The sequence below is a fragment of the Oncorhynchus mykiss genome, unplaced genomic scaffold (assembly GCF_013265735.2).
Source record: "Oncorhynchus mykiss isolate Arlee unplaced genomic scaffold, USDA_OmykA_1.1 un_scaffold_759, whole genome shotgun sequence".
NCBI lineage: Eukaryota > Metazoa > Chordata > Actinopteri > Salmoniformes > Salmonidae > Oncorhynchus > Oncorhynchus mykiss.
In genome coordinates, this window is record NW_023494206.1 from 1 (window position 1) to 52,256 (window position 52,256).

Here is a 52,256-nt window from a genome sequence, read left to right on the forward strand (position 1 = left end):
ATTCATATTTTCTTCTTTTGGGGATCCATATTTTCTTCTTTTTGGGGATCCATATTTTCTTCTTTTGGGGATTCTTCTATATTTTCTTCTTTTGGGGATTCATATTTTCTTCTTTTGGGGATTCATATTTTTCTTCTTTTGGGGATCCATATTTTCTTCTTTTGGGATTCATATTTTCTTCTTTGGGGATTCATATTTTCTTCTTTTGGGGATTCATATTTTTCTTCTTTTGGGGATTCATATTTTCTTCCTTGCGGATATGTTTCCATCGGGATGCTCCTTCCATCTCATTTTTGACGTCATCAGACATCCCCTTTTCCCTCAGCTCTTTCCTTATCTGGAACACAAAGAAACGGAATACAGTATAACTATGCTGTGCTACGCTCATAATATAACTATAATGGTGAAAGAGCTTCTTTCACCAAGAGTGGGAGACTCACTTGCTGCAAGATGGCCTCCCGCATGTCAGGATCAGTCAGGTCCATGTTCTGGTCCTTTGTGGTCAGCCTCACTCTCACCATCTGCTGTGTCTTCTTCACTGGGGGGAGGAGCATAGAAATACACATACGTGTCATGTTTATTGTTACAGTGAGAGGTAACCTTAACAGCAAACGTGGCATTTGTCACAATGCATTTTACAAATGTTGCCCATGCTATAGTAGGCCATGATGTAAAGATACTTAAGAGATCACTTAAGTAAAATAAATGAAGACTCACCTCCATAACAAACAAAGGGAATCCTATACATACAAGGATGTTCTGTCCATACTCCTTCCCATACTGCAGTACAGTTCTGATTCCCTACGCGATTAATGGGCTGGTTGGGACCCCAGTATCTGAACGAGGAGTCACTCTGGTCTGACCACTTCCAGGAGTCTCTGAACAGGCCGATCCACATCAGACCACTGCCAAGCACTAGGTTCTGTAACACATTGTTCTCTCTCTGGTTCTTCACACTAGGCAGATCTTTGTGGTGCTTCCTGCAGTAGAGCTGAGCCTCTCTCCAGGTCATCAACTCGTTATTATTAACCATAATGTTTGTTTTATCTGAAATATTTGAGATTGGCAGATTTCTTGTTAGGATACAGTTCATTTGAAAATAGTGCAGATTTAATTGAATTCCTTTCATTATATATATATATATATATTTTTAAGTAGTTGGATACTTCATTCAAACAATGTTTTGGACTATGTAAGTGAAAATATACTTGAAGAGTTTTGTTCCAAAACACTATATACAACCATTTAAAAAACATTTCAGAAATGTTTCACAATCATCAGAAATTATTGCTTATGGGACCTTCATTTGTGTGTAAAATATTACTGTTATTTTTTTCATACATTTTTGGTGTGTGTTAAAATGGATTTTAAAATGGATTTTGTTGCAAAACTCTATACATCCATTGTTTAGCTGGAATGGAATATTCGTATCCTGTACATTTGACTGTGACATGTGGTTGTCTCACCTAGCGACCTTAAGATGAATGGACTAATAGTAAGTCGCTCTGGATAAGTGCATCTGCTAAAGGACCATAATGGCAAATGTAAATATTTTACATACAGATCTCATATTGCTGTATTCATAGGCCTCTTGCAGTTTTTTTGTGTTTATCATGGCTCCGGAGAAGACCCAGTTGCAGACAGTTTCGAAGTAACAAAAGTTTATTACAAAAAAGGGTGGCAGGCAAACGACAGGTCAAGGGCAGGCAGAGGTCAGTAATCCAGAACGGAGTGTAAAAGTTACAGAACGGCAGGCAGGCTCAGGAAACAGGAGACAAGGACTGTGAGACAGGTTTAATCCTAGACACATGAAAAGTGGGATGTATACGGAGGGTACAGGGCAACAGAAGACGAACAGCAGAGGGGCTAATAATTTTGAAGATGGAGAAAGGGCCTATATAACGGGGTGAAGGTTTGCGGGACTCCACCCGGGGGGGAAGATTTCGAGTGGACTGCCATACCGTATGTCCGAGATGATACCGGGGAGCAGGGGTCGGTCGCGGTCGGCTTGTCGTCGATACCTGGGGGTGGTCTTGAGAAGAGCCGATCGGGCTCTCTTCTAGGTAGGGTGACAGTGACTGACAAACATCTGGGCCGAAGGTATGCCAACTTCTTCCTCTTGCTCCAAGAAGAGCGTGGGCTGATAACCCAGGGAACACTCAAAGGGCAAGAGACCAGTGACAGAGCAGAGGAGGGTGTTGCAGGCTTATTCAACCCACATGAGTTGCTGGCTTCGGGAGGTGGGGTTGGCGGTGACAAGGCAGTGAAGAGTCATCTCCAGGTCTTAATTGGCTCGCTCTGACTGACCGTTGGACTGAGGGTGGAAACTGGAGGACAGGATGGCCGACAATCCAATGAGTGTGCAGAACGCCTACCAGAACCGGGACGAGAACTGAGGACCCCGGTTGGAAACCATGTCCACCGGAAGTCCATGGATCCGGGAAGACGTGCTGCACCATGAGCTGGGCCGTCTCTTTTGCAGAGGTTAGCTTGGGAGAGGAATGAAATGGGCTGCTTTGGAAAACCGGCCCACTACTGTCAGGATGACGTAGTTGCCATCAGACGGGGGGAGACCCGTGATGAAGTCCAGGGATATGTGTAACCAGGGACAGTGAGGGACAGGCAGTGGTTGAAGGAGACCAGCCAGAGCTTGCCGAGGAGTCTTGTTCTGCACACAGATCGACGAAGGCGGAGATGTCAGGGACCATGGTAGGACACCAAAAGTGCTGTCGCACAAAGGCCAGGGTCAGACGGGAGCCCGGGTGGCAGGCAAGCCTGGAGGAGTGGGCCCACTCCAGGACCAAGGGGCGGACAGCATCAGGAACATACATCCAGTTATCTGGGCCCCCCCTGGGTTCGGCTGGGAATGCTGTGCCTCACGGACAAGCTTCTCTATTCCCCAGCTGAATTCCATCGCTAGGCATGAGGTGGGAAGGATGGTCTCGGGTTCCAAGGATGCGGAGATATTCCAGGTTATTGTGGTCCGTCCACACAATGAATAGATGTTCCACCCCCTCCAATCAGTGCCTCCCCTCCTCCAACACCATCTTCACCGTGAGAAGCTCACGATTCCCCACATCTTAATTCCTTTCCGTGGCGTTGAGGCGATGGGAGAAGAAGGTGCAGGGATGTAACTTGAGGTCCAGGGCAGAACGCTGGGACAGGACAACCCCCACTCTGACATCGGCCTCCACCACAAACTGACGGGACGGGTCAGGAGGAACCAATATGGGAGCTGTGTTGAAGCGGTGCTTGAGGTCCCGGAACGTCCGGTCAGCAGCTGGGGACCACTTGAACAGAACCTCGGGAGAGGTTAACCTGTACTAATGTAACATTTGTTTACAAAAAATGTAGTAATTTGTGTAAAACTTAGCACTAATACTTATTTATCTCAGAGTGAGGCAGATATATAGTGTTTAGAAACCATCAAGTGATAGATTTCAAACAAATACATATCTGTAAAAGGTATATAACTGCCTTAATGTTGCTGAACCCTAGGAAGAGTAGCTGATGCCTTAATAAAAACAAATACAATTACAAAATCCATACTGTGATTTGGTGGTGAAAAAGTACACAAATCTCTTTAATAAGTTCTTTAAAATATAAAAGCTAATTTACCAACATTTCTGAAAATAATATATAGGGTTTTGGAATTAACCTCTTTACTTGAAATACGTTTCAAAAAATGATTTTTTTAAAATACAGACACAAACTCAGTATTATGAAGAAACTTGGAAGTAGAAAAGCATGAAAACAGTAACTCTCACCATCATAGCAGTAGACAGACAATTTAAATGTGAATGGCATGTCCTGCCATTGACCATTCTCATTCATTGCAGCGCATTCTTCTTCAACTCTCCCCATACCATTATCAGGCTCTCCTTCACTCCACTTCCTGAACCCAGTTCCTTCTTCCCCATAGTAATCTCTGTTTGCCAGAGACCACTGCCACACCATGATATCTCCCTTCTCCAACCCTATCCAGACTGATCCATTATAACCAATGTCTACAGTGTTGATCAGCCTCTTCATATCCCCCATGTTTTCTATGGTGGCCAGGTCAGTGTACTTCTCTCTGCAGTATCTCTGTGCTTCGGTCCAAGTCTTAGGGTTGCTAACATAGTGGTACTCGTGAGTGAGGCAGGAGGAGAGGGTGCAGAGCACTGTGGAGAAATGCACTTCTAGGTGTATGATTCAGCAATACCGCAGAGATACGCTGCCACACTTTCACACTTTCACACTTTCACACACACACACACACACACACACACACACACAACACACACACACACACACACACACACGACACACACACACACCACACACACACACACCACAACACACACACACACACACACACACACACACACACACACCACACACACACACACTGACCTGAGAGTACCAGGATGAGAGCCCTCCCTTCCATATCTGCAATACACATTAATTTAAACATTAAATAAATAGTATTGAAATAATAATTTCGCCATTTTGTGATATATTAAACTTCCCCTTTTTCAAAATAACTAATAACTATGAACAACCATGTTTTTTTTATTCCCTACATTCAGGTGATAAAAGGATTAAAAGAGGATAGATTTCTGGATAGATAAATAAAGGTCAAATAAACAAATACAACTTTTTTCTTCACTTACCTGTTGTGAGAAGTTTTTGACCCAGAGAGTGCTGTCCTCTCTCTCTCTCTCTCCTTCTTTCTTTCCCTTTCACTCTCTCTTTACAATGGGGTTGTTTCACTGACATGGGAAAATGCAAACATTAGATGTCACATGGTTTCCTTCTCCCTTATTCACCCACCTGTATGTGAGCATTAGGCTTCGGGGTGAAGTTTACCCTAGGTACAGATCTAGGATCAGTTTCCCCTCCCTTAATCCTAACTTAACAATTTGTGAAGGAAATGCAGAACTGACCCAAGATCAGTGTCAAGGGGCAACTTCAACCTTTACCGTGTCTGTGTGTATGTTGTGTCAGTGTGTTTTGTGTGTGTGCATGGCATGTGCTTGCGTGTGTATGCATATGAAGGGGCCACCTGGACAAGGGGAACTTGCACTGCTGAAACAAATCACCTTGTTCAAGCAAATAGGTTAGTTTTCCCTAATTGAGTTAACATGCAATTTCTAAGACATATTTTCCAGTCAATGGTATACAAGTTCAACCTGACCTTCAGCATACAGCAGCTCTTCTTGAGTGGGCCTTTAGAGTTATAGTGTCTATAACAACCAACTTGACAGAGCTTGAAGAATTGTTTAAATAATAATCTGCAAATATTGTACAGTCCCGGTGTGCAAATGTCTTAGAGATTTATACAGAAAGATTCACAGCTGTAATTGCTGCCAAAGTTGATTCTAGCATGCATTGAATCAGGGGGTTGAATACTTACCTAATCGAGATTATTTTTTATTTTTTACAAATGTTACAATTTGTCTTGTATTTTGACATAGTATTTTATGTAGTATTTTGTGTAGATCGTTGACAAAACATTACAATGAAATACATTTTATCCCACTTTGTAACACAACAAAATGTGGAAAAAGTCAAGGGGTGTGAATACTATCCGAAGGCTTTGTATACACATATTGTAATTGTGGCCTGAGAATGTAGCATTTGTTGAGCATTCCTGGCACGGTTCACTGACTGATAAGACATGTAATAATACTATCATCTGTAATTTGAGGCCTTTGAATATGACATTAAACAAGTGTTTGTTGTTGCTGTGATCACAAATTGCCCCTTTAAACCAGTATGTGGTAATATCCATGTTTCATTTAGAAAATAATCAAGTCCCAAATGCCATCCTTTTCCCACAGTATATAGTGCACTGGTTTTGACCAGAGCCCTGTTTGATTCTAAAATGGCTCCATATTCCCAACAGCAGAGCCCTGGTCAAATAGAGTGCACAATAAAGGGAATAGGGTTCCATTTGGGTGCAGACAATATCCTCTCAGGTCTCTGAATGCAGCTGAGCTCTCAGCTCCAGTAGGTCTATGCAAAACACATGGAAACTCTGGCTCTGGGTGGATGGAAACCAGTATGTTACACAGATGGAAGGTAAGGCGTGACCTTAAAGTAAATAAGCACATCAACAAGTGGTGAGGTTTTAATGGGTGCAGGGTTAGTTGTTAGGACAATTTTTTTCACAAAGTTGAATGAATTCCTGCTACAGAATAGTAGGCTGAAACACATCCAATACATTATGTGGAGGTATCCACCAACATCATTTGTTTGTGGACCGCCATAATAGCGAAGAAGAAGAAGAAACAAACACAATTTTGCCAAACATTTATTCACATTGAGTATTTTAATATTCTAATGCACAAGTAATATTAAAGGTATTGCTGCAAACCTATATCGGGGACAGTTTTTGTTTGAGGCCTGATAAAAGTTTGCAGCAATACTTTTCATACTGCTTATGTATTATAATATTAAAATCTAAAACAATACATTTGAGCATTCATAGACAACTTGTCAAGATTTAGGGCATTGTCAATCAAAATATTTAATGAATTGTATCTTTTATCACATGGTGTATTTGACATGTTCTCACACTCAACAGAAACTTCTGGTAGCCTTCTTCAGAAACCTATCCGTCATGATTGACTGGGGAAATGACCAATAGGGCTGACATTTTACCAGAACTAACAATAGCTGCATTCGTTTTGCATCGCCTGGTGCCCCGTGTGGGCGGAGTTAGCACTCTATTCCATTGGTCCTTAAGTGAAGTCTCCACCCACCCAGGCCACCGGTGATGCAAAATGAGCACGCCCACTGGGACTGATTCATGGATAGAAGCAAATCAGAAACCTGCTCTTCATATGATGGTTAGGAATTGTATGAATAATGACTAAACGATATCTACATTTTAAATAGAACTATAACTAATTAAAACTATACTCTGTTTTATTTTATCTGATTAATAATATTAATTCATAAGGGAGGGAAATAAATAAATAAATAAAATAAATAAAATAAATACCATTCCAGCCAGGTTGGAGAGGACTGGAATTGTGGGTTTTAAGTAATCAGAAGGATAACCTATGGTTGAACCGACTCAACTTAGCTCTGGGATGTTTAGATAAGGCAGTGAGTGTTTTCCTAGGTTTTCCATTATCTGGAGCTGACTGCTGAATAGTGATAGGTGAAGACTTCAGAAGTTTAATCTTGATTTAAATGTGTGTCTGGAGTGAGCGAACGAGGGGGTGGGAATAATATTTTGAACTTGTTGGGTCCTGGTTGATAGGAGGAAGGACATTTTATAACCTATGATGTCATATTTTGTATATAAACTGTTGTTCATGGTTTCATGGCAGCGCACTCCGAGAATAAATACTATTATCTAATTTTGATAAGACGGGTCTCTGTCTATTTTATGCAAATAAGAATCTTACAAATTCTCATAAAATAGACTAAGTGAATTCAATTAATGAAAACATTGGAATTATGAAATTACATTAACAATGATTGACAGGGAAGATGACCAATGGGGCTAAATTGAAACCATTCCATTGGTCCTGAAGTGAAATCCCCACCTACCCAGGCCACAGGGTGGTGTAAAACAAGCACGCCCACTTGGCCTGAGGTACGGTTTTAGGCAAATCAGAAACCTACGCTTCATGATTGACACAGGAGATGACCAATAGGGCTGATATTTTACTATCATCATTAACACGGGGACTGAGGAAGCACCCAGTAAAATAACAGATACAGTATGAGCCTTGGCCATTACATCATAAAAGGACACCAACTCTTCCTTATAATCCACAAACACACCCACCTTGAATCCAAATTATACATCAGACACTTCTAATGATCAGTCATTTCCTTCTAGGGCTTCTCCGTCCGAGAGAGAGAGGAGGGATTCGATGGCACGGTACTCGTCCCCTCCTTTCAGCCTCACAGTCCGGTAGTCATTCTCTGGGGTTGAGGTTATCATACCCTTCCTTTTGACGGACTCTCTGACCACACCTAGAACTCAGTAGGTCTTGTCCCCCACCTGAGAAGGAATGGAAGAGGGTTAAGGTTAGAGTAACTCAAACATAGATCTTTTCAATTATTTCAAATTTGGCACAGAGAAACTAGAGGCCATGAAGAATGACACTGATTGGCCTATTATTTTTTTTTATTCTACCGGGAACAGTGAGTTAACTGCCTTGTTCAGGGGCAGAATGACAATATTTTTACCTTGTCAGCTCGGGGATTCAATCCAGCAACCTTTCAGTTACTGGCCCAATGCTTTAAGCACTAGGCTACCTGCCTATAGGGGAGCTATTATATTTTACTCATGATTTTCCACTAGACTTAAACCAGAGTTTCCCAAACTCTGTCCTCGGGCTCCACAAGGGGTGCATGTTTTGGTTTTTGCCCTAACACTACACAGCTGATTCAAATTTTCAAAGCTTGACAATTAGTTGAATATTTGAATCAGCTTTACCATTCTTGGTAGCATAATTATTTGAGTTGCCTCCAGGTCTGATGGAGCAAAACAAATATTCAGGCTGAGATTGAAGATATGAGAAATAGGAGTGGCAACATATTCCGATACTATCCTCAGCAGCTTTCCATCAATGTTGTCAGTATCAGGTGGTTTCTCATTATTGATGGCTAGCAACAATTCTTTCATCCGTTCCACAGGGAGACTTTATTTCTGTCTCGATGTAGAACTGACTGACACATGTCTGGTCTGTCTTACAGAACATCTTCAGCAGCCTCTCGTGCTTCTTAAACATCCTGTCCTCCAAGTTCTCCACTGGGTCGATCAGCTTGTGGACCTTCAGCATAGCAACTCTCTGATGAGGCTCCAGGTGAATCTCACGGTAAGAGGTCAGACACACCAGGCAGGATTTCAGGGCTTTGAGCTTCATCCAGTACAGACGTCGCAGGCCACTTCACCAGGCTTGGTGGCAGTTATGGTTGAGACGCCATCTCGAGTCCTCTTGAGCTGATCGGCGATTTCTTTGAATTCCACGTTGAGGCTAATTTGGGGTTCTCTCACAGGTTGGCTACCTACACGTGTATCTTTTCTTCCAGAGCTCTCTGATACAGCCCATGCAGAAGGTGTGGTCACATGGGGTCGTGACCATGTCAATAAACACATCCAGACAGACAAAACACTGGAATTTCTTCTCTGACAACAGATTGGTAGGGGAAGCCATCTTTTGAACTCTTTCTCTGATGACAGACTGATAGGGGAATCCATCTCCGGAACTTCTTCTCTGATGACAGACTGGTAGGGGAATCCATCTCTGGAACTTCTTATCTGATGACAAACTGGTAGGGAATCCATCTCTTGGGAGAAAAAAGGACGCCAATGACATATTAGCAAGACAAGAAGTGTACAATTGAGCTATGATAACAATACAAAAAAGTGTTCTTTATCATTTAATAATCCAGATAATAATTGTTGTTAATTATCTTTCGTATCTGATTGTTCTCCAAATACAGTTACACCGACAAATGAGTCAAGCTTTCTTACAGTTAACACCTTGAATACACCCTTGTTTTCCGAGGTAAAAAGACACACCCGTGTAGCACTACTAGAACAAAAACGTAGAGATTATTTCTCAGTTACTACACCACAACACCCCTGGAATTGCTTTGCAATTTATGGATTATAATATCCTAAAAACTATTTGTCTAACTTGTGCCATCATTGAAATAAAAAAAAGAGACAGTGTAAGCCTATTCAATGTCACGTCTTCATCCACACAAAATGACAGTTCAAGCATATAACTACTGTCCCTCCGATTCAATCATACTGTGGCTTGCACTGTAGCTGTCAACATAATAGTATCTATCTGTCAATTTGAGTCAGTGCGTTTCCATGTTCACGGTATCAATGCAGTTATTAACCTGACTCACAGTGACAGCATTCACCACAAAACCAGTCATGGTTATTTGTTTTGTATAACCCTTTCCTGCCTGAATGTTTTTTTTCAGGGGCGTGCCCATACAGTCCAAGGGGCAATGTTTCCTGGCCATGATGACACACCCAAACGGACCTGACAAGAGGAATGCATCATTAGCATTACCACATTAAAGATGAACACGAGCACACACGCACACGCGCACACACACACACACGCACACACACACACACACACACACACACACACACACACACACACACACACACACACACCACCACACACACCACACCACACAACACACACACACACCACACACACACACACAACAGCCAAGCAGGGAGGTCAGAGTATAATAACACTGACTAACTGAAGTTCATTACAGGAACACAAGCTCAAAGCCCTAGGCCCTTACACATCAGAAATCAAATGATGCATCCAATGCTGTTCTAGGTGTGTTCACTAACTAGGCAATGGGTGTGACTATGAGGTAATGTGGAATACGTGTGACTGTGTCATGACTTGATGCCTGCACCTGAGCTCCCTGCATCAGTTTAGTTCCTCCCACTCTAGCTCTGAGTGACCAATGGGAGCTCAGACCAGCCAGACAATTGGTTCCAATATAAATATAAATACTAGAGTCCCATTTAGAATGACTGAAGCTGTGTATTAGGGAATGTATAATCCAATGCCTCCAGGGGTCAGAATCTTTCCTCCACTTCCTTAACCCCCCCACCCCCTTCTCCTTTTCTCCTCTTCTTCTTCAGTCTCTCTTTCATTCTCCTAGATTTTCAGCCCCTCTGGTGCATAATGGCTCTGGTTCTTTCTATGATGATTTCATAGTTTGGGCCTGTTTCACTTTGACCTCCCATCGGCCCGTCCTCAGTCTCAGGGAGAGACAGTGGAAATTATAGGATGAAGTTGCACATAGACTTTGATCCTTGGTCAGTTTAGCATTTTCCCCACTAATGGTTAAGGTTAGGATTGCGGGAGGGGACACTGATACTAGATCTGTACCTAGGGAAAACTTCATCCTGGAGCACAGTGTTTTTTCAATCAACACCCCATGTTGGCAGCCTAATGCCGAAACTATAGGCTTTAAGTTAGAGGGCTAACATAGTCTTCTGGCGAACACAGGTGACCCAGCTCACCTTGGTTGCCGTGTTCATCACTGGCCACTGGTATTTGATAGGCTAATATGGGGAGTGCCTATTACCATGGTAAGCAACCCTATTAGCATGGTGAGCGAGGCTAGGGAAATGACTGGTCATTAGGAATCTCTGATGGATGACTTGGAGTCACGGCAGCGGTGGCCATTTTGTTTCACCTGTGGAAGTGGAAAGATACTTCGTTTGGAGGGTGACTTTGCATCTCAGTCCTCTAAAGGACTTCTGCATAGAGGAGATGCAACCCTTGACCGAGACAACACCAGACACACACACCAAACGGGAGACATTAGTCCACAGACCAGACCAAATCAACAGTTTCTTATCTTTGAATTTTAATTTAATTTTGTTTTCCTTGAACTTTAATGTTGTTGTCTTTACTGATTTATATGTGTAAATGTAGACCAGTGAAAATATTTATAATGTTTTAATAGATTCATAATAGATTTTAACTCTATTTGCAGTGAATGACTTGAACCAAATTTTACCCCAGTCTTATTAATTGTTATGAGTCTTACTCAGTGCTTGAAGTGAACTCAAATCGATACCGGAGACAGGAGACAGGTGGTTGAATGAAGCCTCCGACACTAACCATGCAGTGGAGTCAATCTCTCTGCTACTTAATAGGTAAATATCTTCTGAGTAACTTCAGTATGCCGACAAACAACTGTTTGCATATGAATATTGTTGCTTTATGTATTATTATTATTAGGATTATTAGGATTCTGCTGCTGCTGCTGCTGCTGGTGCTGCTGATGAAAGTAGGTGAAACCTTTTGTATTTGTTTGTGTTGATAATTTGTTTATCTGTTCTTCTGTCAACCATAATTAACATGCAAATTCCTGTGAGACGGTAATGCCTAGGAGGGTGCAACTTGGCATGGTAGAAAAGGCCCATAGTCCACACGCTCTCATGCAATTAGCGACATGGTGGCACTACAATAAGCGATTGAAGATTCAAACTTTGAAAGGTCACACCCCCTAGAGTCCTGTAATTTGGTGTATAGGTCCCGCTCCTCACAATAAACCAATTTGCCTCAAAGAACCATAATATCTGCCGTGATCCATTTTACATTTAGTTAAAACCACTTAAAACGCTACTCGTTTGGCACCGCATTACTTATCGACACGTTTTGAGATCTGATATTTGGAAAGTGTGGTCAGGAGTGCAGAAGTAGCTAATCCTAGCAAGGATGTGTCCAATTTGTCCTAATGGTGGTGCTGTGTGGCAATAGCTTGAACCCCGGCATGACTGCTTGACGTTCACTAGTTTGCAAATCTGAAGTAACATTCTATCACAGATGCAAATGAGAATCTAAAACAACAATGTCCATTTACTGCATATTTCATCTGTCTGCATATTTCAAGACATGACATATGAGGGTGCAACCCGATGGGTTGGATGATACTTTTCTCATCAATCATCTTGAAAAAAATAGACTTAAAACTGGAAATCAACAAATCCTCCATCTTTAACCCAATGGAAAGGTAAAATGCTTTATTATCTAAATGCTGATAGATGTGTGGGCGACAAAATGGTGCAGTTTGAGGCCATGTGTCGGAGAGTGATGCGGGCGCTGGAGATGGGGGTGTGAGCAGGTGGTTCTGGGCAGGGGTGATGTTATGGATGTTTGCGAGAATCTGTATGCTGTTGTATGTGGATGTTTTGTATTGTTAAAAGAAAAAATAATAATATAGATGATAATAATCTATAATAATAAACTAACCCTTACAACAATGTAGTATTAATTGCAGTAACAACATGGTAGTGACATAGGAATGACCATTTAAAGGGGAAATCTGAATTACACTGAAATATCATTAGCAAAGGCTCTGTCAGTATTCAATTAAACATGTGTCGCGCAGATATTGATTTTGTGATTTAAAATTACATTTCTATACGGGCATTTTGGGAAACCTTTGAAAAGCTTCTTCTCATGAACCATAAGTCCAAATAACACCAACATTCAATATGTACTTTTTCCACATTTTGTTGTGTTACACACTGAATTTTAAATGGATTACATTTTAATTATTTGGTCAGTGACCAACACACACTACCCCATAATGTCAAAGTGGAATAATGTTTTTGGCATTTTTTTCAAATTATTATTTATTTTTAAGTATTCAACCATTTGTTATTGCAAGCCTAAATAAGTTCAGGAGTAACAAGTCATATAAAAGTCCCCCCTTATCTCACCATAGCAGCACCCACCTGTAGCACGCGCTCCAGCAGGTATATCTCTCTGGTCACCCCCAAAACCAATTCTTCCTTTGGCCACCTCTCCTTCCAGTTCTCTGCTGCTAATGACTGGAACGAACTACAAAAATCTCTGAAACTGGAAACACTTATCTCCCTCACTAGCTTTAAGCACCAACTGTCAGAGCAGCTCACATTATGTTTGTTTTACTCCATGTGTAACTCTGTGTCGTTGTTCGTGTCGAACAACTTTGCTTTTTCTTGGCCAGGTCGCAGTTGTAAATGAGAACTTGTCCTCAACATGCCTACCTGGTTAAATAAAGGTGAAATATATATATATATATATATATATATAATAAATTATATGGACTCAATAATAGTATAATATTAATAATTAAAATAATTTTGAATGACTACCTCATCTCTGTATCCCACACACACGAATATCTGTAAGGTCCCTAAGGTCTAGCAGTGCATTTCAAACACAGATTCAACCAGATCAAAGCAAGAGCTTTGTGTGCACATTTTGTTCATATCCTTTCCTAGTTAGTTAGTTATTGGCACAATTATAGATAATTTGTAGTCAGCAATAGATTAGTGATTGCTTTCTACAAGAGCACAAAACATGTACATTTCTAGACATCTTTGAAAAGCAAGTTAGATAAAGAGGGGGTTTTTCGTCTTAAATGGGCAGTTTTGTATTTTGAGACAAGCTCGAATAAGCTAAGTAGCCAATAGGCAGAGGGTAGCATAATTTCTCTGATTCTCTGTAATAATGGTATGGGAGTGATAATACATTTTACTTTGTAAAGTGGTTTCTTGCAGCAAACAACACAACAACATTTTCAGTCACCTTGTCTGAAGGACAAGTGGATAAACAGGTTCATTTCAAGCCCTGCATGTTTTTTTTGAAAAGTCTCATGGAATGTAGGTCTACATTGAACACCACACATTGGCTGCTACTGTAGGCTGAATGATAAAACAGCTATTTCCATGTTAAAATGTTATTGGATGCATTTTCTCCATTGTTTTTTATGGTAGGCCACTCTGGTAGGCCTACATTATGATCAAATAGCCACATTAGCCTACTTGACCAATGTTAAAACTGTAACTTAAAGCCTCAGTGTTCACAGTAAACGTGCACTGGAAGTTGCACAGAATTTTCAAAACTTTGAAGTATGTGCTCAGCAGACCTGAAATTTGCTCAGTGCCTGAATTTTCTTGAGGGAACATTGGTTCTGGGTGGAGGTCAAAAGCACTGACTGGGAGCCCTATAGGACAGGGGTGCAAAATTGGCCCAGCTCTGTCCAGGGTAGGGGAGGTTTTGGCCGGTGGAGCTTTCCTTGGCTCATCATGTTCTAGCTATTCCTTGTGACAGGGCCGGGCAACTGTGTCATTTTAGTCTGTTATTAATATGTGTTAAGGTAAATTATTGATTTGCTAAGATTTATTTGACAATTTAAAACACAATACAACAACACATGTGGACACAATGCGATTAAAATCATTAAGGAATACACACAAAAGTTTTTTTTTAATGTATTATCTTTATTTTTATTGTGGTCCAAAACGTATCACTTGTATTTACATTTTGTCCATCTTGGTTTTTAAATAATTATAATGATTTAAGTACATTCATTAAGAAAATGTAATTACAAATTTTTTAAATGCTGGAATTGGTGTTGATCATTGTAATTTAGAAGCAAATTCTAATAAAGGATGACAACTTCACTGTGATTGTTTTTGTTTCTATATCAACACATGATTTAACGTTAACTCTCACCTAGAACAGCGAGGACAAAGGTGGGTGGGGTTTAGAAGGTCACAGTTTTTAATTCTAATTCTAACTCTTTCAATTGTGATAGTTTTTTTGTTGCTTCTACATTAAGGACAGCTCCTAACAGAGCAGTGAGGGTTTAGGTATGTTTGAACATCTTCGTACATATGCAGGAAACATACAAAACACAGTTAAAAAATGTGAAGATGTGGGTGGGGTTAAGGTGACTGTCTATTCTCTGATTGGATAGGTGTGGTTGAATATCACCATGTCTCCATCTATGACAGGAAGAGCTCACCTGTATCTCAACACACTGAACACACCCGTGTTGAATAGGACCGGACTAAACACTTTTTTTCTGCTTACCTGGTTCTGATTACTCACAGGTGAGTCACATCAATGAAGACTATTGCATAATATAGAATATTATTATTCTATATATTATAGGATAATGACCATTATGTAAATAACTTTAATTATGTAGCCTTGATTTGGCCAAGTCTTGAAGCTTGAAGCTGATAACTTTTAAGCAATTTTATTCATTGCACAATTATATCACCTCCTTGAACATGATACAATAAATCATATATTCTTTGTGCAATCCAATCCTCTAAAACAGATGTGGTATAGAAATATGTATATACGCATTCTTGAACGAGATTGACTTGTTGTGAAGCATGCTACACTCGCTGAAATTATACAAAACTCATACATTAGACTGTTTGTATTTCCTGCACCTGCTCAGCAGCATTTCATTGTCGGTAACATGTAAAAATAAATAATAATAATAATTAACACAAGAATAGAATAATTATTGAGCAATTTCATAGGGCGTGATCCAAACACCTGAGTCACTGTAGGAGAAAACTAGGGACAAGTACATTCCCGTCATGTGACAATGAGCAACTGGTTTGTTTTGTTTTTCTGAGGTTAGAGATTGTGTACTACCAAACCCGTTTATGGTTTGACACTAACCTTGTGGAGAAGCAGGCTTCCCTAAACAGGCGTGACAACGACGTGATTTTGGAGGCAACATGAGACTATGATGACACAAATGTCAGCTGCAGCTTCTCAGTAAATGTTCCTGTCAGGTTCATTTGGTTTTGTTTAGTAGTCACAGAAGAACACATCTTATGCAAATAAAGAAACTGGTTCAGGTCCAGGTTCATTTAACATAATTGTATATATGCAAAAAGATACATAAAAGGTGATGTAACAGAGAAAAATCTTGTTTACTTGGTTCCTGATTCCTGTAACTTCCTCCAAGGGCATGGCTTCCCTTTGTATAAAAGTATCTGCTTTGTTTCACATTACTCTCCCTTGACTTCTTTCTCTCCGTCCTTGGGATAATCAAACACACTAAATTAAATTCCAAGCTTTTAGGATTCCTGTACATAAAGGGACACGGCACTACTTTTAAACATTCATTCTCCAGCACCATACCAGTGTCTAACAGTGGTGGCACTTTACATGGGGAGGATAGGCTCATAGTAATGGCTGCAAAGGAATCAATGGAATGGTCTCAAACACATCACCTGGTTTCCATGTATTTGATACCCTTCAATTAGTTCCATTCCATTAATTATTATGAGCCCTTCTCCCCTCACCAGCCTCCTCTGGTGTCTACATTTGTGAAAATATGTATGATGAAAAGTGGTGAAGTGCTCTGTTAAAAACAGTCGATTCTGTCTTGTTGAAGGCATGGCTTCCCTCATGTCCGAGGAGCAGTTTCTGTGCTGTATCTGCCTGGACATCTTCACCAACCCCGTGTCCATCCCGTGTGGTCACAACTTCTGCCTGACCTGCATCAAAAGCTACTGGGACACCCCGCGAGCACTTCGAGTGCCCCCTCTGCAAGGAGAGCTTCCGCCGTCGGCCAGAGCTACGCATCAATCACGTTTTTAAGGACATCACTGAGCACTTCCAGAGGTCCCTAAAGGTGATGTATGGCATATATTAGGTGTATACATTATACTATTATAATATAATATTTATATTATTATTTATATGATATATATTATAAAGGTCAAAGCCCAGCAGGCATATGAAGGCGATTATCAAGACATAGGAGTATTAGCGTCACAGTGTTCACCAGGGCTCGGTCCTGAGCCAGATGCAGTTTCCTGCGATGTCTGTACCGGGACGAAGCAGAGAGCTGTTAAGTCCTGTCTGGTGTGTCAGGGGTCGTACTGCGAGAACCACCTGGGGCCTCACCAGAGAGAGCCGGCCCTCCAGAGGCACAGGCTGACGGACCCAGCAACCTTCGCCACGCGAGGCCTGTGCCGGAAGCACGAGAGGCCCCTAGAGCTGTTCTGTAGGATGGACCAGACACCGGTGTGTGTGAGATGCATTGATACTGACCACAAGGGCCACAACACTATCCCTATGGAGAGAGAGAGCAAGAAGATGAGGGTAAGTTGAACATGTCCTACATAGGGAAGCATAACACAAAGTACCAGTCATAAGTTTGGACACGTCTACTCATTCAAGGGTTTTTCTTTATTTTTACTATTTTCTACATTGTAGAATAATAGTGAAGACATCAACACTATGAAATAACACACATGGAATTATGGTAACCAAAAAAGTGTTAAACAAATCCAAATATATTTTATATTTGAGATTCTTCAAAGTGGCCACCCTTTACCTTGATGACAGCTTTGCACACTCTTGGCATTCTCTCAACCAGCTTCACCTGGAATGCTTTTCCAACAGTCTTGAAGGAGTTCCCACATATGCTGAGCACTGTTGGCAGGTTTTCCTTCGCTTTGCGGTCCAACTCATCCCAAACCATCTCAATTGGGTTGAGGTCGGCTGATTGTGGAGGCCATTGTGGAGGCCAGGTCATCTGATGCAGCACCATCACTTTCCTTCTTGGTCAAATAGTCCTTATACAGCCTGGAGGTGTGTTGGTTCATTGTCCTGTTGAAAAACAAATGATAGTCCCACTAAACGCAAACCAGATGGGATGGCCTATCACTGAAGAATGCTGTGGTAGCCATACTGTTTAAGTGTGCCTTGAATTCTAAATAAATCACTGACAGTGTCACGGGAAAGCACCACCACTCCATCACACCTCCTCCTCTATGCCTCGCGGTGGAAGTCACACACGCGAAGATCATCCATTCACCTACTCTGTGTCTCACAGTCACACGGTGGTTGGAACCAAAAATCTCAAATTTGGACTCATCAGACCAAAGGACAGATTTACACAGGTCTAATGTCAGTTGCTCGTGTTTCTTGGCCCAAGCAAATCTCTTCTTCTTATTGATGTACTTTAGTACTGATTTCTTTTGTTAGGTTCAATTCTCAGAGTAAAACCTGAATGGATATTTATGAAAGCTTAACCAAGTTTATTCTGCCCAGAGTGTCAACACAGCTGCATTCAGACAACACATGTTTCCACCACCACAAGTATATATATATTCCAATTTAGTCACTCATCCTTCTCTCCAATCCTTGCATCTGTTATGGTCCCACAGGAAGATGAAGTGATAGGATAATAAACCATTGTTTCTCCCTTAAAGGTATCTGACCTGACCTCAACCCTCTTGAGGCCTAATCCAAAGATCTCCACCAGTATCCCCTATAGCAATCCTGTGACTTCCTGTGACCCAACACATTCCAAAGCCATCTGGTTCCTACAGATAACCATTAACTTCTGATGTAAAACCAGTCTCTTTCACTTCCTTAGACAGTATACTTTCGAGTATAACAATGTTCCAAGTTTAACCAAGAATCTAACACTTTGCAGCAATTCGACCATGAAGGCCTAATTCACAGTGTCCTCTGAACAGTTGATGCTGAGATGTGTGAACTCTGTGAAGCATTTATTTAGGCTGCAATTTATGAGGCTAGTAACTCTACTGAACTTATCGAATGAAATAAAATTGTATTTGTCACGTGCCGGATACAACAAGTGAAATGATTACTTACAAGTCCCTAACAAACAATGCAGTTTAAAAATATGGATAAGAATAAGAAATAAAAGGAACAAGTAAATAAAGAGCAGCAGTAAAATAACAATAGACTATATACAGGGGGTACCGGTACAGAGCAAATGTAAATGTGTAGAAGGGCCTAGACTTGGCACTCCGGTACTGCTTGCCGAGCGGTAGCAGAGAGAACAGTCTATGACTAGGGTAGCTGGAGTCCTTGACACTTTTCAAGGCCTTCCTCTGACACCGCCTGGTATAGAGGTCCAGGATGGCAGGAATCTTTGCCCCAGTGATGTATTGAGCCGTGCGCACTACCCTCTGTAGTGCCTGGCGGTCGGAGGCTGAGCAGTTGCCATACCAGGCAGTGATGCAACTTGTCAGGATGCTCTCGATGGTGCAGCTGTAGAAGCTTTTGAGGATCTGAGGACCCATGCCAAATCTTTTCAGTCTCCTGAAGGGGAATAGGTTTTGTCATGCCCTCTTCACGACTGTCTTGGTGTGCTTGGACAATGTTAGTTTGTTTTTGATGTGGACACTAAGGAACTTGAAGTTCTCAACCTGCTCCACTAAAGCCCCATCGATGAGAATGGGGGCGTGCTTGGGCCTCCTTTTCCTGTAGTCCTCAATCATCTCCTTTGTCTTGATTACGTTGAGGGAGTGGTTGTTGTCCTGGCACTACACGGTCAGGTCTGTGACCTCCTCCCTATAGGCTGTCTCATCATTGTCAGTGATCACTGTTGTGTCATCTGCAAACCTAATGATGGTGTTGGAGTCGTGCCTAGCCATGCAGTCATGAGTGAACAGGGAGTATAAGAGGGGACTGAGCACGCACCCCTGAGGGGCCCCTGTGTTGAGGATCAGCCTGGCGGATGTGTTGTGACCTACCCTTACCACCTGGGGACGGCCCGTCAGGAAGTCCACGATCCAGTTGCAGAGGGAGGTTTTAAGTCCCAGGGTCCATAGCTTGTTGATTTCTCTGAGGCAGAGGTAACTCTGGGTCTTCCTTTCCTGTGGTGGTCCTCATGAGAGCCAGTTTCATCATAGCACTTGATGGTTTTTGCGACTCTACTTGAAGAAACTTTCAAAGTTCCTGAAATGTTCCGGATTGATTGACCTTCATGTCTTAAAGTCATGATGGACTGTCATTTCTCTTTGCTTGTTTGAGCTTTTATTGCCGTAATATATACTTAGTCTTTTACCAAATAGGGCTATATTCTGTATACCACCCCTACCTTGTCACGACACAAATGATTGGCTCAAACTCATTAAGAAGGAAAGAAATTCCACAAATGTACTTTTAATAAGGCACACCTGTTAATTGAAATGCATTCCAGGTGACTACCTCATGATGCTGGTTGAGAGAATGCCAAGAGTGTGCAAAGCTGTCATCAAGGCAAAAGGTGGCTACTTTGAAGAATCTCAAATATAACATTGATTTTGATTTGTTTAACACTTTTTTGGTGACTACATAGTTCCATATGTGTCATTTCATAGCTCTGATGTCTTCGCTATTATTCTACAATGTAGAACATTGTATAAATAAAGAAAAACCCTTGAATGAGTAGGTGTGTCCAAACTTTTGACTAGTACTGTAAAATAAGCCTTACATATTATATTTAATCAAAAACGCCTGTGGGGGTATGGTGTATGGCCAAAATACCACGGTTAAGGCCATTCTTTGGCAAGACGCAACTCAGAGTGCCTGGATACAGCTCTTCGTCGTGGTGTATTGGCCATATACCACAACCCCCTGAGGTGCCTTATTGCTATTATAAATTGCTTAACGATGTAATTAGAGCAGTAAAAATAAATATTTTGTCATACCCTTGGTCAGCCAATCAGCATTCAGGGTTTGAACCACCTAGTTCATAATAAAACATAATGCCTGCAGGCTTTAAATATAGTGTTACCAAATTGTGTCTTGTATTAAAGTTTAGCAGACCAGTCCTACAGTTTTTTCTTCACAGACTCAGATGAAGAAGACTGAAGGAGATATGTTGAAGATGGTTCAGGACAGACTGAGGAAGATGGATGAGATCAAACACTCAGTGGAGCTCAGCAAAGTGAGTTCTTAGGATAAGCATCCTGACTGTTGTGGGGTACCCCAAGGCTCAACTCTGGGTCCTCTGAATTTGTAATATTTCAAACTGTTTCAATATTTCAAACTGGCCAACACAATTCTAAAATATACACTCTCTATTTGACAACAAAATGCCAGACTTGCTTCTGTTCTCAAGATGGGAAAATTTCACCCTCCCTCTCTTACATCGGCGTCACTAAAAGTGCCGTCATCTCCACCACAAGTACAACGAACAATGGAAGACTGGGGCAAGCGGCCAATGTAGAAATCACTCTGTCATTTCCTGGTTGCTATAATTTGGCACTCTTCACTCAATTTCAGTTTAGGTGAGAACACAAGGACTAAATAATGTAGGCAATCATTATAGTATCTAAATCACTGTGAAATATATTTTCCATAACCAAAAATATTGTTTTTATGCTTGTTTGAAATTAAAGTAGTCTCCACCATGGTTCATGCTATCCGGGATCCTTGGGATATCGGATAGCACTAACCTCTCCACTTTGTTGCGGGGAAATTGAATGCAGGGGAGGTGGAAGATTTGTTTATATCCAGCTGAAGAGTTGTTGCAAGTCACCTAGCTTCCACATGGGTGAAACATTCTACATGTAGCACCTTTAAAACCTCTTAAGGATTGGACACTTTGTCAGTAGAGTGAGTTCTTATGATAAGCATCCTGACTGTCATTGTTTTCATCTATGTGGTGTACTCCAGGGGTCAACTCTGGGTCCTCTGCAGTTTTATTTAATCAATATGTTTGTTTTTTATGAATATACATTAGCAAGACAATTCATTCACAACCATTGTCTTTAATATTCAATTATTTTTTCCTTTGTTTGGTCTTGTAGATAAGTGCTGAAAAAGAGATTGAGGGTAGTGTACTAGCCTTTAGCAAACTGGTGTGCTCCATCGAGAGAAGCCAGGCTGAGCTCATCGAGGTGATTGAGGAGAAGCAGAAAGCAGCAGAGAGGCGCGCTGAAGGGCTCATCAATGAGCTGGAGCGGGAAATCATTGAACTACAGAGAAGAAGCACTGAGCTGGAGCAGCTCTCACACACAGAGGACCATCTCCACTTCCTACAGGTCAATGTCATTTATCTTAATACTGACACATTGATATAACATGTGATGTTGTACAATGACCCTGCCTTTCTTAATTTCCACTCTGAGGGGATAAATACATTTGAATCTAATTTAATTCATTTTAATTGAATGTTATACTCTTTTGTAGAGTTTTCCCTCTCTCTCCACTCCTCCACCCACCCAGGACTGGTCTGAGATCAGTGTATACTCCGATCTATGTGTGGACACTGTGAGGGCTGCTATGTCTCAGCTTGTGGACACCTGCAGAGACTTCGAAAATAGATTATGTGAAGAGGGTTAGTATTTTTACTGCTGTAAAATGTATTAAGCATATATTATATGCTATATTCACTAATGTTGCAACAAGGTTTTTATTGTTAACACTTATTCATTCTTATTCCAGAGCTGAGGAGAACCCAGCAATATGCAGGCGAGTCAATGCTTGTGTGTGTAAATGAATGAGTGAATCATTTAATCAGTCAATAAATTAACCAATCAATCAATGAATCAATTGATACATTATTGTGTAAATAAGATTATGACTCAAGTACATACCATTGAAATGTCATGTTTCAAAACATACATATCTTACATTTAACTTACATAACTTACGTATAATAACTTTGACCTTCCACAGTGGACGTCACTCTGGATCCAGTCACAGCCGCCTCGTGGCTCGTCCTGTCCTCCGATGGGAAGCAGGTGAGTCTGGGATACCAGCAGAACCACTCCCTTCCTGCTGACCCTCGGAGGTTTGACTCCTGCGTCTGTGTGCTGGGAAAGCAAGGCTTTGCCACCGGGAGGCACTACTGGGTAGTCCAGGTAGGTGATGATTTAAAAAGCAAACTAATCTAAACTAACCAACGTGAGCTTTGGCGCAACCAAAAATACTATGAACATTATATGAGAATAGGCATGACTCTCCCTCTCAACATTACAGTGCATGGAGAAGAAACATTTTACATTTAACTGCTGTCTGTCTACCCCTGCTCTTCAGGTGGGCGACAAGACAGACTGGGATGTGGGCGTGGCTAAAGAGTCTGTCAACAGGAAGGGGAGTGTCACGGTGAGGCCGGACCAAGGCTACTGGGCTATGTGCCGGAGGAAAGGCAGCCATCTTAGCGCATGTGCCGGGCCATCTGTCCCCCTTCACCTGAGAAAGAGGCCGCGGAAGGTTGGGGTGTTTGTGGATTTCGAGGAGGGATTGGTCTCCTTTTACAATATGGAGGCGAAGGCTCATATTTATAGTTACAGGGGATGCGGCTTCACTGAGACACTGTATCCGTATTTTAACCCCTGTCTCCATGACGACGGGAAGAACACCGCCCCATTGGTTATCTGTTCTGTGGAAGGGGAGGCGGGGCCTATACAGGAAGTTGTGAGGTCTAAGATCCCGCCTGCGGCTCTGGCGTTCGCTGGGAGGAGCCGTCAATCATCTGTTGGCTCTGTTTCGCAACACTTCTGAGGCTGTTATCTGACAAGTGACTTTGAGAGATACTTATGAAAAATGCTACCTGTGTTGATGGACAGAACCAATGACAGAAGCATAAAAGTTAAATTATGATTTTGTATCCAGATTTGGTAGAATTGATTCTTATATTTCATAGCTTAATGCAAAACATGTGGAACTAAAAATCACCTTGAGATTGTTTTCTTACTAGCTTTCTACATTTTGAGGAGAAAGAAAGAAATGAGAGGATAGAGAGAAAAGGGAGGAGTGTAGAACAGGTAGGCGGTTGCGGGCAAAAGCAAACAGACATTGTACGTGATGCTCGTGTATGTGATACGATTAAATGTTTGTTTGAACACAGGGGTTCCCTGAGAGAGAAAGAGAGCAGGGTTAGAAAGAGGGAAAGGAGGGAGAGAGAGATGTGAATGAGAGAAAGAGGGCAGGGTTAGAGAGAGGGAAACGAGAGTGAGGAAAGGAGGGAGAGAGCGAGAGGGTGGGGTGTAGAGAGCATGTGAGAGTGAGAGAATGCTAGACAGGGAGGGAAAAGTGAGAGAAAAGAAACAGAAAAAGGAGTAACTTCCTCGTTGCTACATGAAAACATAGAAATACAATTTATTGCAAAGGTAAGATTTAAGATTTAGATTTCAACTGTTGTAAAGTTTTAATTCCCAATGTTGTATCATTAATTTGATCAAAATTGGTAATGTGGGGGAAATGTTTTTGAAGACATTATTGTTATGATCATAATAGCATATTTCTGTCACTTTACTGCTCTGTTTGATTAACATCTTTCTGTAATAAACTCACTTTGTGAATAAAGAGACTTTTCCCCAAGGTGCAAGTAGCCTTCTCTAGGATTGTACATTTGTACGTTTTTAAACAATGTACTTCTATGGTGGAGTCAGATAAAGTCACCCAGATATTATCTTTACAATCCATTAAATTCCAAGGACATCACTAATATAGACCAGTGGATGCAGTTTGGCGCAATTTCATATATACATGAATATATGGAATTGCCTACGTGCTTGAATACACGCACAATTGTGTGTGCGGCACTATACTGTGTGTGTGTGTGTGTGTGTGAGCACATGTGTGTATGTACAGGAGTGTGTATCCCACAGATGGTTGCTCAGTAGTGATGATGCATTCCTTTCCTCCCCCTCCTCTCCTCCCTCTCTCCTCCTCTTCTTCCCTCTCCTCCTCCTTGCCTCCCCTCTTCCTGTGTCCAGATGGCTTCGATAGCCTCAGCCACCTCCCCCTCCCTCTCTATCTCTTCAAGCCAATCCATTAGCTCATTTCTTCTTCAACCTCCTCCTTCTCTCCTCCGCATCCCTCACTTATATCTCCATCTATACAACCTGTACAGTAGACGCTACTCTTAGAAGCTGCTTTAATATCATTACTTAACCCTGACATCAAACTATAATTCCATCAATGCATTTCATTTCGGCCTGCTTCCAGGGTTAGTTTAGAATACTATGATTCTAAGACTATAGACTATCTTCCTCTGTAAATCAGTGTTCATTGTCAATCTCTCTTCTGAAGGGTTATTTAAGTGATAACGCCAGAGAAGCCGGTGTTTGGAGGATATGTTGGCACGGGTTAGGCCCGAGACGAGTTGAGGGTCGGCAAACCATGCCAATACTCTGCATCGTCCAAACACCGGCTTCAATTTTTCACGTTTTGATAAGTCACAGCCTTATTCTAAAATGGATTCAATACATTTTTTCCTGATCAATCTACACACAATACCCCATATGACGAAGCAAGTTTTTTTTTAATTTTGGAAATGTATAATAAAAAAAAAATGAAATACCTAATAACAGAAAAAAACGTTTTGCTTCGTCATTATGGGGTATTGTGTGTAGATTGATCAGGAATTTTTTTATTGAATCCAAAGACCTGTATCTTCAATAGGGGCTGAGTTGAAAAACTACAAACCTCAGATTTCCCACTTCCTGGTTGGATTTTCTCCGGTTTTTGCTTGCCATATGAGTTCTGTTAAACTCACAGACATCATTCAAACAGTTTTAGAAACTTCAGAGTTTCTATCCAATACTACTAATAATATGCATATATTAGCATCTGGGACAGAGTAGGAGGCAGTTCACTCTGGGCACACTATTCATCCAAAAGTGAAAATGCTGCCCCCTATCCCAAAAAGGTTAACATAAGAATTCAGACCCTTTGCTATAAGACTCAAAATTGAGCTCAGGTGCATCCTGTTTCCAAAGACCATCCATGAGATGTTTATAAAACTTGATTGGAGTCCACCTGTGGGGAAGTGCAATTGATTGGACATGATTTGGAAAGGCACACACCTGTCTATATAAGGTCCCACAGTTGACAGTGCATGTGAGAGCAAAAACCAAGCCACGAGGTTGATGGAATTGATCTGTAGAGCTCCCGAAACAGGATTGTGTTCTGGCACAGATCTGGGTACAAAGACCTGTCTTTTGCATTGAAAGTCCCCAAGAACACAGTTGCCTCCATTATTCTTAAATGGAAGAAGATTGGAACCACCATGACTCTTCCTAGAGCTGGCCACCCAGCTAAACTGAGCCAATACGGGGGAGAAGGGCCTTGGACAGGGAGGTGACTAAGAACCCAATGGTCACTCTGACATAGCTCCAGAGTTCCTCTGTGGAAATGGGAGAACCTTTCAGAAGGACAGCCATCTCTGCAGCACTCCACCAATCAGGCCTTTATGGTAGAGTGGCCAGACAGAAGCCACTCCTCAGTAAAAGTTTGCCAAATGGCAGCTAAAGGATGCTCAGACCATGAGAAACAAGATTCTCTGGTCTGATGAAACCAGATTGAACTCTTTGGCCTGAATGCCAAGTGTCACGTCTGGAGGAAACCAGGCACCGCTCATCACCTGGCCAATAGCAACTCTATGGTAAAGCATGGTGGTAGCATCATGCTTTGGGGATGTTTTTTCAGCGGCAGGAACTGGGAGACTAGTCAGGATCGAGGGACAGATGAATGGAGAAAAGTACAGAGAGATCCTTGATGAATACCTGCTCTAGAGTTCTCAGGACCTCAGACTGGGGCGAAGATTCCTTTCAACAGCCAAGACAATGCAGGAGTGGCTTCGGGACAAGTCTCTGAATGTTTTTGAGTGGCCCAGCCAGAGCCCGGATTTGAACCCGATCAAACATCTCTGGAGAGATCTGAAAATAGCTGTGCAGCGATGCTCCCCATCCAACATGATAGAGCTTGAGAGGATCTGCAGAGAAGAATGGAAGAAACTCCCCAAATACAGGTGTACCAAGCTTGTAGCGTCATACACAAGAAGACTTTAGGCTGCATTCACTGCCACGATGCTTAAAACAAAGTACTGAGTAAAGGGTCTGAATACTTATGTAAATGTGATATTTCCGTTTATTCATTTTTTTGGCAAAAAAAAAAACTGTTTTTGCTTTGTCATTACTGGGTAGTGTATGTGGATTGATGAGGGGGGGAAATAATTTAATACATTTTAGAAATAAGGCTGTAACGTAACAAAATGTGGTCAGGGGTCTGAATACTTTCCGATGCACTGTATCCATAAAAATGATGCCATCGACAGGCTGAGAAAAGCTGCCTGCCTGTCTGTCTCATCCCAACTCCCGACACGTTCATTACTATGGGACAGCTGGAGATTGAAGTTTAAAATTTAAACAATTTACATATGTCGGAGAGACAGAAAGCAAGGTTTATACAAATCTGCACTGTTGAAAACTAAATGTTAGTCTAACAGAAATGGGAGATAATGTCTAGATGCTTATCATAGGGGAGATCAAGTTTATAACTTCTCTGACTGGGCTGATGGATTGTGCTGTGAGATGGAAAAGAGTAAATAGGCATTTTAACATCATAGATTTAGACTGTGGTAGCTTGTGGCTAGTATGTGGCTAGAATGTGGATTAACCAATCAGCATCAAGGATTAAACCCAGCTGTTGTATAATCTAGGATACTCTTGTTCATGAAGTTATTAGATGTCTACAACAAGTGCATATACAGTGGGAGAACAAGTATTGATACACTGCCGATTTTGGCAGGTTTTCCTACTTACAAAGCATGTAGAGGTCTGTAATTTTTATCATAGGTACACTTCAACTGTGAGAGACGGAATCTAAAAATCCAGAAAGTCACATTGTATGATTTTTAAGTAATTATTTGCATTTTATTGCATGACATAAGTATTTGATACATCAGAAAAGCAGAACTTAATATTTGGTACAGAAACCTTTGTTTGCAATTACAGAGATCATACGTTTCCTGTAGTTCTTGACCAGGTTTGCACACACTGCAGCAGGGATTTTGGCCCTTTGATTTTGGCCCATTGTGGAGAGGTTGGAGTCTGTTTGATTGAGTGTGTGGACAGGTGTCTTTATACAGGTAACAAGTTCAAACAAGTGCAGTTAATACAGGTAATGAGTGGAGAAGATGAGGGCTTCTTAAAGAAAAACTAACAGGTCTATGAGAGCTGGCATTCTTACTGGTTTGTAGGTGACAAAATACTTATGTCATGCAATAAAATGCAAATGAATTACTTAGAAATTATACAATGTGAGTTTCTGGATTTTTGTTTTAGATTCCGTCTCTCACAGTTGAAGTGTACCTATGATAAAAATGACAGACCTCTACATGCTTTGTAAGTAGGAAAACCTGCAAAATCGCAGTGTATCAAATACTTGTTCTCCCCACTGTATTTATCTACTACAGGGTCAAGGTTGAGGAGGACCACCTGACCACCTGACTCCACAGCTCCCAACTGACAGAGGGACAGAGAGAGATGCACACCTGTTCATTGGAACCTCAGACATGTGTTACTAATCTGGTAACACAGGTTGGGGACCTGGACAAATTTGGCTGCAAGAGGGGCTGGATCAAAGCCACAGCCAAAGGTGCGTTCCAAGGGATCGGGCATCTACCATCCCTATTCAGATTCAGTGGGTTTGGATCAATTGACCCTCTGAGTTTCAACCTTCTCACAGATTCTGGAAGGATTTAAAACTATGATTTAGCGGATTACTGTGTGGTTGAGACAAGAAGACTGCAAAAACAGACATTGGTTTACTGGAATTTGTCATATCTTCACAAAGGATTGTTTTTTTTTACTGAAACTGTGTGTGGAAAACTGACATTTCAATTGTCAAAACAGATAAACTAACATCCCCAGAACACCCAAGAGTTCACAACCGTTTCAGACAATATGCACTGCCTTCCTCTTCCTTGTTCATCTTTGCCCCGCCCCATAATGTCCGTAAGCCCCACCTTGTTTCCTTGGACTAATTCTGTTCCTCCAATTTGGTCCCCCGAGGGCCAGGGCTCAGAATGACACTGAGCCAATCGTGTTGGAGGGGAAGTGCCTGGTGGTTTGTGACTCCACCCCCTCATCGGAACCTTCGGGTAACGCTCTGGGGGATGTCGGTGCGGTCGGGGACTGGTCGAGTGGCATTCTCCGCTGTCAGGAACACCAACCACGAACCCTCAGAGATGAGCAACCGTACTATGACCATATATTTTGACACAGGTTAGTGAGTGTGACAATAAACATTAACATCCAGGATACTGAATACCTATACTGGCCAAAAGTGAGCGACAAATTTCACCACCAACTGTACGTCAATGAGAGCTTAAGGTAAGACTGCTACACCACTGATTCATCATCTCGCTCTTTCTCTCTGCCTCCGCCTGCTCCCTCTTTCTCTCTGTCTCTCTGCTCCTTTACAATCTTCTCCCCCCACCCCTCTCTGTCTCTCTCTCCTTTACATCTTCTCTCCCCCACCCCTCTCTGTCTCTCTCTCCTTTACATCTTCTCCCCCCACCCCTCTCTGTCTCTCTCTTCTTTACATCTTCTCCCCCCACCCCTCTCTGTCTCTCTCTCCTTTACATCTTCTCCCCCCACCCCTCTCTGTCTCTCTCTCCTTTACATCTTCTCCCCCCACCCCTCTCTGTCTCTCTCTTCTTTACTTATTCTCCCCCACCCCTCTCTGTCTCTCTCTCCTTTACATCTTCTCCCCCTCTCCGTCTCGCTCTCCTTTACATCTTCTTCACCGCCCCTCTCCGTCTCTCTCTTCTTTACATCTTCTCCCCCCACCCCTCTCTGTCTCTCTCTCCTTTACATCTTCTCCCCCCCACCCCTCTCTGTCTCTCTCTCCTTTACATCTTCTCCCCCCGCCCTTCTCCGTCTCTCTCTCCTTTACATCTTCTCCCCCCACCCCTCTCTGTCTCTCTCTCCTTTACATCTTCTCCCCCCACCCCTCTACGTCTCTCTCTTCTTTACATCTTCTCCCCCACCCCTCTACGTCTCTCTCATCCTTTACATCTTCTCCCCCCACCCCTCTCTGTCTCTCTCTCCTTTACATCTTCTCCCCCCACCCCTCTCTGTCTCTCTCTCCTTTACATCTTCTCCCCCCACCCCTCTACGTCTCTCTCTTCTTTACATATTCTCTACCCCACCCCTCTACGTCTCTCTCTCCTTTACATCTTCTCCCCCCACCCCTCTACGTCCTCTCTCTTCTTTACATCTTCTCCCCCCACCCCTCTCTGTCTCTCTCTCCTTTACATCTTCTCCCCCACCCCCTCTACGTCTCTCTCTTCTTTACTTCTTCTTCCCCCGCCCCTCTCCGTCTCTCTCTTCTTTACATCTTCTCCCCCCACCCTCTACGTCTCTCTCTTCTTTACATCTTCTCCCCCCACCCCTCTCTGTCTCTCTCGTCCTTTACATCTTCTCCCCCCACCCCTCTACGTCTCTCTCTTCTTTACTTCTTCTCCCCCCACCCCTCTCTGTCTCTCTCTCCTTTACATCTTCTTCCCCCGCCCCTCTCCGTCTCTCTCTTCTTTACATCTTCTCCCCCCGCCCCTCTCTGTCTCTCTCTTCTTTACATCTTCTCCCCCCGCCCCGCCCCGCCCTCTCTCTCTCTCTTCTTTTACTTCTTCTCCCCCCACCCCTCTCTGTCTCTCTCTTCTTTACTTATTCTCCCCCCACCCCTCTCTGTCTCTCTCTCTTCTTTACTTCTTCTCCCCCCACCCCTCTCTGTCTCTCACTCTTCTTACATCTTCTCCCCCCACCCCTCTCTGTCTCTCTCTCTTCTTTACATCTTCTCCCCCACCCATCTCTGTCTCTCTCTTCTTTACTTCTTCTCCCCCCCCACCCCTCTCTGTCTCTCTCTTCTTTACATCTTCTCCCCCACCCCTCTACGTCTCTCTCTTCTTTACATCTTCCCCCCCCACCCCTCTACGTCTCTCTCTTCTTTAACTTCTTCTCCCCCCCACCTCTCTACGTCTCTCTCTTCTTTACATCTTCTCCCCCCACCCCTCTCTGTCCCTCTCTTCTTTACATCTTCTCCCCCACCCCTCTACGTCTCTCTCTTCTTTACATCTTCTCCCCCACCCCTCTCTGTCTCTCTCTTCTTTACATCTTCTCCCCCACCCCTCTCTGTCTCTCTCTTCTTTACATCTTCTCCCCCCACCCCTCTCTGTCTCTCTCTTCTTTACATCTTCTCCCCCCACCCTCTACGTCTCTCTCTTCTTTACTTCTTCCTCCCCCCACCCCTCTCTGTCTCTCTCTTCTTTACATCTTCTCCCCCCACCCCTCTCTGTCTCTCTCTTCTTTACATCTTCTCCCCCACCCCTCTCTGTCTCTCTCTTCTTTACATCTTCTCCCCCACCCCTCTCTGTCTCTCTCTTCTTTACATCTTCTCCCCCCACCCCTCTACGTCTCTCTCTTCTTTACAGCTTCTCCTCCCACCCCTCTACGTCTCTCTCTTCTTTACATCTTCTCCCCCCACCCCTCTCTGTCTCTCTCTTCTTTACATCTTCTCCCCACACCCCTCTACGTCTCTCTCTTCTTTACATCTTCTCCCCCACCCCTCTCTGTCTCTCTCTTCTTTACGTCTTCTCCCCCCACCCCTCTCTGTCTCTCTCTTCTTTACATCTTCTCCCCCACCCCTCTCTGTCTCTCTCTTCTTTACATCTTCTCCCCCCACCCCTCTCTGTCTCTCTCTTCTTTACATCTTCTCCTCCCACCCCTCTCTGTTTCTCTCTTCTTACTTCTTCTCCCCCACCCCTCTCTGTCTCTCTCTTCTTTACATCTTCTCCCCCCACCCCTCTCCGTCTCTCTCTTCTTTACATCTTCTCCTCCCACCCCTCTCTGTCTCTCTCTTCTTTACATCTTCTCCCCCACCCCTCTCTGTCTCTCTCTCTTATTTACATCTTCTCCCCCCACCCCCCTCTGTCTCTCTCTTCTTTGCTTCTTCTCCCCCCACCCCTCTCCGTCTCTCTCTTCTTTACATCTTCTCCTCCCACCCCTCTCTGTCTCTCTCTTCTTTACATCTTTTCCCCCCACCCCTCTCTGTTTCTCTCTCTTCTTTACTTCTTCTCCCCCCACCCCTCTCTGTCTCTCTCTCTTCTTACATCTTCTCCCCCCACCCCTCTCTGTCTCTCTCTCTTCTTTACATCTTCTCCCCACCCTCTCTGTCTCTCTCTTCTTTACTTCTTCTCCCCCCACCCCTCTCTGTCTCTCTGTTCTTTACAACTCCTCCCCCACCCCTCTCCGTCTCTCTCTTCTTTACTTCTTCTCCCCCCCACCCTCTCTGTGTCTCTCTTCTTTACATCTTCTCCCCACCCCTCTACGTCTCTCTCTTCTTTACTTCTTCTCCCCCCACCCCTCTAACGTCTCTCTCTTCTTTACATCTTCTCCCCCACCCCTCTCTGTCTCTCTCTTCTTTAAATCTTCTCCCCCCACCCCTCTACGTCTCTCTCTTCTTTACATCTTCTCCCCCCATCCCTCTCTGTCTCTCTCTTCCTTACATCTTCTCCCCCACCCCTCTCTGTCTCTCTCTTCTTTACATCTTCTCCCCCACCCCTCTCTGTCTCTCTCTTCTTTACATCTTCTCCCCCCACCCCTCTACGTCTCTCTCTTCTTTACTTCTTCTCCCCCCACCCCTCTCTGTCTCTCTCTTCTTTACATCTTCTCCCCCCACCCCTCTCTGTCTCTCTCTTCTTTACATCTTCTCCCCCACCCCTCTCTGTCTCTCTCTTCTTTACATCTTCTCCCCCACCCTCTCTGTCTCTCTCTTCTTTACATCTTCTCCCCCCACCCCTCTCTGTCTCTCTCTTCTTTACATCTTCTCCCCCCACCCCTCTCTGTCTCTCTCTGTTCTTTACATCTTCTCCCCCACCCCTCTCTGTCTCTCTCTTCTTTACTTCTTCTCCCCCACCCCTCTCTGTCTCTCTGTTCTTACAACTCCTCCCCCACCCCTCTCCGTCTCTCTCTTCTTTACTTCTTCTCCCCCACCCCTCTCTGTGTCTCTCTTCTTTACATCTTCTCCCCCACCCCTCTATGTCTCTCTCTTCTTTACTTCTTCTCCCCCACCCCTCTACGTCTCTCTCTTCTTTACATCTTCTCCCCCCACCCCTCTCTGTCTCTCTCTTCTTTACATCTTCTCCCCCCACCCCTCTCTGTCTCTCTCTTCTTACATCTTCTCCCCCCACCCCTCTACGTCTCTCTCTTCTTTACATCTTCTCCCCCACCCCTCTCTGTCTCTCTCTTCTTACATCTTCTCCCCCCACCCCTCTCTGTCTCTCTCTTCTTTACATCTTCTCCCCCCACCCCTCTCTGTCTCTCTCTCTTCTTACATCTTCTCCCCCCACCCCTCTCTGTCTCTCTCTTCTTTACTTCTTCTCCCCCCCACCCCTCTCTGTCTCTCTGTTCTTTACAACTCCTCCCCCACCCCTCTCCGTCTCTCTCTTCTTTACTTCTTCTCCCCCCACCCCTCTCTGTGTCTCTCTTCTTTACATCTTCTCCCCCACCCCTCTACGCTCTCTCTCGTTACTTTCTTCTCCCCCACCCTCTACGTCTCTCTCTTCTTTACATCTTCTCCCCCCACCCCTCTCTGTCTCTCTCTTCTTACATCTTCTCCCCCCACCCCTCTACGTCTCTCTCTTCTTTACATCTTCTCCCCCCACCCCTCTCTGTCTCTCTCTCCTTACATCTTCTCCCCCCACCCCTCTCTGTCTCTCTCTCTTTACATCTCTTCTCCCCCCACCCTCTCTGTCTCTCTCTTCTTTACATCTTCTCCCCCACCCCTCTACGTCTCTCTCTTCTTACTTCTTCTTCTCCCCCACCCCTCTCTGTCTCTCTCTTCTTTACATCTTCTCCCCCCACCCCTCTCGGTCTCTCTCTTCTTTACATCTTCTCCCCCCACCCCTCTCTGTCTCTCTCTTCTTACTTCTTCTCCCCCACCCCTCTCTGTCCTCTCTCTCCTTTACATCTTTCTCCCCCCACCCCTCTCTGTCTCTCTCTCTTCTTTACATCTTCTCCTCCCACCCCTCTCTGTCTCTCTCTTCTTTACATCGTCTCCCCCCAACCCTCTCTGTCTCTCTCTCTTCTTTACATCTTCTCCCCCCACCCCCTCTCTGTCTCTCTCTTCTTTACTTCTTCTCCCCCCACCCCTCTCTGTTTCTCTCTCTTCTTTACTTCTTCTCCCCCCCACCCCTCATCTGTCTCTCTCTTCTTTACATCTTCTCCCCCCACCCCTCTCTGTCTCTCTCTCTTCTTTACATCTCTCCCCCACCCCTCTCTGTCTCTCTCTTCTTTACTTCTTCGCCCCCCACCCCTCTCTGTCTCTCTGTTCTTTACAACTCCTCCCCCACCCCTCTCCGTCTCTCCTCTTCTTTACTTCTTCTCCCCCACCCCTCTCTGTGTCTCTCTTCTTTACATCTTCTCCCCCACCCCTCTACGTCTCTCTCTTCTTTACTTTCTTCTCCCCCCACCCCTCTACGTCTCTCTCTTCTTTACATCTTCTCCCCCCACCCCTCTCTTTCTCTCTCTTCTTTAAATCTTCTCCCCCCACCCCTCTAACGTCTCTCGCTTCTTTACATCTTCTCCTTCTCCCCCCACCCCTCTCTGTCTCTCTCTTCCTTACATCTTCTCCCCCCACCCCTCTCTGTCTCTCTCTTCTTTACATCTTCTCCCCCACCCCTCTCTGTCTCTCTCTTCTTTACTTCTTCTCCCCCCTCCCCTCTCTCTGTCTCTTCTCTCTCTCTTCTCATTCTTCTCCCCCCCCACCCCTCTCTGTCTCTCTCTTCTTTACATCTTCTCCCCCCACCCCTCTCTGTCTCTCTCTTCTTTACATCTTCTCCCCACCCCTCTCTGTCTCTCTCTTCTTTACATCTTCTCCCCCCCCCTCTCTGTCTCTCTCTTCTTTACATCTTCTCCCCACCCCTCTCTGTCTCTCTCTTCTTTACATCTTCTCCCCCCACCCCTCTCTGTCTCTCTCTGTTCTTTACATCTTCTCCCCCACCCCTCTCTGTCTCTCTCTTCTTTACTTCTTCTCCCCCACCCCTCTCTGTCTCTCTGTTCTTTACAACTCCTCCCCCAACCCTCTCCGTCTCTCTCTTCTTTACTTCTTCTCCCCCCACCCCTCTCTGTGTCTCTCTCTTCTTTACATCTTCTCCCCACCCCTCTATGTCTCTCTCTTCTTTACTTCTTCTCCCCCCACCCCTCTACGTCTCTCTCTTCTTTACATCTTCTCCCCCCACCCCTCTCTGTCTCTCTCTTCTTTACATCTTCTCCCCCCACCCCTCTACGTCTCTCTCTTCTTTACATCTTCTCCCCCCACCCCTCTCTGTCTCTCTCTTCCTTACATCTTCTCCCCCCACCCCTCTCTGTCTCTCTCTTCTTTACATCTTCTCCCCCCACCCCTCTCTGTCTCTCTCTTCTTTACATCTTCTTCCCCCCACCCCTCTACGTCTCTCTCTTCTTTACATCTTCTCCCCCACCCCTCTCTGTCTCTCTCTTCTTTACATCTTCTCCCCCACCCCTCCTCTGTCTCTCTCTTCTTTACATCTTCTCCCCCCACCCCTCTCTGTCTCTCTCTCTTCTTTACATCTTCTCCCCCACCCCATCTCTGTCTCTCTCTTCTTACTTCTTCTCCCCCCACCCCTCTCTGTCTCTCTGTTCTTTACAACTCCTCCCCCACCCCTCTCCGTCTCTCTCTTCTTTACTTCTTCTCCCCCCACCCCTCTCTGTGTCTCTCTTCTTTACATCTTCTCCCCCACCCCTCTACGTCTCTCTCTTCTTTACTTCTTCTCCCCCCACCCCTCTACGTCTCTCTCTTCTTTACATCTTCTCCCCCCACCCCTCTCTGTCTCTCTCTTCTTTACATCTTCTCCCCCCACCCCTCTACGTCTCTCTCTTCTTTACATCTTCTCCCCCCACCCCTCTCTGTCTCTCTCTTCCTTACATCTTCTCCCCCCACCCCTATCTGTCTCTCTCTTCTTTACATCTTCTCCCCCCCACCCCTCTCTGTCTCTCTCTTCTTTACATCTTCTCCCCCCACCCCTCTACGTCTCTCTCTTCTTTACTTCTTCTCCCCCCACCCCTCTCTGTCTCTCTCTTCTTTACATCTTCTCCCCCCACCCCTCTCGGTCTCTCTCTTCTTTACATCTTCTCCCCCACCCCTCTCTGTCTCTCTCTTCTTACATCTTCTCCCCCACCCCTCTCCTGTCTCTCTCTTCTTTACAAATCTTCTCCCCCCACCCCTCTCTGTCTCTCTCTTCTTTACATCTTCTCCCCCCACCCCTCTACGTCTCTCTCTTCTTTACATCTTCTCCCCCCACCCCTCTACGTCTCTCTCTTCTTTACATCTTCTCCCCACCCCTCTCTGTCTCTCTCTTCTTTACTTCTTCTCCCCCACCCCTCTCTGTCTCTCTCTTCCTTTACATCTTCTCCCCCACCCCTCTCTGTCTCTCTCTTCTTTAACATCTTCTCCCCCCACCCTCTCTGTCTCTCTCTTCTTTACATCTTCTCCCCCACCCCTCTCTGTCTCTCTCTTCTTTACATCTTCTCCCCCACCCCTCTCTGTCTCTCTCTTCTTCTTTACATCTTCTCCCCACCCCTCTCCGTCTCTCTCTTCTTACATCTCTCCCCCCAACCCCTCTCTGTCTCTCTCTTCTTTACATCTTCTCCCCCACCCCTCTCCGTCTCTCTCTTCTTTACATCTTCTCCTCCCACCCCTCTCTGTCTCTCTCTTCTTTACTTCTTCTCCCCCCACCCCTCTCTGTCCTCTCTCTTCTTTACTTCTTCTCCCCCCACCCCTCTCCGTCTCTCTCTTCTTACATCTTCTCCTCCACCCCTCTCTGTCTCTCTCTTCTTTACAACTTCTCCCCCACCCCTCTCTGTCTCTCTCTCTTCTTTACATCTTCTTCCCCCCACCCTCTCTGTCTCTCTCTTCTTTGCTTCATCTCCCCCCACCCCTCTCCGTCTCTCTCTTCTTTACATCTTCTCCTCCCACCCCTCTCTGTCTCTCTCTTCTTTACATCTTCCGTCTCCCCCACCCCTCTCTGTCTCTCTCTCTTCTTTACATCTTCTCCTCCCACCCCTCTCTGTCCTCTCTCTTCTTTACATCTTCTCCCCCACCCCTCTCTGTCTCTCTCTCTTCTTTACATATTCTTCTACCCCCAACCCTCTCTGTCTCTCTCTTCTTACTTCTTCTCCCCCACCCCTCTCTGTCTCTCTCTTCTTACATCTCTCCCCCACCCCTCTCTGTCTCTCTCTTCTTTACATCTTCTCCCCCCACCCCTCTCCGTCTCTCTCTTCTTTACATCTTCTCCTCCCACCCCTCTCTGTCTCTCTCTTCTTTACTTCTTCTCCCCCCACCCCTCTCTGTCTCTCTCTTCTTTACTTCTTCTCCCCCCACCCCTCTCCGTCTCTCTCTTCTTTACATCTTCTCCTCCCACCCCTCTCTGTCTCTCTCTTCTTTACATCTTCTCCCCCCACCCCTCTCTGTCTCTCTCTCTTCTTTACATCTTCTCCCCCCACCCCCTCTCTGTCTCTCTCTTCTTTGCTTCTTTCCCCCAACCCCTCTCCGTCTCTCTCTTCTTTACATCTTCTTCCTCCCACCCCTCTCTGTCTCTCTCTTCTTTACATCTTCTCCCCCCACCCCTCTCTGTCTCTCTCTCTTCTTTACATCTTCTCCTCCCACCCCTCTCTGTCTCTCTCTTCTTTACATCTTCTCCCCCCACCCCTCTCTGTCTCTCTCTCTCTTCTTTACATCTTCTCCCCACCCCTATCTGTCTCTCTCTTCTTTACTTCTTCTCCCCCCAACCCTCTCTGTCCTCTCTCTTCTTTACATCTTCTCCCCCACCCCCTCTCTGTCTCTCTCTGCTTTACATCTTCTCCCCCCACCCCTCTCTGTCTCTCTCTCTTCTTTACATCTTCTCCCCCACCCCTCTCTGTCTCTCTCTTCTTTACTTCTTCTCCCCCCACCCCTCTCTGTCTCTCTCTTCTTTACATCTTCTCGCCCCACCCTCTCTGTCTCTCTCTTCTTTACTTCTTCTTCCCCCACCCTCTACGTCTCTCTCTTCTTTACATCTTCTCCCCCCACCCCTCTACGTCTCTCTCTTCTTTACTTCTTCTCTCCCCCACCCCTCTCTGTCTCTCTCTCTTCTTTACTTCTTCTCCCCCACCCCTCTCTGTCTCTCTCTTCTTTACATCTTCTCCCCCACCCCTCTACGTCCTCTCTCTTCTTTACATCTTCTCCCCCACCCCTCTACTCTCTCTCTTCTTTACATCTTCTCACCCCACCCCTCTACGTCTCTCTCTTCTTTACATCTTCTCCCCCACCCCTCTACTTCTCTCTCTTCTTTACATCTTCTCCCCCACCCCTCTCTGTCTCTCTCTCCTTTACATCTTCTCCCCCACCCCTCTCTGTCTCTCTCTCCTTTACTTCTTCTCCCCCCACCCCTCTAACGTCTCTCTCTTCTTACATCTTCTCCCCCACCCCTCTCTGTCTCTCTCTTCTTTACATCTTCTCCCCCCGCCCCTCTCCGTCTCATCTTTCTCTCCTTTACATCGTCTCCCCCACCCCTCTCTGTCTCTCTCTTCTTTACATCTTCTCCCCCCACCCCTCTCTGTCTCTCTCATCTTCTTTACATCTTCTCCTCCCACCCCTCTCTGTCTCTCTCTTCTTTACATCTTCTCCCCCACCCTCTCTGTCTCTCTCTTCTTTACATCTTCTCCCCCCACCCCTCTCTGTCTCTCTCTCTTCTTTACATCTTCTCCCCCACCCCTCTCCGTCTCTCTCTTCTTTACATCTTCTCCCCCCACCCCTCTCCCGTCTCTCTCTTCTTTACATCTTCTCCTCCCACCCCTCTCTGTCTCTCTCTTCTTACCTTCTTCTCCCCCCACCCCTCTCTGTCTCTCTCCTCTTACTTCTTCTCCCCCCACCCCTCTCCGTCTCTCTCTTCTTTACAATCTTCTCCTCCCACCCCTCTCTGTCTCTCTCTTCTTTACATCTCTCCCCCACCCCTCTCTGTCTCTCTCTCTTCTTTACATCTTCTCCCCCCACCCCTCTCTGTCTCTGTCTTCTTTGCTTCTTCTCCCCCCACCCCTCTCCGTCCTCTCTGTTCTTTACATCTTCTCCTCCCACCCCTCTCTGTCTCTCTCTTCTTTACATCTTCTCCCCCACCCCTCTCTGTCTCTCTCTTCTTTACATCTTCTCCCCCCACCCTCTCTGTCTCTCTCTTCTTTACATCTTCTCCCCCCACCCCTCTACGTCTCTCTCATTCTTTACTTCTTCTCCCCCCACCCCTCTCTGTCTCTCTCTTCTTTACATCTTCTCCCCCACCCCTCTCGGTCTCTTCTCTTCTTTACATCTTCTCCCCCACCCCTCTCTGTCTCTCTCTTCTTTACATCTTCTCCCCCACCCCTCTCTGTCTCTCTCTTCTTTACATCTTCTCCCCCCACCCCTCTCTGTCTCTCTCTTCTTTACATCGTCTCCCCCACCCCTCTACGTCTCTCTCTTCTTACATCTTCTCCCCCCAACCCCTCTACGTCTCTCTCTTCTTTACATCTTCTCCCCCACCCTCTCTGTCTCTCTCTTCTTTTACTTCTTCTCCCCCACCCCTCTCTGTCTCTCTCTTCTTTACAGCTCTCCCCCACCCCTCTCTGTCTCTCTCTTCTTTACATCTTCTCCCCCCACCCTCTCTGTCTCTCTCTTCTTTACATCTTCTCCCCCACCCCTCTCTGTCTCTCTCTTCTTTACATCTTCTCCCCCCACCCCTCTCTGTCTCTCTCTCTTCTTTACATCTTCTCTCCCCACCCCTCTCCGTCCTCTCTCTTCTTTACATCTTCTCCCCCACCCCTCTCTGTCTCTCTCTCTTTACATCTTCTCCCCCCACCCCTCTCCGTCTCTCTCTTCTTTACATCTTCTCCATCCACCCCTCTCTGTCTCTCTCTTCTTTACTTCTTCTCACCCCCAACCCCCTCTCTGTCTCTCTCTCTTCTTTACTTCTTCTCCCCCCCACTCCTCTCTCCGTCTCTCTCTTCTTTACATCTTCTCCTCCCACCCCTCTCTGTCTCTCTCTTCTTTACATCTTCTCCCCCCACCCCTCTCTGTCCTCTCTCTCTTCTTTACATCTTCTCCCCCCACCCCTCTCTGTCTCTCTCTTCTTTGCTTCATCTCCCCCCCACCCCTCTCCGTCTCTCTCTTCTTTACATCTTCTCCTCCCACCCCTCTCTGTCTCTCTCTTCTTTACATCTTCTCCCCCCACCCCTCTCTGTCTCTCTCTCTTCTTTACATCTTCTCCTCCCAACCCCTCTCTGTCTCTCTCTTCTTTACATCTTCTCCCCCCACCCCTCTCTGTCTCTCTCTCTTCTTTACATCTTCTCCCCAAACCCTCTCTGTCTCTCTCTTCTTTACTTCTTCTCCCCCCACCCCTCTCTGTCTCTCTCTTCTTACATCTTCTCCCCCACCCCTCTCTGTCTCTCTCTTCTTTACATCTTCTCCCCCCACCCCTCTCCGTCTCTCTCTTCTTTAACATCTTCTCCTCCCACCCCTCTCTGTCTCTCTCTTCTTTACTTCTTCTCCCCCCACCCCTCTCTGTCTCTCTCTTCTTTACTTCTTCTCCCCCACCCCTCCTCCGTCTCTCTCTTCTTTACATCTTCTCCTCCCACCCCTCTGCTGTCTCTCTCTTCTTTACATCTTCTCCCCCCACCCCTCTCTGTCTCTCTCTCTTCTTTACATCTTCTCCCCCACCCCTCTCTGTCTCTCTCTTCTTTGCTTCTTCCTCCCCCAACCCCTCTCCGTCTCTCTCTTCTTTACATCTTCTCCTCCCACCCCTCTCTGTCTCTCTCTTCTTTACATCTTCTCCCACCCAACCCTCTCTGTCTCGCTCTCTTCTTTACATCTTCTCCTCTCCACCCCTCCTCTGTCTCTCTCTTCTTTACATCTTCTCCCCCCACCCCTCTCTGTCTCTCTCTCTTCTTTACATCTTCTCCCCCACCCCTCTCTGTCTCTCTCTTCTTTACTTCTTCCTCCCCCCACCCCTCTCTGTCTCTCTCTTCTTACATCTTCTCCCCCACCCCTCTCTGTCTCTCTCTTCTTTACATCTTCTCCCCCCACCCCTCTCTGTCTCTCTCTCTTCTTTACATCTTCTCCCCCACCCCTCTCTGTCTCTCTCTTCTTTACTTCTTCTCCCCCACCCCTCTCTGTCTCTCTCTTCTTTACATCTTCTCCCCCACCCCTCTCTGTCTCTCTCTTCTTTACTTCTTCTTCCCCACACCCCTCTACGTCTCTCTCTTCTTACATCTTCTCTCCCCCACCCCTCTAACGTCTCTCTCTTCTTTACTTCTTCTCCCCCCACCCCTCTCTGTCTCTCTCTCTTCTTTACTTCTTCTCCCCCACCCCTCTCTGTCTCTCTCTTCTTTACATCTTCTCCCCCACCCCTCTACGTCTCTCTCTTCTTTACATCTTCTCCCCCCACCCCTCTACGTCTCTCTCTTCTTTACATCTTCTCAACCCCCCCCTCTACGGTCTCTCTCTTCTTTACATCTTCTCCCCCCAGCCCCCTCTACGTCTCTCTCTTCTTTACATCTTCTCCCCACCCCTCTCTGTCTCTCTCTCCTTTACATCTTCTTCCCCACCCCTCTCTGTCTCTCTCTCCTTTACTTCTTCTCCCCCCACCCCTCTACGTCTCTCTCTTCTTACATCTTCTCCCCCCAACCCTCTCTGTCTCTCTCTTCTTTACATCTTCTCCCCCCGCCCCTCTCCGTCTCTCTTTCTCTCCTTTACATCTTCTCCCCCCACCCCTCTCTGTCTCTCTCTTCTTTACATCTTCTCCCCCCCACCCCTCTCTGTCTCTCTCTCTTCTTTACATCTTCTCCTCCCACCCCTCTCTGTCTCTCTCCTTCTTTACATCTTCTCCCCCACCCTCTCTGTCTCTCTCTTCTTTACATCTTCTCCCCCCACCCCTCTCTGTCTCTCTCTCTTCTTTACATCTTCTCTCCCCCACCCCTCTCCGTCTCTCTCTTCTTTACATCTTCTCCCCCCACCCCTCTCCGTCTCTCTCTTCTTTACATCTTCTCCCTCCCACCCCTCTCTGTCTCTCTCTTCTTTACTTCTTCTCCCCCCACCCTCTCTGTCTCTCTCCTCTTTACTTCTTCTCCCCCCACCCCTCTCCGTCTCTCTCTTCTTTACATCTTCTCCTCCCACCCCTCTCTGTCTCTCTCTTCTTTACATCTTCTCCCCCCCCCCCTCTCTGTCTCTTCTCTCTTCTTTACATCTTCTCCCCCCACCCCTCTCTGTCTCTGTCTTCTTTGCTTCTTCTCCCCCACCCCTCTCCGTCCTCTCTGTTCTTTACATCTTCTCCTCCCACCCCTCTCTGTCTCTCTCTTCTTTACATCTTCTCCCCCCACCCCCTCTCTGTCTCTCTCTCTTCTTTACATCTTCTCCTCCCACCCCTCTCTGTCTCTCTCTTCTTTACATCTTCTCCCCCCACCCCTCTCTGTCTCTCTCTCTTCTTTACATCTTCTCCCCCACCCCTCTCTGTCTCTCTCTTCTTACTTCTTCTCCCCCCACCCCTCTCTGTCTCTCTCTTCTTTACATCTTCTCCCCCACCCTCTCTGTCTCTCTCTTCTTTACATCTTCTCCCCCCGCCCCTCTCCGTCTCTCTTTCTCTCCTTTACATCTTCTCCCCCACCCCTCTCTGTCTCTCTCTTCTTTACATCTTCTCCTCCCACCCCTCTCTGTCTCTCTCTTCTTTACATCTTCTCCCCCCACCCCTCTCTGTCCTCTCTCTCTTCTTTACATCTTCTCCCCCACCCCTCTCTGTCTCTCTCTTCTTTACTTCTTACTCCCCCCACCCCTCTCTGTCTCTCTCTTCTTTACATCTTCTCCCCCACCCTCTCTGTCTCTCTCTTCTTTACATCTTCTCCCCCCACCCCTCTCTGTCTCTCTCTCTTCTTTAACATCTTCTCCCCCACCCCTCTCTGTCTCTCTCTTCTTTACTTCTTCTCCCCCCACCACTCTCTGTCTCTCTCTTCTTTACATCTTCTCCCCCACCCCTCTCTGGTCTCTCTCTTCTTTACATCTTCTCCCCCCACCCTCTCTGTCTCTCTCTCTTCTTTACATCTTCTCCCCACCCTCTCTGTCTCGCTCTTCTTTACTTCTTCTCCCCCACCCCTCTCTGTCTCTCTCTTCTTTACATCTTCTCCCCCAAACCTCTCTGTCTCTCTCTCTTTACATCTTCTCCCCCCACCCCTCTCTGTCTCTCTCTTCTTTACATCTTCTCTCTCCCCCCACCCCTCTCTGTCTCTCTCTCTTCTTTACATCTTCTCCCCCACCCCTCTCCGTCCTCTCTCTTCTTTACATCTTCTCCCCCCACCCCTCTCTGTCTCTCTCTTCTTTACATCTTCTCCCCCCACCCCTCTCCGTCTCTCCTCTTCTTTACATCTTCTCCTCCCACCCCTCTCTGTCTCTCTCTTCTTTACTTCTTCTCCCCCCACCCCCTCTCTGTCTCTCTCTTCTTTACTTCTTCTCCCCCCACCCCTCTCCGTCTCTCTCTTCTTTACATCTTCTCCTCCCACCCCTCTCTGTCTCTCTCTTCTTTACATCTTCTTCTCCCCCACCCCTCTCTGTCTCTCTCTCTTCTTTACATCTTCTCCCCCCACCCTCTCTGTCTCTCTCTTCTTTGCTTCTTCTCCCCCCACCCCTCTCCGTCTCTCTCTTCTTTACATCTTCTCCTCCCACCCCTCTCTGTCTCTCTCTTCTTTACATCTTCTCCCCCACCCCTCTCTGTCTCTCTTCTTCTTTACATCTTCTCCTCCCACCCCTCTCTGTCTCTCTTCTTCTTTACATCTTCTCCCCCCACCCTCTCTGTCTCTCTCCTTCTTTACATCTTCTCCCCCAACCCTCTCTGTCTCTCTCTTCTTTACTTCTTCTCCCCCACCCCTCTCTGTCTCTCTCTTCTTTTACATCTTCTCCCCCACCCCTCTCTAGTCTCTCTCTTCTTTACATCGTCTCCCCCACCCCTCTCCGTCTCTCTCTTCTTTACATCTTCTCCTCCCACCCCTCTCTGTCTCTCCTCTTCTTTACTTCTTCTCCCCCCACCCCTCTCTGTCTCTCTCTCTTTACTTCTTCTCCCCCCACCCCTCTCCGTCTCTCTCTTCTTTACATCTTCTCCTCCCACCCCTCTCTGTCTCTCTCTTCTTTACTCTTCTCTCTTCTCCCCCACCCCTCTCTGTCTCTCTCTCTTCTTTACATCTTCTCCCCCCACCCCTCTCTGTCTCTCTCTTCTTTACTTCTTCTCCCCCACCCCTCTCCGTCTCTCTCTTCTTTACATCTTCTCCTCCCACCCCTCTCTGTCTCTCTCTCTTTTACATCTTCTCCCCCCACCCCTCTCTGTCTCTCTCTCTCTTTACATCTCTCTTCTCCCTTTCTTTCTCTCTTCTTTCTCTCTTCTCTTCTATCTTCTTCCTCTTCTCCTCTTTTTTTTCTTCTTCTCTCTCTCTCTCTCTCTTCTTTCTCCTTCTTCTTTTTTCCCCCCTCTTCTCTCCGTTCTCTCTTCTTTCTCCTTCTTCTCCATCTTCTCTCTTTCTTTCTCTTTCTTCTATCTTCTCTTCTCTACTCTTTCTCTCTTCTTCTTCTCCTTCTCCTCCCACCCCTCTCTGTCTCTCTCTTCTTTACATCTTCTCCCCCCACCCCTCTCTGTCTCTCTCTCTCTTTACATCTTCTCCCCCACCCCTCTCTGTCTCTCTCTTCTTTACTTCTTCTCCCCCCACCCCTCTCTGTCTCTCTCTTCTTTACATCTTCTCCCCCACCCCTCTCTGTCTCTCTCTTCTTTACATCTTCTCCCCCACCCCCTCTCTGTCTCTCTCTCTTCTTTACATCTTCTCCCCCACCCCTCTCTGTCTCTCTCTTCTTTACTTCTTCTCCCCCCACCCCTCTCTGTCTCTCTCTTCTTTACATCTTCTCCCCCACCCCTCTCTGTCTCTCTCTTCTTTACTTCTTCTTCCCCCACCCCTCTACGTCTCCTCTCTTCTTTACATCTTCTCCCCCACCCCTCTATGTCTCTCTCTTCTTTACTTCTTCTCCCCCCACCCCTCTCTGTCTCTCTCTCTTCTTTACTTCTTCTCCCCCACCCCTCTCTGTCTCTCTCTTCTTTACATCTTCTCACCCCACCCCTCTACGTCTCTCTCTTCTTTACATCTCTCCCCCACCCCTCTACGTCTCTCTCTTCTTTAACATCTCTCACCCCACCCCTCTACGTCTCTCTCTTCTTTACATCTTCTCCCCCCACCCTCTAACGTCTCTCTCCTTCTTACATCTTCTCCCCCACCCCTCTCTGTCCTCTCTCTCCTTTACATCTCTCCCCCACCCCTCTCTGTCTCTCTCTCCTTTACTTCTTCTCCCCCACCCCTCTAAGTCTCTCTCTTCTTTACATCTTCTCCCCCCACCCCTCTCTGTCTCTCTCTTCTTTACATCTTCTCCCCCCCGCCCCTCTCCGTCTCTCTTTCTCCTCCTTATACATCGTCTCCCCCACCCCTCTCTGTCTCTCTCTTCTTTACATCTTCTCCCCCACCCCTCTCTGTCTCTCTCTCTTCTTTACATCTTCTCCTCCCACCCCTCCCTGTCTCTCTCTTCTTTACATCTTCTCTCCCCACACCTCTCTGTCTCTCTCTTCTTTACATCTTCTCCCCCCACCCCTCTCTGTCTCTCTCTCTTCTTTACATCTTCTCCCCCACCCCTCTCCGTCTCTCTCTTCTTTACATCTTCTCCCCCCACCCCTCTCCGTCTCTCTCTTCTTTACATCTTCTCCTCCCACCCCTCCTCTGTCTCTCTCTTCTTTACTTCTTCTCCCCCCACCCTCTCTGTCTCTCTCTTCTTTACTTCTTCTCCCCCACCCCTCTCCGTCTCTCTCTTCTTTACATCTTCTCCTCCCACCCTCTCTGTCTCTCTCTTCTTTACATCCTTCTCCCCCACACCTCTCTGTCTCTCTCTCTTCTTTACATCTTCTCCCCCCCACCCCTCTCTGTCTCTGTCTTCTTTGCTTCTTCCCCCCCCACCCCTCTCCGTCTCTCTGTTCTTTACATCTTCTCCTCCCACCCTCTCTGTCTCTCTCTTCTTTACATCTTCTCCCCCCCACCCCTCTCTGTCTCTCTCTCTTCTTTACATCTTCTTCTCCTCCCACCCCTCTCTGTCTCTCTCTTCTTTACATCTTCTCCCCCCACCCCGCTCTGTCGCTCTCTCTTCTTTACATCTTCTCCCCCACCCCTCTCTGTCTCTCTCTTCTTTACTTCTTCTCCCCCCACCCCTCTCTGTCTCTCTCTTCTTTACATCTTCTCCCCCACCCCTCTCTGTCTCTCTCTTCTTTACATCTTCTCCCCCCACCCCTCTCTGTCTCTCTCTCTTCTTTACATCTTCCTCCCCCACCCCTCTCTGTCTCTCTCTTCTTTACTTCTTCTCCCCCCACCCCTCTCTGTCTCTTCTCTCTTTACATCTTCCTCCCCCCACCCCTCTACGTCTCTCTCTTCTTTACATCTTCTCCCCCCACCCCTCTCCGTCTCTCTCTTCTTTACATCTTCTCCTCCCACCCCTCTCTGTCTCTCTCTTCTTACTTCTTCTTCCCCCACCCCTCTACGTCTCTACTCTTCTTTACATCTCCCCCCACCCCTCTACGTCTCTCTCCTTCTTTACTTCTTCTCCCCCCACCCTCTCTGTCTCTCTCTCTTCTTTACTTCTTCTCCCCCACCCCTCTCTGTCTCTCTCTTCTTTACATCTTCTCCCCACCCCTCTCTGTCTCTCTCTTCTTTACATCTTCTCCCCCCACCCCTCTACGTCTCTCTCTCCTTTACATCTTCTCCCCCCACCCCTCTCTGTCTCTCTCTCCTTTACTTCTTCTCCCCCCACCCCTCTACGTCTCTCTCTTCTTTACATCTTCTCCCCCCACCCCTCTCTGTCTCTCTCTTCTTTACATCTTCTCCCCCCGCCCCTCTCCGTCTCTCTTTCTCTCCTTTACATCTTCTCCCCCACCCCTCTCTGTCTCTCTCTTCTTTACATCTTCTCCCCCCACCCCTCTCTGTCTCTCTCTCTTCTTTACATCTTCTCCTCCCACCCCTCTCTGTCTCTCTCTTCTTTACATCTTCTCCCCCACCCTCTCTGTCTCTCTCTTCTTTACATCTTCTCCCCCCACCCCTCTCTGTCTCTCTCTCTTCTTTACATCTTCTCCCCCACCCCTCTCCGTCTCTCTCTTCTTTACATCTTCTCCCCCCACACCCTCTCTGTCTCTCTCTTCTTTACATCTTCTCTCCCCCACCCCTCTCCGTCTCTCTCTTCTTTACATCTTCTCCCCCACCCCTCTCTGTCTCTCTCTTCTTTACATCTTCTCCCCCCACCCCCTCTCCGTCTCTCTCTTCTTTACATCTTCTCCTCCCACCCCTCTCTGTCTCTCTCTTCTTTACTTCTTCTCCCCCCACCCCTCTCCGTCTCTCTCTTCTTTACATCTTCTCCTCCCACCCCTCTCTGTCTCTCTCTTCTTTACATCTTCTCCCCCCACCCCTCTCTGTCTCTCTCTCTTCTTTACATCTTCTCCCCCCACCCCTCTCTGTCTCTCTCTTCTTTGCTTCTTCTCCCCCCACCCTCTCCGTCTCTCTCTTCTTTACATCTTCTCCTCCCACCCCTCTCTGTCTCTCTCTTCTTTACATCTTCTCCCCCCACCCCTCTCTGTCTCTCTCTCTTCTTTACATCTTCTCCTCCCACCCCTCTCTGTCTCTCTCTTCTTTACATCTTCTCCCCCACCCCTCTCTGTCTCTCTCTCTTCTTTACATCTTCTCCCCCACCCCTCTCTGTCTCTCTCTTCTTTACTTCTTCTCCCCCCACCCCCCTCTGTCTCTCTCTTCTTTACATCTCTCCCCCACCCCTCTCTGTCTCTCTCTTCTTTACTCTTCTCCCCCCACCCTCTCTGTCGCTCTCTCTTCTTTACATCTTCTCCCCCACCCCTCTCTGTCTCTCTCTTCTTTACTTCTTCTCCCCCCACCCCTCTCTGTCCTCTCTCTTCTTTACATCTTCTCCCCCACCCCTCTCTGTCTCTCTCTTCTTTATTTCTTCTTCCCCACCCCTCTACGTCTCTCTCTTCTGTACATCTCTCCCCCCCACCTCCTCTACGTCTTCTCGTCTTCTTTACTTCGTCTCCCCCCACCCCTCTCTGTCTCTCTCTCTTCTTTACTTCTTCTCCCCCACCCCTCTCTGTCTCTCTCTTCTTTACATCTTCTCCCCCCACCCCTCTCTGTCTCTCTCTTCTTTACATCTTCTCCCCCCACCCCTCTACGTCTCTCTCGTCTTTACATCTTCTCCCCCCACCCCTCTACGTCTCTCTCTTCTTTACAATCTTCTCCCCCCAACCCCCTCTACGTCCTCTCTCTTCTTTACATCTTCTCCCCCACCCCTCTCTGTCTCTCTCTCCTTTACATCTTCTCCCCCACCCCTCTCTGTCTCTCTCATCCTTTACTTCTTCTCTCCCCACCCCTCTACGTCTCTCTCTTCTTTACATCTTCTCCCCCACCCCTCTCTGTCTCTCTCTTCTTTACATCTTCTCCCCCCGCCCCTCTCCGTCTCTCTTTCTCTCCTTTACATCTTCTCCCCCACCCCTCTCTGTCTCTCTCTTCTTTACCATCTTCTCCCCCCACCCCTCTCTGTCTCTCTCTCTTCTTTACATCTTCTCCTCCACCCCTCTCTGTCTCTCTCTCTTCTTTACATCTTCTCCCCCACCCCTCTCCGTCTCTCTCTTCTTTACATCTTCTCCCCCACCCCTCTCTGTCTCTCTCTCTCCTTTACATCTTCTCCCCCACCCCTCTCTGTCTCTCTCTCTTCTTTACATCTTCTCCCCCCACCCCGTCTCTGTCTCTCTCTCTTCTTTACATCTTCTCCCCCACCCCTCTCCGTCTCTCTCTTCTTTACATCTTCCTCCCCCCACCCCTCTCTGTCTCTCTCTCTCCTTTACATCTTCTCCCCCCACCCCTCTCTGTCTCTCTCTCGTACTTTACTTCTTCTCCCCCACCCCTCTCCGTCTCTCTCTTTCTCTCCTTTACTTCTTCTCCCCCCACCCCTTTCCGTCTCTCTCTTTCCCTTTCTCTCTCTCAGATCCTTGTGAATGTGGGCAGCCATTTTGATCCAGCACGGAGCATCTTCGTGGCGCCTAGAACAGGAGTCTATAGTTTCTGTTTCAACGTGGTCAAGGTCTATAACCGACAGACCATTCAGGTGAGACAAACACTAGGACACAAATACAAAGTTGATGCCCTACACAAAACCATGTCAGGGTGTGCATAGGAAGGTAAGGTAATTCGAAAGACCATGATTAATCTTGTTCCTTGTCTCCTGCTCCCTCTATCTCTCTCTATTCTATATCGCTCTCTCTCCCTCTACCCCTCCACCTCCCTTTCCCCTCCCCCTCCCTCTATCCCTTTCTTTCAGGTGAGTCTGGTTTTAAAATGGACATCCGTTCATCTCAGCCTTTGCCGGGGACCAAGACGTGACCAGGGAAGCAGCCACCAACGCTGGCTTGGTCACCATGGAGAGAGAGATAAGGCTTATCTCAAACTGGAGAGAGGGAACCTGATGGGAGGATGGAAATACTCCACCTTCTCTGGTTTCTGGTTTTCCTTTGTAAGAAGGGAGGGGGGAAGGGAGGGGAGGGAGAGACGAGGGGGAGGAATGTGGGGAGATAGGAGTGAGAGAATAAGAGATGGGTAAGCAAGTGAGTGATGGGATAGATAGAGAGGACGTGAGAGACATATATAGAGAGAGAGAGAGGATAGGGTGTGAAAGAGATAGAGGACAAGACAGACTGAGGAGGAGTTTGTATAACAAAGGAGGAGGAGTTTGTATTACAAAGGAGGAGTTTGTATCACAAAGGGGAGGAGTTTTGTATTACAAAGGAGGAGTTTGTATCACAAAGGAGGAGGAGTTTTTATCACAAAATCCTGAATGGTACCATTTTGCATAAGACTTTTTTCTATACACTGCTCCAGCATATGAATGATACTGTAGATCATACAGTAGGTGTCATGCTTGTGTAGTTATGTATTGTGGATCGTATTCAAGTTCCTTTGATGCATGAAATGCTAATAATGACATAATAATAATAATTACATAGAAATAAATTGTTCTAAAGGTAATAAAAGACAATGGAATCTTTGTAGGTAAAGATCAATCAAGGACAGGCTTAACTGAATGAACAACAGAGACAGAATGTAATCTGGCATTTTATTGTATAGTTTTGGGGTATGGCCTAGTCGCTGAGGAATGCTACTTGGAGCAAGATGATGATGACAGGTAGCCAGCCCTATGATGGGCAGCTGGCATCGAACCACCCCACCCCCCTACTCTGATATACTTTATGAATGCAGGCCCAGATCACAAATGTAATCATAAGGGTGACACTGTAACTGTATAATAGAAGTTGACCTTACACAGATCTAGGATCAGATTCTATGCTCCCTATGATAACCTCAACTGTTCGGGAGATTACATCAAATCTAACCCTGAATCAGTATTGAAAGGGATTACTTCCACCTTCTCCAAAGCTGTGCATGTGTTGTGCTGTAAATAGTGCGGACACCTTCAACGCTTCGAGTGGAGGAGTCTGGGTAAGGACTCCTGCAGTTCACCCTGGTGGATCCGGCGGCAGATGGTATTTTTGGCGAGGTGTGTGTGTGGTGTGTGTGTGTGTTGCCTATGGTTTCATACCGTACACTGTCACAACCAATTTCTCTCGCTGCTTGAATACCGAGAGGAGGCATGTAAGAATATATAGGAGGGGGTGTTGGTTTTTCTTTAAGATGTGTGTTGTTTTAGAAGTGTTAATATAAGATTATAAGCTAATATGTACTGATATACAGTTGAAGTCGGAAGTTTACATACACCTCAGCCAAATACATTTAACACAGTTTTTCACAATTCCTGAAATGTAATCCTAGTAAAATTCCCTGTCTTAGGTCAGTTAGGATGACCACTTTCTTTTAAGAATGTGAAATGTCAGAATAATAGCAGAGAGAATGATTTATTTCAGCTTTTATTTCTTTCATCACATTCCCAGTGGGTCAGCAGTTTCATACACTCATTAGTATTTGGTAGCATTGCCATTAAATGTTTTGGGTAGCCTTCCACAAGCTTCCCACAATAAGTTTGTGAATTTTGGCCCTTCCTCCTGACAGAGCTGCTGTAACTGAGTCAGGTTTGTAGACCTCCTTGGCTCGCACACGCTTTTTCAGTTCTGCCCACAAATGTTCTATAGCATAGAGGTCAGGGCTTTGTGATGGCCACTCCATACCTTGACTTGTTGTCCTTAGCCATTTTGTCACAACTTTGGATGTATGCTTGGGGTCATTGTCCATTTGGAAAACTCATTTGTAACCAAGCTTTAACTTCCTGACTGATGTCTTGAGATGTTGCTTCAATATATCATCGTAATTTTCCTACCTCATGATACCATCCATTTTGTGAAGTGCACCAGGCCCTCCTGCAGCAAAGCACCCCCACAAATGATGCTGCCACCCCGTGCTTCACAGTTGGGATGGTGTTCTTTGGCTTGCAAGCCTTCCCCTTTTTCCTCCAAACATAACAATTCATTATGGCCAAACAGTTCTATTTTTGTTTCAACAGACCAGAGGATATATCTCCAAAAAGTATGATCTTTGTCCCCATGTGCAGATGCAAACCGTAGTCTGGCTTTTTTATGGCGGTTTTGGAGCAGTGGCTTCTTCCTTGCTGAGCGGCCTTTCAGGTTATGTCGATATAGGGCTCGTTTTACTGTGGATATAGATACTTTTCAATCAAGTAAAGAGACACTGAGTTTGAAGGTAGGCCTTGAAATACATCCACAGGTACAACTCTAATTCACTCAAATTATGTCAATTAGCCTATCAGAAGCTTCTAAAACCATGACATAATTTTGGAATTTTTCAAGCTGTTTAAAGTCACAGTCAACTATTGTATGTAAACTTCTGACCCACTGGATTGTGATACAGTGAATTATAAGTGAAATAATCTGTCTGTAAACAATTGTTGGAAAAATTACTTGTGTCATGCACAAAGTAGATGTCCTAACCGACTTGCCAAACTATAGTTTGTTAACAAGAAATTTGTGGAGTGGTTGAAAAACAAGTTTTAATGACAACAACCAAAATGTATGTAAACTTCTGACTTCAGCTGTATGAACCATACATACTTCATATCAATGTAATTGGAATGCTAATCTATTCATAAATTCTATTGTCTGTGGATAAGGGTTACAAAAACACAATAAAGATTATAAAAGGGAAAATAGACTTGTTCTAGTGGTAAGACAGATGAAAACACTGATGGTCATTCTGTAAATCTGAGCTTTTTATTGACTTTCCTGAAGCTCAA

At 45.6% G+C, this 52,256-nt stretch overlaps 1 protein-coding gene and 1 pseudogene across 1 annotated transcript; both read left to right on the top strand.

Moving 5' to 3' along the window:
* The first annotated feature begins 16,721 nt into the window (after nt 1-16,721).
* Nucleotides 16,722-24,404, top strand: LOC118962324 (zinc finger protein RFP-like). The gene is made up of 9 exons (XM_036974618.1): nt 16,722-16,803; nt 16,835-16,959; nt 17,046-17,432; nt 20,926-21,021; nt 21,887-22,120; nt 22,269-22,416; nt 22,524-22,550; nt 22,758-22,942; nt 23,118-24,404. The coding sequence occupies exons 1-9, from the start codon at nt 16,722-16,724 to the stop codon at nt 23,583-23,585; spliced, it is 1,752 nt and encodes a 583-aa protein (XP_036830513.1). The 3' UTR covers nt 23,586-24,404.
* Nucleotides 24,405-27,335: 2,931 nt separating this feature from the next.
* Nucleotides 27,336-49,511, top strand: LOC118962325 (annotated as a pseudogene).
* Nucleotides 49,512-52,256: the final 2,745 nt, after the last annotated feature.

What these genes read in the sequence shown, in the direction of transcription:
- LOC118962324 (XM_036974618.1), top strand. Translation starts at nt 16,722, where the DNA reads ATGGCTTCCCTCATGTCCGAGGAGCAGTTTCTGTGCTGTATCTGCCTG. An exon ending in GAGAGAGCAAGAAGATGAGG is followed by an intron (nt 17,433 to 20,925) that starts GTAAGTTGAACA and finishes TTTTCTTCACAG; the next exon opens with ACTCAGATGAAGAAGACTGA. An exon ending in AAATAGATTATGTGAAGAGG is followed by an intron (nt 22,417 to 22,523) that starts GTTAGTATTTTT and finishes TTCTTATTCCAG; the next exon opens with AGCTGAGGAGAACCCAGCAA.